Raw genomic sequence first — 72,089 nt, 5'->3', positions numbered from 1 at the left:
AATAAATTAGTTGGAGAGCTATTTTATTTATGGGAGAAAGAACGTTAACTGGGAGCATGTGGTGTGCTCCCCTGTGTCCACACATAGGGGTGCGCAAAATGATCGTCATGCCCCCATAGAAAGGTGGAATTTCCTAGGGGTGCAGCAGTCATGTCACGTGTCCCTATATTTGGGCGTAGTAGAGCGCACCGCACATGCCCAGTTAGCGTTCTCTTTCCTTTTACTTATTTAATTGAAATAATAACCTTTGTACCTATTGATTTTCTATGAAGAAGAAAAAAAAGAAAAGGATAAATTACACCTGAGGTACCCCAATAGTTAGCAAAACGACACTTGAGGTATCTCAAGTTTCAAAAATGACATTTGTGATATATACTCATGAACTTTTTGTGTTTACAAATAAAACATATTTTATCCCTCACATTATCCTCTACCTCCACCTCATTCTCACTCGCCACCTCCACCCCCACCCCATTTGAAGCAACCGTCACCCCGCTACGCAAACCCCACACCCATCCCTTTTGATGTCACTAGAAACATTGGATGTGAGAGGTTTCAAATGTTCATATAAAAGTGGAGTTCTCAAGGTTTCTAGAGGGACCATGGTTGTGATGCAGAGGCAAATGATTGGGAATCTATGTTAACTTGTAGGGAGTATTGAAACAAGTAGAGATACCATTGGAAGTTAGGAAAGAGGTACAAGTGGATGATTGAGACTGTAAATGGTTCAGACAATAAAAAAGTGCAAGTCTAGAAAGAAACGGGTCTCTTTCACTTCGAATTTGGTGAGTGATAGTAATATCTCAGAGCAGTTATTGCGATAGGAGAGGTGGAGCCACTTCACATTGTACAACATCAGTAAGTTGTACAGGACACCCCAGGTGGGGTTGTGGGTGATGTCGACTGGGTATTATAGATAGGCAAAGACAATGCATGGCGAAGTTTGTAGAATCAATAACAACATCGATCTTCGTCCTCAGGAAGGTTTGTAGAGTCCAAGCCAAGGTGGAGATTATTGGGGTTGGATGTGTCTTATAATCTGTAGGTCCACATAATTATTATTGAGTTTGTATTTGTATCTGTCTTTGTGTGGAAAATCCTATTTACAAGCAAGAGGAGATCACTTTGGGAGGTAGAGAGTGGTCTAGATAGTTTTTTGGCTCAATGAAAAATCTATGGTTCTCTCAAAGATGTAGGCATTCATGCTAAACCACGTTAAATTCCTCGTGTTGTGTATTGTTTGCTTAGTTTCTTCCTCATGGTCACATTCGTTCCGATTAGTTTTCCACTATGATGGCAGCAAAACGTGAGAGAGTTGTGGTCTGTGGGCAGAGTATTGAGTACCATTAGAGCAGCCACCATCGCACCAAAGTCAGTATCACTCAATGTTTGCACTAGCGTCCTTACAACAACATCTACCTTGGACGACAAAATGTATATCGATAAACAGATAGACCCATAGACAGGGCAAATGTGGAGTAAGTGGCATTCTAGTGGGCATTGGACAAATTAGTGTAGTGGTGGTGGTGGTGGTGTTGTTGCTGCTGCTGATGGTGGTGGTGGGATTGTTGGTGGTAGTAGGAGCTCAGGCTGTTTTCGTTGCCCCTCCATTAGAAAGAGAGGGATGTGAGGATATGGGCAAAATTGGTAATATAAAAAAAAAAATACCTCAAACATAATATATGAAACGTAAGGTATTCCAAATACCTACACCCAAAAAAAAAAAAAAAAAAAAACCTTAAATATAATGTTGATAAAATGTTAGATACCCCAAATGTAATATATCAGACGTGAGGTACCTCGTGGACTGTTGGAATGGACTAGTGCTTTGGTCTCTGAGGTATCAATTTTGAGCCTCAATTCCATAATACCTGAGGTATTCGTAATTTGTCAAAACGTTAGATACCCTAAGTGTAATTTTTTTGAAAAAAAAAAAAAAAAGCTGACGACACTGAGTGCAAAGGATCCAACGATCAAAATATTGCCCACAGCATATCGTGGAAAGATAATGAATCTTTCAAGTCATGTTGACTTGCTTTTGTGCAACTTGTTTTTGTATTGGTATGCCCTACCGTATAGTTGAAATTTATAAGCATTCTGATTTCTGCGGCTTGATTTGGTCTGATTTCTATTTCAATTTCAAGGGATGATTTCTATTTTGGAAATTACTTGCGTGCCTATTTCAGTGAAATTGAAATCAAATGGAATAGAAATTCTGAAATAACTTAAGAGTTGTTTGAAAATTTATATTTAATTTGATTTCACTTTGCTCTTTAATGAGCACAAGGTTAATGTGATCGACAAAGTAATAATTTCATGTAAAAATAAAAACATCACCTTTTTTCTCATAATAGTCTCACCACCACCATTGGCACCACCACCACCACTGCCACCATCACCATCACCATCACCGTCTTTGCCACCACCACTATCCCACCACCATCACTATCTCCACTGTTGCCACCACACCACCACCACCCCACCACTTCTACCCCGCCGCCATCGCCACCGCCACCGCCACCGTCATCACCCTTCCCAAAAAAATATAGAGAATTTATTCACATAAATTGAACTATCAAATGAATTTTTTTATTCTTTAAATATTTCATATTGATACAATCAAAACAAAATCAAAATTTTGACCAAAAATATATTTGTTGACTGTTTCATAAAATGAATCCGAAATTGGAATGGAAATCATACCAAATTTGGACTGAAAACATACAACCGTTTGATAGATTTGGCTACATGGCTCTCAATCAAACATGTCGTGTTCAATGACAAAATTACCCTTAACACTATCTCCGTTTCTCCCTTCTTCTCTTCTCTGCCGTTCCCAGTCAATAAAGCAACCCTTGGAAATTGGAATCAGTACTGGCACAGGGTTAGCATTGAATGGCCAAAGGGTATTTATTATTTAATGCTTCTCCTCCGAATCATATCGCGCAAAACGGAGCGAACTTCATCGTTCAAAATCCAACAGAGTAAACACAGAGAAAAGAAAAATAAAACAACACAAAGATTGCGCAGAGGAGAATGTCGAAGCATTTAACACCTCCCACACTCAAAGATTCATTCGTTCGAGATCTGGATCGACGAGTTTTTCAGAAATCGCAACAAACACTAATTTTGCAGTAAATTTTTTATGAAATTTATGTGGTTTTTTTTCTTTCATTTAAATTTTTAGCTAGTGTTATGAATAACCACAATTTCGATCTTGAGATTTTTCATAAATCCAATTTGTGTTTACACAAAGCTTAAACGAAGATCTAATTGTGAATGATCAATCTCTTTCCCCATCGAACATGAAAACGTCTTCATCTCATTCCGTTCGCTTCTCAGTAATCTTAATTTCTGTGAATCCAACTCTTCGTACGAGTTCAATGGAAACAGTTGCAGCGTTTCGACCACTCTTTCATGCTGTTCTGAAACCTGTTCTACCTCTCCAGATTCTGAAAAACAAATGAAGGAGATCAATCGACTTTTAAAAAAAAAAAAAAAACAGTAGAAGAAATATAAGTTGTTGATGATCTTGAGTTTCACTTACGTTTTGCAGGGAACACCTTCTCTGCTCTATCGAATGGATCGACCTCTTCAACCGAAACTCTCCTTCGTTTTTGTCTTTCTCTGGCTTTATGATTCTGGAACCAGTAGAAGACATTCTTACTCTCGATCTTCCCATAAAAGCTAAGCTGAGAAGATATCTTTTGGATCTGATCAGTGGTTGGAGTTCGAAGTCCAGATCTGAACAGATCAGTCAGAACTTTAACTTGTTCTGCAGTTGGATTCCAACGCCCACACTTTGTTCCTCCACCAATAACTCTGCTATTACCACCACCACCTGGTCCTCCTCCACATCCTCCTCCTCCTTTAACATAAAAACCTGACATTCCTTCGTCCATATCTGAGCTTCTTAGCCTTTCCATCTCTTTCTTCTTCTTCTCTGAAACTCTGATCCTCTTTTCTGATCTTCTGAACTCAAAAGTTTATAGTCTGGAATCCTTACTATATATAATACTACAAATTAGGGTTTTATTCTGTTTTGTTTTATTGATTCGGTGATCAAACAACAACAACAATTGCAGAATCGACTTTTTATTTAATTCAGACTGCTTTGATTTTAGGGCAAAAAAAAAAAAAATATGAGATGAAACTGAGGATTTGATGGTTCTCGCCTGGTTTTTTGTGCACAGATTAGAGAAAAGAGGAAGGAGACATGCACAAAAGCTGCCACTGTTCAACGTTTCGGTCGGCGAGCAAACACACACAGTAAGCTTGTTTCTTATTAAAATTCTTATCCCCTTTTCCTTCTTAAAATTATGCATTTTATTAATTAATTTGCCACTTGGATTCCCAATCTCTCTGAGATTAGAGATCAAATTTATCATTTGGAGTACTTGAGTTTCGAATATAGAATGGTGATAGGTCTTTGGCTTCTAAAAAATTGCCTTTTGTCTGTTTGTGTTTGTGTCTGTGCGAGTAATTCTTCCCTAATAACAAATAAGGTGATCAGAGTTGTCTGACATGAGTTGGACGGTTCTGATGGAAACTGACACAGAACACTGACTAAAGTTGACCGTTCAGATCTTCTTCTTCTTACCCTTTTTCAAATCTACTGAAAACGTCTTTTAAGGGTATAATGGAGGTCACAAACTTGAGACAAAACCACCAAATTAGGGAGACTTGCCCTATTTCCTTTGTCTCTTCACAATTAACATAGTTTCATCATATCTCTTTGTTTGTTAAGACTTTAAGAGAAAAGGTTAGTAAGTTGAGGACATACTGCTAGTATTGGAGTTAGTGAGTGAGATTTGTTTATTATAGTTTTTTGAGTTAATAGCTAGGTTGGTCCCAGTCATAGTTTGGTCTCCTTTGGTTCTTTCCACTTTGTCTTAACAACATGGTTTATATTTCCTTTTCGACATCTCGGCATATATACTATATAATATAATAATTAACTTCATAGGAAAATCCGTTTTGCGTGCTAATGCCATTCCCAAGGCATATTCTCTCCAATATCAGCACGAGACTTGTCAGTTAGTGCTTAGTTTTAGTTATTTGTCTCAACTCTCAGGAGCCTTAACTTGTACAGTTGTGTGCGTCTTTAGTCTTTAATTGCTCCCAAATAATTCATAGAAACTGCAAGCTTTCCTTACTTTAATGTCTTCTACCTATCATTGTATAGAACCTTACACTCGTTTGGTGTTGTCAGTATGCATATACTAGTTAGTAGTATTCAACCAAGACTCAGCACTCAGGACAACTGAAAGCTTTAAACTTAACATCTGGGAAGTTAGATGAATTTAAGGGTGTTTGTTTTTTTTTGTTAATAAGGGGGTGTGTTTTGAATTTTCATCGTATGCGGTTCCTTAGTGCCTCTCACAAGAGGAGGGTGGACCTCACCCGGGCAGAGTGTTAGATCAGGTGCCTTGGGTGGGACCCACCCCCTCTTGTGAGAGGCACTAGGGAACTACACCGATCAGGGAACGGTAGACAATAACGATCCGAAGTGAGTTAGGTGCGTAAGAAAAGAAGGAGAGACGATTGGGGGAGACATGAAACTCCGCCTCAGGAAACGAGGTATCGTGATCAAATCTTCGTCGCTGCATAATTTTTTGGGGCCACCCGCATGAAACTCACTAGGGCCCAAAAGCTCCCGATTCGTGCTTGGTGCGGGGGTCATGTTAGAGCCCGGGGGGATGTTAGATGAATTTAAGGGAGTTTTTTTTTTTGGTTAATAAGGGTGTGTGTGTTAAGTACATAAGAAAAGAATTGAAGGAGAGACATTTGGAGGGGACGTGACGGTCTGTGAGTTGAGCGCTGTTAGATAGATTGTAATAAATGAGAGATTAAATAAATAATTTGTTATTTTGTGAAAAATGCTTTAGTCCCACATCGGAAAACTACAAAAGTTATAAATGGTATTTATTATATTACCTTCTTTATCTCTTAAAATAAATCGGAAAAGGGAGACATTCTACAGTGTATACGCGAGGACGGCGTAGCCGTCCGCATATGCGTGGCGTGGGCAGTGGGCTGTAGAGGCGTTAGTGGCGTACGCACGCACTTAGCAAGCGATCTGATCTGGTACGTTGATTTTTTGAAATGATCAGATCCGTCGGATTAGAAGATCCTAAGGTCACGTCTGATAGGATATGACTGTTGTGAACAGATTCATCTCTGATTTAATCTGGACCGTTAGATCAGATGGCAATCGATCTAATGGATACAGAATGAATAAATATGTCTATTAAGAAGAGGTGCTCCACTTCTATAAAATAGGAGTCCTGTGTTCAAACGAATTGTCTCTCCCTCTTGCAATTCAGTATCTCTAAGTGGAGTTCTGTGTTTTATATTTATTGCTTTGTTGATTCCTGAAGGTGAATTTGTCATGTGGGGCAAATATCTCCTTTAAGATAGCGAGATCGCGTTCAAAGCAGTTTGAAGTTTCTTTCTTCAAACAGAGTTTTTCTAACAAGCGCAACACGATGGCCGCTCAACCCAGACTACAAAGGATCCAAATCTTAAATGTAACTATTAAATAGGATTACATAACAGCAATTACAACTCCTTCCAATTATCTTATCTTCTACCACTCCTACCACGTCTTCTACTCACCGTACAATAATTTATTACTCGACTAATCAAGACACTCCATAATCCTAACCAAACCTATCATCCACCAACCCATGCATGCCAAGTCATGCATGTAACATATGCAAAGTGCCCAGAACGGAAAACATAAGCAAGGCTTAATATGAAGTCTCAGATTGGTGTTTTAAAGGTAACACAAAGAATGATGGAGCTTAGCTCCAAGATGGAATGCCAGAAATGATAAGATATGGATAAACCACCAGGAGACTATAGAAGCCACGGGTACATTGAAGTTTTTTAATTCATTCAAAAAAAAGTTTGGACCTTGAAATAGGAGAGTGAGAGGTGGTGAATGGTGAGGAATTGGGTGGAGTGCCATCTGCCGGTCTTTGCTGTCCTTTCCTTTTGTCTGTGTAGATCCACGGACATCTTTCTTGTATCACGTTCTAGTCTTACTTCGAAGAGCTCATCGCACTCTCAGAGAGAGAGAAAGAGAGTTTGGGACAGCGGAGCTAATCCCAATTCCGATACACACGGAGTGAAATGTTTTTCAGTGATAATCGCGAAGACTAATATGGAAGACCAGAAAGACTAAAAATTTGTATTATAATGAGCACGCGTGACTTCAAGGCGGCTCAGATTTCTGTCTTTTCTCTCCTCCTTGGGCTAGTCTTGTCGGAAGCTTTGCCAAAAATTATTTGTTTTTTCCCTTTCTCAGTGACATGGTCGCGTGGTTCCTGCGCTAGACACTAGACCACGTGAAATGACTAATCACCCCTGAAAAATTCTATTTGATCAAATATTTTTGTGGGAAAAAGATCCACTCCAACTCGAATTTTTATCGGACCATTATCACCTCCAATTCTGACACCCTCCAATTCCCCTCCAATCCCTCACATGGGAGTTGAAATAACCACTTACCCACAGCCTGGACACAATTCCCAAGGCAATGGGTAAGTGGTCATTTCACTCCCATGTGAGGGATTGGAGGGAATTGGAGGGTGTCAGAATTGGAGGAGATAAAAATGAACAAAAATTCTGACACCCTCCAATCAAGGTTCGAGATCTTGTTGAGTTTCTCGATTTTTCAAAATCTCGAGTTGAGATCACATACGCATTCTAAAAGTGCATTTTTTCGACGAGATATCGAGATCTCGGTTTGACATAGGAAAATGTCCATCTAGGTCCTTTACATGAGTGCCAGATCTCGAGATCTTGCTGGAAATGCTTGGTATACAGACACCTATCTATACTAGGAATCTATGCCAGGAACCAAGACAGACACTTATTTATGCGTAATATCATTTAAGTAAATGCTTTTGTATTGCATTTACTAAAGATATTATTCATAAATAAGAAAATACCCCCCATTTGAATCCAATAAAAATAGTTAAAAAATCAAATTCCAAAAGAAAAAAAAGTCAACCCCCCAGTTTAAGAATAAAAATTGGATTTTCGGTGGTAGGTGCAATTTTTAACTTTCTAATGCTAGGGTTTTTCTCAAATCTAAAAATTCCATAAATCTTATTATGGTAAAATATTGCTAAAAACCAAAAGTGCGGTAAAATATTCATTTGTTTTGATGTCCAAAAAATTATTTCCATTCAGAGCAATTTTGACAGCCTTCGCGCACACCGAATTAAGTTTGACCGGTAAAACAAAGCTTTCCAACAAGTCCAAGATTGCTAAAATCTGATTTATATTGAAAGAGTTATGTACCGGTCAAACTTATTTCGGTGTGCACAAATACTGTCAAAATCCAATTGCGTTAGAAAGTTTGAAAATTGCACCTATCGTCGAAAATCCAGTTTTTGTTCTTGAACTAGGGGGTTGACTTTTTTCATTTTGGAATTTGATTTTTTAACTATTTTTATTGGATTCAAATAGGGAGGTATTTGCTTATTTATGAATAATATCTTAAGTAAATGCAATATCATTTACTTAAATGATATTAGGCATAAATAAGTGTGTCTGTCCTGGTTTCTAGCATAAGTAAGTGTCTGTCCTGCTTTCCTACTAACTGAAACTCTTATTTGGACTTAGTTTTTGTAAAATCTGATAGTGTCATTGTATTTAAATGACCTAAAATAGGCTGAATACCAAGTTTCAGACCCAAACTAGGTCTAAAACCCACCGAGATGAGGCTTCGAGTCGAGAAAAAAAAAAAGTGCAACAATTCGGCGAGATCTCGACTCGACTCGATTTTTCAAGGGTCCGAGTTGGTACCGAGACCCGAGTTTTCGAACCTTGCCTCCAATCCCTCACATAGTAGCTGAAATGACCACCCTACCCCACCTTGGGCAGTGTGTTCAGGTAGTGGGTAGATGGTCATTTCTTTTTTTTTTTGGGTAGATGGTCATTTCAGTTCCTATGTGAGGGAATTGGAGAGTGTTAGAATTGGAGGTGATAATGATCCGGTATTGATAGGCATTGGGATGCGTGTCCAAGTCATCCCAACTATTGGATGTATGGTTGGAGAGGAATTGGTCGTCCAAGTAGTTGAAGAGGATTTGAATCCACTTTTACATGTGCTAGAATTATTAATAAAGTATTCATCCAAATAAAGAATTATTAATAAAGTCTTTATTTCTCCTAAAAATTTAAAAACAATAACTAATGATAAATCATTTTCAACTTATTTTGAATCCTTTTTTACCCCTTAACTAAATTTACTTTTGATAAAAAAAAAAACAAGGGGCAAAAATGTAAAGTTACAATCTTATTATAACCAACTTTGGTTATAACAAAATTTTCGTATATAGTAAGAAACTCTAAACTATGTTCAATACAATAAAAAATAGGAAAAAAGATCTCTGTGCGGGAGTGTGGCCTAGACCAGCACTCCCATGAGTCTATCTCTCTCCTCCCCATGTGAAAATTCACCACTATCCCTTTGTTTTAAAGAGGAGAGAGACAGACATATGGAAGTGCTAGCGTAGACCACACTCCAGTACAGAAAACTGCTTCCCAACTATAACCACATCTACTTTATGACAAAGATAAATAGTAAGTTGTGTAAAATGACGAAAATGCCTTAGGAGGCCAAGGCATAAAATAAATGCATGAAACTACATTTAAATGAAAAAAAGTTGCTACAATATGATGACATTAATGACATACAAAGGGCCTAAGAAGAAAGCTCAGAAAAATTGGGTATTAAAAAGTGGTACAATTACTAAAACACCCCAACTAAACCAAGAATGCAAATATGCATGGAAATGAGCCTAGGATGCAAGAAAATCATTTAAAAAGTTTTTATTTTTTTATTTTTTTGGGTGAAACATTAAAAAAGATTCCAAGGGTTTTGAAATAACAAAATGAGGGATCATAAGGTCATAAAACTAAGGTTGGACCTAAAAATGATAAAATAACCAAAATGCCCCTCATGAGGCAAAAACGGTAAATATGACTAAACACAATTTGTTTTGCTCCAAAACAGCTTGAAAATTGGCATGCATGGTGTTAAATATACTAAGGTACTGAAACATACAACACTTAAAAGGCCAAAACGAATTTTTCCCTAAAACCTGCAAAATTACCAAAATACCTTTAAGGGGCAAACATACATTTTTTTTTATAGAAAGTACACCTACGTAGGCATGCATGCACATGGAAACTTTGACAAAAATATTTAAAACGCGGTTATATGCACTAAAAATAAATATTTTATTTTTATATATTTTTACAATTAAAACTAATAAATTACCAAATGCCCTTAAAGGGGAAAAGGTAAAAACATACATCTATGGTTATCAACTACGAAAGGTATGAGATCTATCAATAAAAGGACATTACAAAGAGAAATCATGATTTTCCCGAATTTTAAAACATCAGAAAGTAGGTTTTTTTTTTTGTAATTTTCTATTGATAATGGGCATAAATGGCAAAAATGTACAGTAGCACATGCGCTTAATAAATTTCATAAAAATATTAATATTAATCTTACATATGTAAGCTGATGTGGCCAATGTGCCACGTCAGCATTAGGTAGTTATCAAGAGAGCAATAAAAGGAGAGAGGTCCCTAGTCTTGGGTACTTGATCATAAACACTCTACCATCGAGAGAGACATAAGGAACTAAAAGACTAGAAGGCTATCCGAGAATATAAGCATTGCTGCCGTCTATGGTTCGTCGTCGCCAGAGAAAAAGAACAAAAATTGGAATTGGATTTCAGGCAACCTTCGATCTTACTATGGAGAGGTAAGTCTACATTCTCTCCATTTAATTTCTTATACCATATTGTTATGCATCATTTGTATCTTCTTTTTTTTTTTTTTGGTAAATGCATCATTTGTATAAAAAAAATGCAATTTTACATCCTAAACATGCCATATTAGATGCAGTAAAGTACATATGCGCCCTAAATATGAAAAAAGAGAAAATATATTAAATAAATAAATAAAAATCACAAAATACCATTAAAACACATGTTAACACATAAAACAATGATATATGACCTAAAAAATGGTTGTACACACTACACAATCATAAATGAAAATTCTATTTTTAAATATTTTATTAGCATTTTTTAGGATTAAAATGGCCAAATAACCAAAATACCCCTAGAGAGCTAAAATGCTAACATGCATGCATATACATAAAACAGAGTTGGAATATATTCAAATCATTGAAAAACATGAAAATACACATCATACATTTTTCAAATATTTTCTGATAATTTTGCATTTTTAAAATGAAAGGACCAAAATGCCGCTCTAATGGGCAAAATGGTGAAAAACATTTCTTCGATTTTAAAATATTTCTTTCTCAAACCAAAGAACAAGACAATAGATGAAAATGAGATTTTTCACATCAACACAAAAACTCCAATTTATTTCACATTTTTTAGGCTTTAATAGCCAAACTTACTAAATTACCCCTAGGGGCAAAAGTGTCCAAAAAATTTTGGATTTGGTCTTCAAAAATTTTCGAACACATCAAACACACATTAGGCTATATTATGCTATTTTTCAGAATTTAAAAATCTAAATAGATATTTTTTAGAGGGTTTTAAAATAAAAAAGCTAGTTTAACACATGCTTGGAAGAAAAAACAAAATAAATATAAAAATAAATCAGAAGATATAACTTTTACCCTTGATTCGTCGGAGGATCTTAACTCAGCAAATACATGTCCATTTCTCCGACAATATGGGCTCCATAAAGGGGCACTAGGAAAGGGCTAAGCCAGGCATGGACTTGTGTGCACACCAGCACCAGGGCTAGCCCCGACGTTCATGCAAACTATTCCCGCCCAACGACTTGGCTCATATAGTCTTAAGGGCACGAGCTTGGGTCGGCTGGGTTTGACCCAAAAATTATTCTTAAATTCGTTGTGAAGGGTTTGAAAATTAAAATATTAATATATTTCAATCTGTGCGGCTGATTTTAATGCGTCACATACCACTACCAAGCATTTCTTTAGCACTTTCCATCCGTATAGGTATCAAGGTCAAATTTTTCTAGGAGAGTGGCCTAAAATGCCCAACAAGTGCGCGTGACACACACAAGTTTTTTTGCACCAATGAAAATCCAAATTGTATCGGATTTGAACGAAATTTTATGCACGGACCTAAAATAGTTAAATAAGGTTATCCGGAGGGTTTCGTCCCAAATCGGGGATGTCGGATGAGAAAGTAACACAGAGAAATGGTAATTTTACATTAAGTAAAAACCAAATATCGTTGGATTTGAACAAAATTTTACCCATATGTTAAATATAATTAAATAAAGTCATCTTTAGAGTTTCACCTCAAATCAGGACTCAGGAGGGTTCAAAAATCAAATTCATGTTAGGGGAAATGCTCATTACGCATTAAATGGCAATCAAACGTCATCATATTTGAACAAAATTTTACGCATAGGCTTTGAATATCTAAATGAGGTCCTCCTAAGAATTTTGGCTCAAATTGTGGTGGTTCAGATATCGAGACAATACTAAGGGCAAAATAATTATTTTCACAAACGACACTGAATTCGGATGAAATTTTGTGTATGGATTCAAAATGGATGAATAAGGCTATTCAGGAACGCTTACGTATCATAATTAGTTCAGGGGGAAAATGGTCATTTTCGTCATACGCTCGCCATGAGTCTTGCAGACCCCCAAATCATTATCGTCGGATGGTCCCCCAATGAGTCATAATACAGTGTCTATAGAATGCCTTCTTTGACTAAGGGTGCACAGTAGACAAAAGTCCAAGGAATGATTTTACATTATGACATGGATGAGCAAAAATGAAATGCTACTTACGCCATACTCAAGGGTGCAAAAGTTTGAAACCATCGGTGAAACACAAACTATGATAAATATATGGTGAAAGACAAAAAATTTATCAGACGACTAGATACACCATAAACAGGTAAAGCTTGCAGTGCATAATAAGGTTTAAAATCCCGATATCGGTCACTGTCAATACCTTTTCGAATCGGTATCAGATCAGTGAAAATCGGCTTGGATCGGTAAAAACCAGGTGAAAATCAGTTTTTAATGGATCAGCTTATGTATCGGCCATCAGTGGTAAGTTTTGTTATATCGGATCGGATCGGATCGGACCGGTATCGGTTAGTATCGGTCAAAGTAATATAAAAATTTAAGTACTTATATTAAGATATTATATAAAAACACATTATATAACTTGAAAAGACATTGATGTGATAAGTTTAAACTAATTTCCATAAAAAAAAGATAAGTTTAAACCAATATAATATAAATGATATTATGCGAACTCGTGATAAGTATGAAATAATACATATATAACTTGTCAAGTCTTGAAGTGACGTTGATGTGAAAAAGCATAAATATAATATAATAAAGAGTATAAGAGACATCATAACACTGACCACTGACAAATGACCAGACCTCGGATCGGATCGACCGATCCAAACGGGATTGCCAATCCAGTCACCTTTCCACTCAGATGTCAGAGGATCGGTTTGATCTCGGTATCAGCTTCAACCGATACCGATCCGATCTGGTCGATATTGACCGATCCGATCCGATACCTCATACCATGATGCATAGTGATAGATATTGTTTGATTGTGATATATCCAAGATTCACCGAATCAGTCAGCGGCTGCCACGTGTCACAAAGCGATCCGCTCCAGAACCAAGGAGAACCAATCGGGGGTCCCACTGGGGAGCGGCTAGCATCCAGGGGTAGCCACACCCAGGCGCGCCCTACACCCAGGCGCGGCCTGCACCAGGCACGGCCTCACCCAGGCGCGGCCACACCCAGACGAGGCCTACACCTAGGTGCGGCCTCACCCAGGCACGGCCTCTCACCCAGGAGCGGCCTGCACCCAGGCGCGGCACCGTGGACACAGACGTGATGTATACGGACACCGAGGCCACTCGTCTATGACCCAAACGTGTCACTACAGACTTATGTCACCACCAAGACTCTGGGCCACCGCTTAGAAGTCACGTCACCCAGACGGATTTAAGCACTAATGACGTTATCACCACATGCGAGTATCTATCCGCCAAGGACCTTGATACCACCAGGACACTCCCTCCCACGGGGAGATGACCAATCAGGATAGAGCCCTACTACCCAGGGCCTCTATCCACTCAACGGCACACTCGCCATCAAACTGGGACTCTTCATATCATCATACTCCACTATAAAAGGAAAGGTACATCACCCTTAAAAGGGATAGCTAAACCCATATTGAATAATCACTATTCATCTGTTTGCTCAGGAGATCTAACTTTGGCATCGGAGAGCCCTAGGCCGGAACCACACAGGTTCTCTCTGTTGACCCCTTGGTCCACTTGCAGGTGACGGCACTCGCAGGACCGCTCGACGATTTCTTGACGCAACAGATTGGCTCCGTCTGTGGGAACGACGCTAGCCATTACATCTACTAGCTCGCTTCCATATTCATTCAATGGCACGAAGGAAGACTACCACCACCAACAACGTGGCGAGGGATGGATCACCACCCCCAGAGTGCTCTCGCCGCAGAGCCAATGACCAGGACCATATCCCTCTGGAGGAAGAGATCCCCCTTAATGACCAGTTTGTGGTTGACGAGCCCAACAATGACGAGGCAGACAATGTGGTGGTGGAGGTGATACCTGACCCCAATGCACCAGCAACTGTGGGTCAGATCAACGACCTGCAGCGACAGATCCTCGATGAACAACGACTCTTTCTCTAGAATATTTGACACAGCGTGTGACGTCTCACCGCCGAAGGACGTCGCCGTCAGCAAAGGCAGAGTCCGCACATCGACAAGAGCCAAACCCTATGAGATCATCTCCCAGGGGCGTGGGATCAGAGAGACTTGCGCGACGGGCAACCCCCACTCCGCAGCGGGGGGAGCCTTCCCACCGTCCCAGGAGAACAAGAGACCTCCCGCCACGGTCAGAGGATGGGAGGACACCAATACCCAGGGCGAGGGTGCCTAGCCCAGAGAGATCGGTTCGGAGGTCTGTGTTCGACGGACGACTTGTAGAAGGTCACATACCACTACGAAGCAGGACCTACAGAGAGGAAAGCCCCTCACCTTCGCGATAGGGTTCATCGTGGCGTGACCATTCACCATCCTACCAACACTCAAGGCAGGAGGGGACATTCAGGAGAGAGCGTGAACGAGGTCGCAGTGAACGTCCTGTTAGGCGTGAGAGACAGACATGGGATGAGGAGCTCAATCGAAGACTCCGTGACCTGGATGAGAAGCTGGAAGGGCTGAAGAAGAAGACCAATGCGAGACACATTCCATACCTAGACAACACCCATTCTCGACAGAGATCATGTCAGCCACGCTCCCTTCCAGGTTCCGACTACCCACCTTTGAACTTTACAGTGGTACCACTGACCCTCATGACCACATTAACTACTTTAATGGCATGATGAAGCTGTATGGTGGGTCGGACGTGGTCTCCTGTCGGGCATTCCCTGCATCCCTCAAGGGAGCAGCCACATCATGGTTCTCCAGGCTACGACCGAGATCTATAGGCTCGTTCACGGAGCTATGCGAACAGTTCGTCACCCGCTTCCAGAGCAGTGTCAAGCAGGAGAAGACCACCGTCAACCTATTGAATGTGGTACAGAACCTTGGGGAATCTCTCAGGGAGTATGTTAGCAGGTTCACCAAGGAGTCCCTGGAGGTTCGAGACTTGGACGACCAGACACAGTATGCAGCCCTAGCAGGAGGTATCAGGGACCTGGACCTGATCAAGGACCTGGCACGTCATGAGACCAGGACTACGAAAGAGCTCCTGGAGCGGTGCAACGAGTTTGCAAATATGGCTGAGGTACTACAAGCTAGAATGAAGATAATCGAGGCTAAGCCGCAGGACAGCAAGAGGTCAGCACCTGATGACCGCAAAGAAAGTAAGAGGTCGAGGATAGACCGTCGATAAGAGAAGGGCGACCGCCCATTTGAGAGGACTGACAGTCGCCCAGAGAGAAGTAAGAGGGCAAGCAGCCCTGAGTTCACACCGCTGAACACCACCAGGTCCCAGATACTCATGTAGATCCAAGACCGTGACCTACTCCATTGGCCACGACCCATGCTAGCAGGACCAGAGAAGCGAAACCCTAACAAGTACTGTCTCTTCCACAAAGAGAATGGGCACGACACAGAGGAGTGCTATCAATTGAAGAGAGAGATAGAACAACTTGTAAGAGCAAGAAGCTTGAACAAGCATGTGAAGGGGAGACGTGACAACCGCTCAGGCCAAGGAGACAGAGGTCCTGACGGAGACAGAGTAGAACCGAGATAAGAAGAAAGAAGAACAGATCGAGAGAGAGACCGCCCAGAAGAGCGGAGAGATACAACAGAACCTAGTGGCACCAAGGGACCTCCTATCCTCACCATACTTGGAAGACCGGGGCAAGAGTCCACCAGAAAAGCTAAAGCCCATGCCAGATTCGTGGGAGTGGCAGAGAAGCCAAGTAAGATAGCCAAGACCGAGACGGTGATCTTCTTCTCGAATGAAGACCTGGAAGGACTAAGCTTTCCACATGAGGATGCCCTGGTAGTACAGGTGGAGGTAGCCAACCGACCTATACACAGGGTACTGATAGACACAGGGGCATCTGTAGACGTACTCTCCTTGGATGCCTATCGACAATTTGGGTTCGGAGACGATCAGCTCAAACCAGAGCCCACTTACCCCCATGGATTCTCAGGTGCCACCGCCTCCATCAGAGGTACCATAGAACTACCCGTCACCTTCGGGGTACACCCTCGATAAGTGACTATCATGGTTGTCAAGTCCGTGGTGTCCTTCAACGGCCTCCTAGGGTGACCATCTCTGACAGCCCTTAGAGGAGTCATATCGCCACTCCACCTGAAGATGAATTTCCCCACCGAGAATGGGGTAGGCGAAGTCCGAGGAGATCAGAAAAAAGCAAGGGAGTGCTACGCCACCTTCATGAAAAAGAATAATGATGACACCCGCAGAATGGCACTTTGCCTAGAGAACATGGTCAGTGACCAGAGAGATGAACTGATAGAGAGAAGAGGAAGACCAGTGGAAGACCTCATCCCATGGCCCCTTAGCAGGGACGACCCCTCCAAGGTCGTACAGGTTGGCTCGCTACTAAGCAAGGAACAGAAAGAAGGACTTTGACACCTCCTCCTAGCAAACATGGATGTCTTTGCATGGTCGACCTCTGACATGCCTGGAATACCATGTTCCATAGTAGAGCACCGACTACATGTTGACCCAACTAGGAAGCCCATCCAACAGAAGCGGCGTAACTTCGTCCTCGACCGACAAGTAGCAATCAAGGAAGAGCTCGAGAAGTTGAGCCGGTCAGGGTTCATCATAAAGGAGAAGTTCCCAACCTAGCTCGCCAACGTGGTCATGGTACCAAAACCAAGTGGGAGGTAGAGGATGTGTGTTGACTACACTGACCTGAACAAGGCATGCCCAAAAGATGAGTACCTACTACCCAAGATCGACCTACTGATCGACGCCACCGCCGGCCATGGGATGCTGAGTTTTATGGATGCCTACTCCGGGTATAACCAGATCCTCATGCATGAGGGTGATGAGTCCTACACCGCATTCTGGACAGATAATGAGAACTACTGCTACCACGTCATATCGTTCGAGTTGAAGAATGCAGGGGCCACCTATCAGAGGATGGTCAACAAGATGTTCGAGGAACAGATCAGGCGCAACATGGAGGTATATGTGGATGACATGCTCAGGAAAAGCATCCGCGCCAACCAACACCTGACCGACCTAGAGGAAGCATTCACGGTACTGAGGAGGAACTAGATGAAGCTAAACCTTGCAAAGTGCGCCTTCGATGTAACGTCAGGAAAATTCCTAGGGTTCATGGTCTCAGTATGTGGAATAGAAGCCAACCCATTCAAGATCAAGGCCATCCAAGAGATGGCACCTCCTCGGACGATCAGGGAAGTGCAGAGGTTGAATGGAAGGGTCGCCGCCCTTTCCAGGTTTGTGTCACAGGCTGGTGATAAGTACCTACCATTCTTCAAAACATTGAAGAACCTCTGAAGCCCTAAAGACTTCACATGGACAGAAGAGTGCCAGAAGGCGTTCGAAGAATTGAAGGAGTACCTAGAGAGCCCACCACTGCTTGGGTGACCAGAACCTAATGAAGAATTGCAGCTCTACCAGGCCGCCACCCCTGTCGTGATCAGTGCAGTATTGCTGAAGGAAGAGGATAAAGTCCAGAGGCCCATCTACTATGTTAGCCATGTTCTGATCGATGCAGAGACCAGGTACACCAGGATCGAGAAGGTAGCCTATGCATTGGTAATCACAGCTAGGAAGCTACGACCATACTTCCAAGCCCATACCATCACAGTCCTCACAGACCTACCTCTAAAGAAGATACTCCACAAGTCAGATGTCTCCGAATGATTGATAGCATGGGCAGTGGAGTTAAGTGAGCATGACATCAGGTTTCAACCAAGGATAGCCATCAAAGGCCAAGCCCTGACAGATTTCATTGCAGAGTGTACCCTATCTGAGATCCAGCCAGAGATAGGGGAACCCGAGGAGAAGGATCGTGGATCGTGGGACATGCTCATGGACGGGTCGAGTAACACGGCAAGAAGCGACGCTGGCTTCATATTAACCTATCCCGAAGGATTTCGTATCCAATATGCTCTCCGATTCACCTTCCAAGCATCCAACAATGAAGTAGAATACGAAGCACTACTATCTGGACTCCGAGTGACCAAAGCCATCCAAGTCACACACCTATCCATCCGGAGCGACTCCCAGCTTGTGGTGAATCAGGGCAATGGAGAGTATGAGGCGAAAGCAGGTTAACGAAATCGAGGAGGGACCTAGCTGGATGGACCCTCTACTCAACTACCTCCAGAATGATGTCTTACCAGAAGACAAGGCCGAGGCAAGGAAGATCAGGATGAGAGCTGCAAAGGACACCATCCTAGATGGGGTACTGTACAAGCGGGGGGCAACAGCACCACTACTTCGGTGCCTAGGACCCAAGGGGGTAGAGTACGCCCTAGCAGAAGTCCATGAGGGGATATGTGGAAGCCACATGGGGGGACGAGCCCTAGCCTACAAAATCCTCCACCAGGGACTGTACTGGCCACGAATGCAAGAGGAGGCCATACAATATGCCAAGAAATGCGAGCAATGTCAGTTGTTTGCCCCAGTACCCCCATCTACCTGCCACCAAGCTGACATTAATCCCCAACCCCATACCCTTTGCTATGTGGGGGCTAGACACCTTAGGAAACTTCACCGCAACATCGAGAAACAGAAAGTACCTGGTCGTTGCGATTGACTACTTCACCAAGTGGGTCAAAGCTAAACCCTTGGCCAAGATAACAGAGAAAGAGATGGAGAAGTTCGTCCATGATGACACCATCTACAGGTTTGGGGTACCATAGATCCTCGTCTCAGACAACGGTAAACAATTCAACAACCCAAAATCCCAAGCATTCTGTCACAGCTACAACATCGACTATCGGCTTGTATCGGTAGCATACCCACGGGCTAATGGTCAGGTGGAGGTCACCAACAGAACACTGCTGGAAGGAGTCAAGAAAAGGCTAGAGGGAGCCAAAGGGAAATGGGTCAAAGAGCTACCAAGCGTTCTGTGGGCATACCGAACTACAGTACGGACACCCATAGGAGAGAGCCCATTCCGCCTAGCATATGGCACTGAGGCATTGGTGCCAGTAGAGGTTTGCGCCATGTCCCATAGGGTTCTGCACTTCAACAAACGTACCTATATCAACGGACTACGGGAGAACCTAGACTTTATAGATGAGGTTCGTGAGAGAACACTACTAAGGAACGTCGCCTACCAACAACGTACTGCCAGATACTATAATACTAGGATTAAGGAAAGGCTATTCCACCAGAGAGATCTAGTCCTACAGAGGGCAAGTGAATCACAGCCACAGAAGGCAAGAAAGTTGTCAGCCAACTGGGAAGGACCTTACATAGTCTCCAAGCAAATACGACCAGGGACCTACCGCTTGAAGCCTCCGGGGGGCAAGAAGGTAGACCGCACCTGGAACTCAGAACACCTGAAGAAGTATTACCAGTAGAAGCAACAGCTCCATCGATAGTAGCAGTCAAGTAGTAGCAGTAGTGGTAGTGGTAACAGTAGTAGTAGCAGCAGCAGTAGCAGTAGACGACATCACTGTTTCAAGGACAATTTAAAAATTTTCATTCAAAATAAAGAGGTGTTTCGGGAATACTTGTCTTCTTCTACCACTCAATCGAATCACTGCCACTACACCAAGGCATTATGCCACCACTGAGGCTTTATGCCTAAGGCGTTATGCCACCATCGAGGCTTTATGCCACAATCGAGGTGTTATGCTACTACTGAGGCTCTATGCCTAAGGCATTATGCCACCACTGAGGCTTCATGCCTAAGGCGTTATGCCACTAAGGTCCAATGACCGTCTAGGCGCAAGGCCACCAAGGTCCTATGACCACCAAGGTGCAACGCCACTACCAAAGTCCCATGACTGTCAAGGGTCATAGGGCACCAATGCGCAATCAACCACCAAGAGACAATGCAATCAAAGAAAAGCAACAGCGGTCACATAGAGAAGTTATAATAGTTACAACACAAGTTCAAAAAGAAAAGGTTCAAGACGTCTATAAGTTCAATACGGCCATAGGGTCAAGGGACCACAGAGGGGTGGGTCACCTCCGACCCAGCAGGAGACATCAGGTCCACCTCGAGAAGGGGCGCAGCAGCACCCCCCTCTGACACTGAAATGGTCTCCACCATCGCAACACCAGGAAGTGCCGCAGCAAACTCAAAGAACCCCAGGATGGAGAAGTCATAACCGGGGGTCACCTCCAGGACACAAGCGGCTATGTCCCGGATCTCTCCCTCATACGTCGGTTGAAGCTGTGCCTGATACAATGCCTAGAACGCCGAGGACGCCTGGAACTCAGCCACAACTCGCTTGCCTGCAGATGCCAGCTCCGCCTCTTGACTCCCCCTCAAAGCATGAAGCTCCTCCTCCAAGCCAAGAACCCTGGCCGAACTCTCGGTCGCACCGACAGAGGTCACTCGAAGCTCCTCAAACGCCTCCAGGAGCTTCCCGGACGCTACCGCAAGCTCCTTCGAGGTCACTCAGCCCTCTCACAGGCATTGATATGTCCTTGGAGCTCCCTCTCCACATCACGTAGGGTGCGCTGTATCTGCACCTCGCGAGAAGCGTGACCCTCTAGTCGAAGCACCGCCTCAGCCACACGATGATGGACCTACAATCAACATAACAAACGATAAATACTCTAAGTATAAGAGGAACAGCAAACATGATGAAACAAAAATGAATAACTCACCAAAGCCATATCATGGTAGAGAGTCTGGGCTAGACACGCATCGCTAAGCCTCTGTAAGGCTACCCTTGCGGTAGGAAGCCTCCCCTTGTCCACCCATTCTCGCGACATGTCGGATCCAGCCAAGGTCGAACCCTCCGACAAGCCCAAGGTGATCACCAGGGACTCATCCATCATGGGAAGATCAGTGGTAGTACCACCGGAGAAACTCACCCCTTTCCCCTTGGAGAGGGGCAATGTAGAAGACCCGGAGGGGGTGACAGTAGGAGGTGGAGGCACAGAGCCCGAAACACCATCATCATCAGGAGAAGTACGGGGAAGGAGGACATGCACACCAGAGCTCGTCACATGGGCATGTCCTGGACCACCCTTCCGCTTGCCCCAACAGCCACAGGCGCGGAAGGACCACCAACATCTGTTACTCTAGCAGATGGACCACCCTGAGAAGCGGCCTTCCTCTGCAGATTGCCACAAAGCAAACTAAAATCCGGACGCATATCCATTGCATAGACCGTCCAACCAGTCAGATGACATATATATTAAAATACAAGCATGCAAATCAAGTACAAAAGACAGTGCTCTTACCAGGACTCAGCTTCCAGAGGAACCGAAAGGCCTCCGAGTCCACCTCCTGGACATGGAATGGACCGTGACCCAGACACTGCTTGAGGGAGTCACCCTCAAAATCACTTAGCTCAAGCCCCCGGTTGACCCTCTTGAGGTCAATGACTTCCCTAACGGTCCGTAGTGGGCATTGGGGGACCATAGCAAAAAAGAAGCGATCCCTCTAATACTTCACGTTGCTAGTGATCCCTGTGAAAAGCTCCAAAGAGGCATAGGGTCCCTTGAGCACGCGGCGAGCAAAGTGATAACATCCATGATTCCCCTTCTTCAACAGATAAAAGTGGGAGAATAGGGGAACAGTGACGGCACGCCCCATGCGGGCAAAAAATACATAGAAACTCAAGATCACCCTCCAAGAATTGGGCAACACCTGCCTAGGGGTGAGGTGCCAATGCTCTAGCACCAACTCGACAAAGCGAGGGATAGGAAGGTGAAGGCCCTAGAGAAAAAAGGCATGGTAGAGACAGATCTCATCTGCATGGTAAGAGAAGGCATACTCACCAGGTCCAGGAATACATAACACAACCTCAGTGGGAATGTGGAACTCCACCAAGTCAGAAGGGGACAAGATACTAGCAACATGACACAACATTTCAGTAGAACCGACGACTGAGGATGCCGCCCTAGAAGGCCTACTATCCCTACCTGGACCAGAGACATTAGAAGGTCCCACAACCCCATCAATAGCACTGGCGGAAGGTACAGAGGATGGAGTACACACAGAAGAAGGCGATCCTGGGGAACGCTCCTCTGAAGATCCAACCTCGACCGAAGCAGGGCCAAGGTCATCAGGAGACGACATGAACGACAAGAGAAGAATAGACTACTTACTCGAGAAAGCGATCTCCCAGGAAAGAAGCTAACAAGAAAAATGAAATGAAGACCACGTGCAAAGTATAAACAGCTGATCCATCACAGACAAGAAGAAGGAGAGTGGAGAAGCATGAGGGTCCATCGCACCCACGGGCGCGGCCTCACACCCGCAGGAGCGGCCACTCCAGGCACGGCCCCATGCCCGCAGGAGCGGCTACCCCACGCACAGCATCACACTCGCAGGTGTGGCCACACGGTAGGCACGGCCACCCAAGCGAGGCCACCCTAGGCGTGCCCTCACACCCGCAGGTGCGGCCTCCCACCCATAGGCACGACCACACCCGCAGGCGCGGCCTCCCGCCCATAGGCGTGGCTACACCTGCAGGTGCGGCCACCCCAGCTGCGGCCTCACGCCCGTAGGCGCGGTGACCCCAGGTGCGGCCTCACATCCGCAAGCGTGGCCACCCCAGGTGCGGCCTCACACCCGCAGGCGCGGCCTCACACCCATAGGCATGGCCACACCCGCAGGCGTGGCCTCACCTAGGTGCGGCCCTGTATAAAAAAAAAAAAGAAGAAAGAGAAGGGGTCGAACTTACCATAGGGGAAAGACGATCGCACGGGGGAGCAGACACACGACGATGCGACCACATCACGGGCACAATCAAGTGACAAAGACCACCAAATGCAAGGCACTCAAGCCAAGCACCACTCAAGCCCTCCAAGTAATCAAGGCACTAAATGAGCATAAGGCATGCACAGGGACCCAAAGCCAAAGGAAGGAAAACCAAAAAAGTGGACACTAGTCTAGGTGACCCAAGGACAACCACATGGTGGGCACCAAAAAGAGGACAAAAGACAAAAGTGCAATGCAAAGAAGAAATTCAAGAAGAGCAAAAAGTGGGAGACAAAAAGTAAGAAAGAGAAATGAGAAGTGAAAAAAGAGAAAGTGAAGAAGAGGGACATATATCTACAAAAAACCAAGCAAAAAAGAAGAAGGAAAAGTGTAGGAGGAAAGGTTTGAACCCCCAACCTCTCTTACCTCACTAATAGATTTACAGGCAAGCCCCACAAAGAAAGTTCATTCGCAGCGGACCCCTCACTATATAAAGGCATCTACTCTCTTGGACATCCTATCTCAAGAGAGTGGGGGGCAAATGATACATCCAAGATTCATCGAACCAGTCAGCGGCTGCCACATGTCACAAAGCGACCCGCTTTAGAACCAAGGAGAACCAACTGGGGGTTTCACCAGGGCGCGGCCAGCATCCAGGCGCAGCCTCACCCAGGCGTGGCCTGCACCCAGGCGCGGCCTCACCCAGGGGTGGCCACACCTAGGCGTGGCCTACACCCAGGCGCTGCCTCACCCAGGCACGGCCACACCCAGACGCGGCCTACACCCAGGCGTGGCCTGCACCCAGGGGCGGCATCGTGGACATAGACGTGATGTACATGGACACCGAGGCCACTCGTCTATGACCCAATTGTGTCACTACAGACTTATGCCACCACCAGGACTCTGGGCCACCGCTTAGAAGTCACGTCACCCAGACGGATTCAAGCACTAATGACGTTATCACCACACGCGAGTATCTATTCGCCAAGGATCTTGATACCACCAGGACACTCCCTCCCATTGGGAGATGATCAATCAAGATAGAGCCCTACTACCCAAGGCCTCTATCCACTCAACGGCACACTCGCCATCAAACTGGGACTCTCCATATCATCATACTCCACTATAAAAGGAAAGGTACACCACCCTTAAAAGGGACAGCTAAACTCATATTGAATAATCACTATTCATCTATTTGCTCAGGAGATCTAACTTTGGCATCGGAGAGCCCTAGGCTGGAACCACACTGGTTCTCTCTGTTGACCCCTTGGTCCACTTACAAGTGATGGCACTCGCAGGACCGCTCGACGATTTCTTGACGCAACAGATTGGACTTTCCATCAGCTTACAGATGACATATATGGGGTGATATGCTTGCAAGAGATATATGGATACAATAGACTAATAACACTATGACAAATAATGGTTTACAATGGATAATGGTTTGATGGTTCGAAAGAACAATCCAGAGATCCACTGGGGAAGAGAAGCACAAATCTGTTGGGGGTGCTACTTGTCATGGACACTACTTATCATATCTATTTGGGGGAGGCTACTTATCACACTGAAGGTGGCGGCGGAAGCGCAACGATAAAAAGCTCATTACAAAATTAATGGAGTAAGGATCCTGATGAACCCATGTGATAACAAATCAAAACTGAGTTTGTAGATTACCTAGAACACACAAGTGACGTGCTACTCTAAAGGAATTCACGATCTTCGTCGACTACACCATCTCCAATGAACAAAACCCTTGGTTGAAGAGGGAAAAGACTCATTTTCTATCTCAAGCTCTATTTTCTTTACAAGAATATTATTGTGAAATAACCTAGAGGAGGTTAATAGATTTTTACTAGTGGATTTTGCCTCTTTTTCGATTGCTTGTGAATTACAATGTATGATGCAGAATTATGTTAAAATAATTCACAATTAAAGAATAATCAATTGCACGAATAGAGGATATATAAAGATTTATAGTGGTTCGACTTTACAAGTCTACATTCACTCCTCTCAACACTTGAGAGAATTCCATTAGCATTTTTCTTTTATTACAATAGGTGGAGAAGTATCACTTTTACAAATCTTTTTCAAAGATAAAAGGATCATTTACAATCTTTTAAGGATAAGAGGATCTTTACACAAATCTAAGTGCAATCTAGAATAATGCAATATACCAATGCTCAATCTAGAATTTACCCAACTCAAGAGCAAAGACAATTTCAATGGGTAAATTGAATTGTTACTTAACAAGGAGTGTGGTCCTACTCCTTGTAATGAATGCAAATGATGATATGATGATGAATGCACTTATAGCTCTTTGGTACACTCCTCTTGATGTAGTAGATTAGAGAAAATATAGAAGCTTGAGAGCTTGAGGTCTTGTTGATGTGAATTTGAAGAATATTCTTGAACTCAAAGACAAATTGTACTTTGGAATTGATCTGATTTCACTACAATAAAGCTCTCTTTTGGATGGTGTTAATAGTCACAATGGAGAGTAAAGGTTGTCTTTATAATCTCACTTTGTTACTCAAAAAATTGGTGAAGAAAAAATCTAAAGGCTGTATTTTTGTCTCTGACAGTCGACCTTCACGATTGTCGGTTGACCGTTAGGATAGGATATGACCCTTGAGGTGTAGAGAGCCGTTGGGGGTCTATCGGCAACCGTCATGTTTCGGTCGGCCGTCACCTCTAAGGGTATCAACTGTCAACATTTTGTTTCTTTGACGGTTGCATGTATGTTTTACCAATCGACCATTGGGATTGACCGTCAGATAGTTTGACCTGATTTAAGCCAACTGACTTTGGGTCTCTTTTCACCAGCCTATATCGACTATATGAATGATATGTAAATTACAACATCCATGGATGATCTATCCTAGGTTAAGTACAATTTCTTTTTCCATTTGTTGATTGGGCTTGATTCTTGAATTCTTCAATTGATGTTCTTCAATCTTCAATCTTGATAACTCCTTGATCTTCATGTATGATGTCCCTTAGCCTTTAAATGATGTTTTTTCATTCGTTCATTTTTTTCTTCTTCATTTGTTTCTTGTCACTTGACTTGAGGCTACAATTAATGATTTAAGAAGTATGTTAAATACTCTCATGCGTTTGTTATTATCAAAACCAACTCAAGGTTTACTTAGAGGAGTGGGTTTTCAATTTTTCAATAATCTCCCACTTTTTGATGATGACAAACAATTGATTCTCAAGGAGACAAATAAATTTTATGCAAACTTTCATTAATAACAAAATGAGAATACATTCATATAGGATTGTCAAAAAAGTTTGTACTCAAAATGAAAGTAAAATTGTTCTAAAAACCAAATGCATAAACAAGTTTGAATTCAAAAAGCCTTAAAGGAAGTACGGTGGCAAAGATATGCCAAAGAAACTATTATAACCATAATAGAAAGTAAAAGAAAACTTTTTCCGTAGCAACTCCGCTAGTCATCCTTGTTATCGGCTTTTGAGATAGTCTACCTCAAAGGAACGCCTATCATCTTGAATGTAGATTCATCAATGTCACTTGGAATCTCAGTAGCTTCTTCATCACTTAGATCTGCACCAAAGTGCATTAGACTAGAGGTAATCAAACGTCCATAAGGAAGATTTCTCGTGTTGGAGTCAATCCTAAACCTTCCATGTGGTTCAGCATGATCCAAGGAAAACTGACTTCCTTCTCTGTGAACAAGCTATAAATAAGATAGACCTCAAATGGAATGACATATTCTTTTCTTCCGGCGTGGGGTAATAAATTCGACTGGATTATTTGACGGAGAACCTTGGTAATAAGTTTTAGTTGTTTGGAATTAATTCTTGAGAAAGAGGTTGGATGAGTCAAAATGGAAGCATGGATTTCATCTTTCACAGAATATACATCAAGGGGAATGTTTTGATTATAGAATATAAGGCAATCATTGGCAGTCATCTCCAGAATTTTATAGATTTCCTTAACTCCAATTTCTATGTCTACACCTTTGACTTTGAAAGTGAGACAGAAGATTGGGCCAATGCATTTGAGATGCTTGTTGGAATAAAAGAATCTTACAAGTCTAGGGTAACAACTTATCAATGTCAAATTAAATTGGGTTTGATGTATACACATCAAACGTCAACATATCCCAACACACACATACCCTGGGGACACTACTTATCATGTACCATATAGATATTGCTTATCATATTTCACTGGGGAGGCTACTTATCACACGCCCTAAGGACATTGATATTCCCAGGTTGACATTGAGGGAGGGGGGAATCACTGTCTACAAAAATTCTTCCCAAAATTATTCCTGACACTCTTTACAACACACCCTTGATATTCTAAACATTGATGATATCATAAAAACACTCACTACTGGAACACACACGTAGTTGCACAACCACAAACACCGATATGCACTGGCACAAACACCAATTGACTAGGGCACCCCAATTTTACCAGTCTACAATTTCATATGTATTCCTACCTCGTTGCCACTAAGTAGCCAAGTCTACTAGATATTGCACACCCATCTTGTCATCACCATGCAATTCAAAATATCCAAAACAATGCAAATCACTAGTACACAAGATATGATGTGGTTCGACGGTGTGCCACTCTACGGAGTAATGGTCAAGCTTATCTCAGCGTTTACTCACACTAGTGACTTTTAACTGCAAGCTACAACTTAGGAACACGCTATCCTACTTCAACACTTGCCTACATAAGTGCAAGGGTTATAACCCTGAGTGGTGTATATCGGCTACAACAACAACTCAGGAACATTGTCCTGCTTCAACCCTTGACGATGAAAAGGCAAGGACAACAATCCCCAACCCTAGATAACTCCCAACTTGCTAGATTTACAATATTTCAAGATAAAATAAGAATAAGAACTTACTGGATTTGGATAACCTCGACCAATGTAATCTCACTAATGATTGTCTCCCCCAATGCATAGGAATCGATTAAATTGTGCTACGATTTTCAAAACAGTCAATCAATCATAAAAAAAAAACCTTCACCACAGAAAAATAGGATTTTTCAACTATAGAATACCTCTCCCTAAGTATTCCCACATTCAGTAGCATATTCCCCGGTGGCAAATCAATAACTTGCATGCATTCCTATGTGCAAGCGGATCAAGAAAAACTCCATTTAAGAATTTACTATAAAACCAATTCCTCTATTAGTATTTTTGCAATTTTCTCTACACAGCGACGTTCCTTTCATTTTTGTGAATGCACAACACTTCGTGGCTTGCACAATGAAGTTAAAATGAGAAAGTTATGCCAGTTTTACTGAAACCCTACAATCCGGGGGTATTCAAGTCATTTAATAAAAGTTTTGTGACAGACAGAAAGTCACTGGGCGACAGCGTGCTATTCAGAACATCATGGCCTCGGTGGGTCAATTCCTAACTATCCGATCTTGTTAATAAAATGCACGTGCATTTATATCCATTGGATTTGAGGATCTTCGTCAAGATGCTTGCGGGCTTCATTACAGTCTGTTATTCAGAATCTTTAAGGGTGCGTATGGTACGTAACTATTGCATGGTAATAAAACAAGACAGTTGATCCAATGAAGCACAGAATACTTATTCTTCCTACACCTAACGAATCAAATTGCTCACGAAAGTATCTTTTACATTGCTTGAAAAAGACATTCATGCATGCATTTAATGCCGCTATTAGATGGGAATATTCCCTATTTGATATCCATTTGATGATCTATTAAACACTTACCATGAGGGATGTAAATGGAACGAATTCGACTCGATAGGACAATTCCATTTCCGAATTCGTTTATCAAACTGTTATCCAAATTCGATCCGTTATCCGATCGGATTGGATTTAATATTATCAAATTTGAATTTAATTTTTTAATTGAATTCCGGATATTATCTAATTTGATTAGTTCAATATAAGCTTTTTTAACAATTTGGACTTGAAATTATTGGCCCATTGAAGAATGAGCCCACTGCCCCAAGCAAGAAGGCTGCTCGTACGCAACACCAAATCAAAGCAAATACTGCTTTGGGTTTGGTAGAGCGTGATTGTGCATCGCGATTTTACTCCCATTTTATAGTCTTGTGGTTTTTCAGTCTCCTTCGTTTTTTGATGTGGGAAAAAAGCATTGCCATATGCGGTGACTAAGTACTACCGAGTAACAACCATGAACCATTGAAATACTAAACAATGAAATTCTGACAACAGTCACACACCGACAAGGAAAGGTACTACTGTACTAGGGGGCTTACCTGAAGAAAATAAAGATGATAGTAGAGGTAATATACTGAGGAAAATTATCACCTCCAGGTTTGCTGACCGGCCCAGTTCCCCGGTTCCTCTAATAGGGGATGGTGGACCCCACCCGGCGGTGTTTGGGCATGGGTAGAGATCATTTCAGCCCCCTTGTTAGAGGAACTGGGAGGCGGGCCGGTCAAGAACTGGAGGTGATAAAGATCCAATATACTAATGGGAAACAGTTTTACGTACGGGAGTGTGGCACTGCACTTTTGAAGACTCTTATGTGTCTATCTCTCTCCTCCTTCAAATAAGGGGGTAGAGATGTCTTTTCACATGGAGAGGAGAGAGATAGACTCATGGGAGTGCTGGCGTAGGCCACACTCTCGGACAGAGAACTTTTTCCCTATACTAATTTATGAAATTCTGAAGAAAAAAAAATTGATACACGACAACTTTATTGGATGAATACGGATAAACGGATACGAATAATTTGTTTCCATCAGATAGCTAAACGAATCGGATAATAATCGGTCGAAAACTGAGAATACCATATCTGAATCCTTTTAGTTATCGGACGGATTCGGATAGTTTTAGATAGTGATTTTTTGAATACGGATTCTCTTAAACGAATACGAACCCGGATCGAATATGGATTTTTGAATATCCATTTACATCCCTACTTACCATGTCAACTCTTCACTCCGATGTATGACAGAGTAAAGAACTTTAGACACCAACCACTTAGAAGCCTAGAAATGGTATCCAGACGATTGGAGCCCTTCTACCTCGATTTTTTGTGCCGGGTCCAAAAATTAAAAAAAAATGTTCAGAACACTATAAGCTACTGGAATGAACATTTGTTTGCAGGAAAAACTACCAGTAGCTACCTTAAATTCATCTACTCTCCCAATTTGCTCCATTTTTGTGTAGTCATACGGGAATCGCCATGACTTCTCCGTTCAAGACCTGCATGATACGAAACTAGTTGCGTTAGAACCAAGACACTCAACGAATACAAGTTGCATGCAGAACAATTTGACCAATTATGCCATTAAGACCTCCGAAATTTGATCTAAACAAGCTATCAATACACGAACCTTTGAAATCTCAACTTTTTTTGTATAAGGGCCTTCAGCTACTACTTCCATATGCTTCCAAACATTGTGTAAACATCTAAATACACTTCCAAAAACTTTTATATGAGCCCAAAAAATTCTATAGCATGCCTAAATATTACCTGCACTGAGATTGACTTGTCTGTACTGCGAACTCCCTATTTGTCACTGCCAAAGCTGTCACAACACATGTGCACATCTAGAATGTTACCAAACACTATAAAACACTACAAAGTATATCTAGATGTCTCTGGAAGGCACTACAAATTATATCTAGTACGGTAGTACCTTCCCTTATCTTGCCCTTTTGGAAGGCACCCCGTTCTTAAAAGCCAATCTCATAGACATTATCTTTGATATAGTGTTACATAAGAAATTTCCCATACAAATCGTTCTGAAAAATTTGTCTAAAGAAATCGCCCCATCAACCTTTGGAATTAAGGTGATGAAGCAATTATTCACTCCTTTTGGAAGTTTGCCCGTAGAGAAAAAGAACTTCACAGCCTTGGAATAGAAGGGGATTTGCAATTGATGTTATTGCTAACTCTAGAAGGGATAAGCCTTCAAACTTATGGGTTATTTGGAAGCTTCATCTCCAGCGTCCTGTGGGGGTTTCATTTTTTGACCAACAAATGACTATCAATTTAGATTGGCAGGGGCAGCAGGTGCAGGTAACATTTGTTCATGCAAATTGCTTTCGAGCAAATAGGCGGGAGTTATGCTTGACCTGGTGGCGCTTTCTACCAATTGCCAATTCCATAGACTGTAGTTGGTGACTTTAATGCCACTTTGGCATCCAATGAGAAGAGAAGTCCAGGTAGTTTTAACCTGGGTTCAACAGCTGAGTTTCAAGCAATGATTGATTTGTGTTCTTTGATTAAGGTCCCTTCTTAGGGAAGAACTTTTACATGGACAAACAACAGAAGGTGGGGTAATGTAGTTGCGGTGCTTGATAGAAGCTTCTGCAACGAAAGGTGGCTTTCTTTCTTTCCAGGGTGCGTTGAATGAGTCCTACAGCGAGTAGCTTCAAATCATGCCCCTCTTCTAATCAGCTCTGCTGCTTTCCCCTTCCGCTTCCACAAATTCTGGACGGAGATGAGGGTTTCCTGAAGGTGGTGTCACATGCTTGGAAAGGAGAATTTAATGGTAATCCTATCCTTAGCTTTTCTAACAAGCTTAAATGCTTGAAACCGGTCCTTCGCTGTTGGGCAAGGTTGGTATTTCCTAATTTTGACATTGCTCTTGAAGATGCGAAAAAGATATTAAATGAGGTGCTGGAGTTTATTAAAAGAGAGGGCATGGATGATTCTGTTTTTAGCCAAGAGGCAGATGTGAATATGACTTACTTGAAGGCCTTGGAAAACCATGAAAAACTGTGAGTGGAAAAGTCGCGAATAAGATGGATGAAGACATGAGATAGTAATTCAAAGTTTTTTCCACCTATGATCAGAGCTCTCAAGAAGGAGGATTGATCGATTATATCAAACTAGCCAGAGGTTGCTTCATATGTGGTGAGCTTTAATGAGTCAGTTCATAAGACTGTCCTTTTATCCTCTCATAATGAACTTCTTGCTTACATTTCAAAAGAGATCAATGGGGGTGGATAATATGGGTTTAGATACAATCCCTACAATAGATGATATCAAAAAACGCAGTTTGGTATCTTGACCCGAACAGTGCTCTAGGTCCAAATGGTTTTTTGGGGGCATTCTTTAAGACATGTTGGGAGGTGGTGGCTGCTGATTTTTGCAATAGAATATAACTTCAATACCACAATTTGTGGAGGAAGAACAAATCAAAAAATCTCTCCAAACAATGTCAACTCCTCATCATAGCTATATTTTAAAAACAAGCTCTTGATTAGACATTGTTGCCTATGGCAATTAATTCATGTTATGATGCACTTACATCGAATTTTTCAGTTTCCTTGTTTTGATCTTTTCTGATTACATTAGGAAACTCCCTCAGCCTACGGTTGAAAGAATGAATTAGATTTGATTTGTTTTAGAAATGAGGTTATTGTCTCATTCCGTAGGGAGGTTATTAATAATAAAAAAAATCTCATTCCGTCTCTTCTCCCCTCTCATTATGATTATGGGTTGCTAACCCTTATTTTACCTCCCCACATGGTGAACTTTCTCTCCCCACGAGATCCCTCATCTCTTTTCTCTCTCTCTCTCTCTCTCTCTCTTCTTCCTCCCAAACAAATCGATAGCATCTTTTTTTGTCCTCTTTTTCTATCGATCTGATTTCTTTCTTGGACAAACACGGTTGTTTCCTTTATCTCATATATAATCACAAATTTTGATCATTAAATCTACTTGCATCTTAGATCCATGATCTGGATTTTCAACTTGCATTATTTGATATCAGAGCTAAACCTAATCATAGATACCACAGATCCATACGAGAGATATCTTTTCTTTCAAGAACTTTAAGCGAATCAAGAACATTTGCAAATTTAGTAGCATCTTCAAGTATCAATTGCAATTGCTACCGTCGTTCGAACAACTAGATACTTCCTTCGTCAAACTAACATCAGTCATTGAGCAATGAATGGAAGAGCAAGAACATGATCCAATGGTTGAAAATCAAGTGGGAGAAGTAAACCAAACTCTGATCGAGATTGATGAGATCGAGGACAAGAATCTAATTGAAAACACACGAATTTGACATTGTTTCTAAAAGGATTCTAACCGTTGAATTTATTCTTTATCCACAAATTGTAGAGTTTTTACATCATTTCCTATTGCTGATTTTTATGAGAAGCGTCCAATCACCATCAAGTCAAAGCAATTGTGTAACAATGTCGATCAAGTGATGATGATCCTCCGGTTTTACAAAACTAAAAGTTTTTCCAAACAATGGGGAATTGATGCAATTATGATGCAATATTCATTTTTTTCAAAGAAAAAAAATCATGCGATTTAGGCTGATTTGTCAAGATCTGAATCGGAAAATTATCTCCTACAATTCTCTGCCTGGTACAGTTTCCTAGTGCCCCTCCTAATAAGAAGGTGGTAGACCCCACCCAAGCAGTGTGTTAGACAGGAGAAGGTGGTCATTTCCACCCCCAATTAGAGGAATTGCAGGAACTATATCGGACAGGAAACCATAAGGATAGAGGATAAAGATCCGATCTGAACCTTGCCATTTTGATTCGGTTTATTATTGGACCAATTTACTGTTCACGTGAATGAAAAAACACTTTTGAAACTAACACAACCACCCCTTGCAAGAGAAATATCTGGATTCTTTAAAACTAATACTCGTGAGACCAGGAAAATTATCTCCTAGGATTCTCTGCCCGTACAGTTCCCAATGTCTCTAATAAGAGGGGGGTAGACCCCACCCGGACAGTGTGTTCGGACAGGGGGTAAGGTGGTCATTTCCACCCCCCCTATGAGAAGAATTGCAGGAACTATATTGGACAGGAAACCACAGGGGATAAAGATCCGGACCAAGGTGAAGAAAATTTGTAGCTTATGGTTACTATTGTTCATGAAATTACAAACCTTATCACCAAATCATATATTTTACCTATGGAGAATTCTGGTTAGTTCCTTGAAGCAGCAACAAGGTTCCTAAATTTTAGAAACTACCTTCACCCAATCGTGGAGATCTTATGTGGGTGTAATCATATTATTTTATTTCTCATTTAATAATGTACTAAGAATTGAACTCTCATTTAATAATGTACTAAGAATTGAGCTCAATCTTATAAAGTTCTTTTCTTGTGTAGAATTCTTGTTTCCTTGCTTCCAACTTTTCTAACTAGACTAAGAAAATCCCTTTTAGCCTACGGTTAGACTGTTGAGTATAAAGCTCTTTTTTTTTTATTTTTCTACTTTCATGTTCCAGGTCCTCAAATATTGTAAGCCTGTAAGATAATTAGTAACCTCCCTACGATTCAAATGAATGAAGGAAGAAGATCGATGTCATCTATTTTTCCCTCCTTTTCCATTGATCTGATTTCTTCTTTTCACAACACAATTGCATCATTTATCTCATATCTGATCACTGAAATGATCATTGGACATGCTTGCATCTAAGATCCATAATCTAGATGTTCATATTGCATCACTAATCCACACACACGACCCAAGTTCTTGATTTTTCCACTTGCCTCCCACAAACCTTGACCAAGTTTGACAATTTTAACAATTTTCAAAATTCTGACATGAAGTAATAATGTTCGAGTAGATCTCAACTGATATTTAGATAATGGTGCCAATGTCTCAATAATTTCTGTGCTAACAGAAAATGCCCCTAGTTAAAAACTGAGGCACCAAGTAGGATCCCAACTTCAACCAAAAAAAAAAAAGTAGGATCCCAACTATGACTTATATTCAGTTCTTATAACACCCAGGTTCAACCATGTGAAAGATTGGATTAGGCTAAAATTATAGATGGACTCCAGTCCCCTACTTACATATAAAATTTCAATCCAAATGGAGTTTATGACAAAATAAAGCATTGAAAATTTAAAGACTACGAAGAGAGTATGAGGATGCAATGACATAAATTAGGCATGTCACTGCAAGTGAATTCATCTAAACCTATAGTCCTATACCATAATTCATGGGCAGTGGACCTACAAAGCAGGTGTGTTCCTAACAAGAGGGTTAAGGGCAGGTGATCTGTTCATATGAAATCTGGTTTACAGGGTTAAGGGCGAATATCGTTGACACACTAGAACTTGGACTAGTGACATTTTTACCAGGTCAGCCTTTGTATAACTATCGGCAGTGATGGACATATAGAAATAGAAATAAAAAAAAAAACAAAAGTCACAGGTTATGAAAATGTGAATAAATGTTCTTGAACGTTCTCCATTGGAAGACATCCAATAAAACTCGAAGTCTGGAACAGTAAATATGCTATTTAAATATTTAAAAGAAATTGTCCATTACCTCAAATTTTGTTCCACTGAGGGGTTAGTACATTTTTTTGGAGGAAATCACTCCAGCAAGATTACGCAAAATTTTACAAAATCTGAAGGAAATGAAGATTCCCATACTCTAATAATTGAACTGGTAAAAAGATGCCTTAAAAAACACTAGATAAAAAGGCTCTAACCTGCTATTTCCTTCATTAAAGGGGTTGTCAACCAAGTTACAGGATCTGAGCAGCTGTGTTCAACTTCTCTGCTAGGCTAAGCTGTGTCCTCGTCAGGCTCGATAGGTAAAGCAATAGTAAATGGTCCTACAAGAACAAATCAGAAGATAGTGAGCAAAATACACACACACATTCCAACTTCCCAACAAAATGAAGTGAAGATCTTAAAAATTACTTCAATTTAAAAAGAATGACAGTACAGGTAAGCAAGATCATCCAACAAGACCATCAATGGTCTTAGGAGTTAAGTCTCATTAGGAGATATTAACAAGTCCCATAATTGGTGCCCTTCTCTTTTTTCTTTTTTTTTAAGCATGGGAGTTTTTCTTTTTTCTTTGCTATTTTATTTCTTGGCTCGCATAAGTGGGGTTGGGGAATCTAGAATTTTGTCATACCTGTAGACTGTCATTTACAAGCTTATCAAAAGCTGCTGGTGATATTTTTGGAATAGAAGCTACAGTATCTGATATGAATCTCCCAATGTTGTTATCTGGAGCAACACGACCTTCCTGAGACAAAACTCCAGGTATGACAAGTTGGTTATCGAATTCCAGGCACAAACCAGAGAGAGAAAATTGAGAGAGATCAGAATGAGTCTCTCACCACAACACTGTCCACATATTTGTAGACATCATCTATCAGAGCAAGCAGCCGCTCCATTGAGGCTTCCATACCTTCCAAATCACTGGGCATCTTGTCTACCATTGTTGTCTTTAGAATGTCAACTGCACAAGAAACCAGTTCTTTGATATATCTACCCAAAAACGAAGTCCTTTGATAGATCTCTCAAAATTGATTTTGCATTATCAACCACAAGATCAGATTTTATTTTCTTCAGTTTAGTCTTATTTTATTCCCCTTTTTTTTTTCAGTTCAAACACTGAAGGTAAAAGAACAAAAAGGAAAATGAAATGGAAAACTAGTGAAACCTCTAATATTTGTCATAATTCTTCTTTAGAAAGTCCAGTTGTATTACGCTGGAATACAGCAGGAAAGCCTTCTCTCAAGTATAACTTAGAAACTTGTGACTTGTGAGTTCATTCAATAAACAAGACAACACCCCCTACTTATTTTATGAACCTCCACAAATTCTGGACTACAAAAGGAAATATTTCTTTCAATTATAACTCAGAAACTCAAGTATCTGAAAGCAAGTTAAATCAGCTGGTTCAATCTATAAAAAGTTGGACTCATGGTGATTCTATTTTGAAATCCCAAATAAACAGAAAGCATACAAGCTGAGTCTCGATTAAATTAAGATGACTTAATAGAGGTCTAATGATCAAGCAACACAAAGCATTTGGTCATGTTACTAGGTTTACTGCCAAGCCAACTCAGATTTAGCTCACACAATCCCAAATGAGGATTGCCTTGGGAGTAAAAAATCCAAAATAAGCTTTGCACCATAAAGTGACTGACCATCAAAGCACATAGCAGTGTAGCACCATGAGGCTTTTCCCTTTCTTCTTCTTTCTTTTTTTGGGGGGGGGAAGGGTGGGGGTTCTTCCTTTTCTTCATTTTGTTTGTGTGTGTGTGTGCGTGAGAGAGAGAGAGAGAGAGAGAGATTAGAAGCCCAAAATCAGGAAGAGCCATAGGCTAACAAACCAGCAACACATCAGTAGGCCTTAGGCTATTGGATGGATAAGAACTGACCCAAGATTGGACCAGAATTGGATGGAAAAAAAACTGGTCCAACCATCTGCAGTCCAAGTCCAATTGTGATTGAAGATGTTCACACCTGTCCATATATTTTCAGATCATGGCTGGAAATGTTTACATACGTACGGTTGTAGGCTAGACATATTCACATGTGCTAACATATGATCATATGGTGTCTACACATGTTCATAAGGTATTCAAACATGCTCACATGCGTTCTTGTTTTCAGACTATAAATAGTGTTTTTTTTTTTCCAAATCTTTTCCCTCCACTTACTCTGTGAAGCTTGCGAACACAAAGCAATCACTTTTTATTCTTCCATCAAACACGATTCTTCATGGAAATGGAGATCTGGCCGATTCGCATATGGAGTTTCTCTTCTCTAATCACCACTCTCGTATAACCGTCAGATCATTTTACTGCTGGGATCCATCATCACTAGGGATGCAATCTTTGTGGCAACGCTCAAGAGTCAAGGGGCCAACATCTTAGAAAAAGCCATCCTTAGTGAGTAGTGCAACTTCCGCTCACACTCTGCCCTACCAGTTGGCGTAACCAGATCCGGACAAGACATGTGTGTCAAGCATGAGATCGATGATAGTGGTCTCACTTGGGACAGACAGATGGGTCCATCATCTGTCTAGACGGTTACAATGGTGTGGTTACGATTAACCCACCGTTGGTCTCACCAATCTGCAAGCTCAACAACAAGGTGAAGCTAGGCCTTCATTGTCTCCAATCACCTCCAGGGAGAGGCAGTTCAAGTTCTCATACACAATTCGCTTGGTGCATTACAGTAGCAGACGCCTACCTGACGCCAAGGTAGGCAATGCCAATGCGTTCCTCGCCAACAAATGGCAACAGAGAAGGCCCACCTCTCGACCTATCCTTTTCTGATTGCGGCAGCATCAACTCCCCCGATGACATAGGTAGATGAATGATGATCACATCTCTCAGGCTCGCCTGTGGCCTGCTTCAATGATCACACCATTGGACCCATCCCCTGGGTACTGGTCGTGTTGTTATGCTCCAACTCGGGAGCATTGCTTATCCCCTACCCTCTTAGCTTGTCCGCCAGCTGCTAGAAGGATGCCTAAGGCATGGCAATAGCGAGGTGCCATCAACGTTCTAGGCTACAAGTTCAAGCTCGTCACTAATAGCAACACCAACAGCCCAATCTCCTCCTCGGTCTCAAGCATCACACCGAATGATGGTCAGTTCCATGCCCTATCCCTCGACTTGATGACATGTTGGACATGTTATTTGGAGCAAAGGTCTTTTCTAGAATCAACCTTTGAAGCGGATATTATCAGAGATTCACATCAGCCCAATGGATGAGTGGAAAACTGCATTCATGACAAAGGATGGATTGTACAAGTGGAAAGCAAGGTTTTAAAACTCGGATCTCGGTACCAACTCGGTACTGGGAAAAACCGAGTCAAGTCCGGCGAGTTGGTGCATTTTTTTTTCCCGACTCGAAGCCTCATCTCGGTGGGTTTTAGACCTAGTTTGGGTCTGAAACTTGGTATTCAGCCTATTTTAGGCCATTTAAACACAATGGCACTATCAGATTTTACAAAAACAAAGTCCAAATATGAGTTTCCCTTCGGACCATAGGTTGGTAGGCGTCGAGGGCAACGACGTACTAAAATACCCTACTCTACACATAGTTTAGTAATAGAAAGCAATCAAAACATTCAATTATTCCCATTATTTACATGAGATTCCTCTTTCTTATTCTTAAGCAAGCCCCGAGAGGGCTTAGTTGATCCATGATTTATGTTTTATCTTTCATTTCCTTTTCGTTTGTTTCGAGAAAGATATCAATCAATTCCGATTCTTTCTTTTTCTACTGATTCTTTTCTGTTGAGAAGTGTACCACGATAAGGGGAGTGTCCCTATTGTGGTTGAGTCCATTATGGTTTCTTTTATTGTTTTATGTCTTTAATTGTTAGGAGTTAGGAGTCAGTTTCCTAGTCTAAGTTAGCTACCTATTTTAGATTAGGTTTAGTTTCCTTTTCCTTTTATGATTGTAATGGTTTTATTATAAATAAGATACTTGAGGGAGAAAGCAAACTAACACATACAGCTCCTCCCCTTGGAGCTACTCTTCTCTTCTTCTTTCTTCTCTCTTTTCTCCACTCTAAGGTTACTGGTTACAAGTCCTAGGTTTTCTACATTTTCCGATCGAGATAGATGGATCCATGGGCACTGAAAATGGATCAAACCGAGATATCGACCCGAGATCCGAGATCCGAGATCTCGGTGAGATATGGACAAGATGCCTCATAAAAAGGGTTCAAAATGAGATATCGAACCGAGATCCGAGATCTCACACTTTTGAAACTCGACATAGGTTTCGTCTCGGTTTTTCAAAAAACCGAGAAACTTGGCAAGACCTTGCGAGTTCTCGATCTATGGTGGACATAGTTGTCAAGGCTCTGCCTTGGCGTCCAAGCGATAATCTTGTGGGCAAGGCGCTTTATTGTCAAGGCACTATTTTATTACTTTTATTATTTTTTATGTTTTATTCTATTTGTTATATTTCTATTGGGTTGTGTATGTTATTACTGTACATTGTTTTACACCAAATCACCTAAAGGCAAAGATATATCGAATGAAACCCTCGACTCTGGAGTCTGGATATTCCTGGTCTCACGCCTTCTCTTAAGGGAAGAAATGAAACCCTCGATTCCTGCCCCAGCTCTCTCCTCCAGCAACTCCGCCAACCACGAACTAGGCTCCGATGATCCTGTAAGTTCTTCGATTCCTGCCCCAACTCTTGCCTCCAGCGACTCCGGCGACCACAAACCTGGTTCGGGTGACGACTGCAACCTCAAATTTTCTCTGGTAAGTTCTCTTCATATCTTTTGCGATTCTTTCTATGTTTCTTCATCTTCTCTTTTAGTATTTTTTCTCTTTGTTCTTCTTCTTCCCCTCCTCCGACCTCGACTATTCTCTTTTTTTTTTTTCTTTTCTTTTTTCCGATTGCTTTCCTGCTCAAGCTGCAGCTCTAGCTCCAGCGACTCCGGCGACCACAAAGCTGGCTCCAGTGACTACTGCAACCTCAAATTTTCTCCGGTAAGTTCTCTTCCTCTCTTTTGCGATTTCTTTCTCTGTTCTTCCTCTTCGTATTGTTATCCATTTTTTTTCATTCTTCTTCTTTTCCTCCAACATCGATTCATCTGTTGAGTTTTTTTTTCCCTTTTTCTCTATTCTGCTGTTTCTTCTTGACCAGCGGCACCTTGTTTGCATGGTAACTTCTATAGTCCTATGCTTCTTCTTCTCTGTAGAGTGTAGTCTGTAACAGTAATTTCTTCTTCTTTTCTTTTTTTTTTTGCTTAGTAACTTCTATCTATGCTTCTTCTCTGTAGTCACTTGTCTGTAACGGTAACTTCTATCTATGCTTCTTCTCTGTAGTCACTAGTCTGTAACGGTAACTTCTTATCTGTTCTACTGCTGCTGCTTTTTTTCTTTTTTTTTTGAAGTCTGTAACTTCTATGCTTCTTCTACTTCTTCTCCTCAGATGCTTTTTTCTTTTTTTGGCTTGGTAATGGTAACTTGGTTAACTGCTGCCTGCTGCTTCTTCTCTGTTTTTTTTATTTTTTTATTGGTTAACTGCTGCTGCTTCTTCTTCTCTGTAGTACTAACCCTAAAATAGATACTAGAATATTAGATCCTGATTATTCATTTGTGATTTGTGCTATGTCTTTTAGTCTCTAATTAATTTATGATGTTTGATTATTCTGAATTTTTATGTGTCATGTATGATTTTTCATTTTGACACTAGACCGCCTTTACCGCCTAAGCGCTTAGACAGGCCTCCACCGCCTTGGACCGCCATGCTGCCGTGACAACTATGATGGTAGAAAGTCATGCCCTTTAGATTCACCAATGCACCTAGTACTCATCCGAGTCATGACTCTAATTTTACACCCTTTCATTGGTCAATTCCTTCTTGTACTTTGATGAGATTTTGATCCATAGTAAACAAAGGGATGACAACATTGACCATTTGAGGCAAGTGATGGGAGTGCTCAGAACAGAAAAGCTCTACAACAACCTGAAGAAGTGCTCCTTCATGTTACCTAAGGTCGTATTCCTTGGGTTTTTCGTATCTACTAAGGGCCTAAGGGGGTTAAAGGCTGTTCCCAAGAAGGTGAAGAGTATCTTCGACTGGCATATACCTAGGACACTCGGAAGTTAGAAGCTTCCATGGGCTTGTATCCTTCTACAAAAGATTTATCAAAACTTTAGCACTGTCATGGCACCTATTACAGGAGGAAGTTCAAATGGACACCAGCTGCTACTAAGGCCTTCGAAATGATCAAGAAAAACAGAAGAACCCATCCTACAGCTTCCAAATTTTGATATGCGTAACTACAGATGCTTCACACCTTCAAATCAGTGGAGGGCTTATACAATAAGGCTACCCTATTGCTTTCTATACTGAGATGTTGAATGATACAAAGACAAGATACTCTAGTTATGATCTAGAACTCTGTCATTGTCCAAGTGTTGAAACATTGGCGGCACTATCTTATATTGCCAAGGAGATTACCCGCTTCACTGATCATGATGCATTGAAACACTTACATTGTCATAAGGAAGTAAGCCACCATCATGCAAAGTGGGTTGCTTATATTGAAGAGTTCTCTTTTGTGCTCAACTACAAGGCAGGGAAGGAGATTACTATGCCTGATGCATTGAGAAGAAATGTGCTGGTTCTACACACATTCTCAGCCCACATGATGAGAGCATTAAACAGGTCAAGGATGAATATGCTATTGACAAGGATTTCTCCAATGTTTACAAGGAACAACAACTCGATGGACGAAATCCAAAGTAATTCATGATGGATACCACCTATTGATGGGGATGAATATGTTATTGACAAGGATCTCTCCAAAGTTTACAAGGTACAACAATTCGATGCACAAAATCCAAAGCACTCAATTCATGATGCGTACCACCTATTGATGGGGGGTAGGCAGGAACAACTCTAAAACCCTCAAGGATAGGATCCTGAGACGAACCACTCAGATAAAAACCCGAAAATTGAATGAAAACTCAAATCTCTCAGAATAACACCAAACTCTAGGAAGCAATAGTCAATAGGAAGGATAAGAACACCTCAAAAGATGAGAATTATCCGACGAGCGGTTTGGGAGTAATTTACGAAACAGTGATCTCAGAGGTGGAGATCTCAAAAACAGTAAAACTAAAATTAAATTCAATCTGACCAACAAAATTGAATAAAATTTGGGTTGATTTTCTATTTCAACAACCTAATCCAGACCCCCAAGGTATTATAGAAATCAGATGGTGGGACCACAACTTATTTAAAAATTTTCAAGTCCGAAACAGGAAAAATTTAATTAACTCAGATCTGTGAATCAGATCAGCACCAATCCTTCATCGAAGGTGCCTCTTGGGAGGTCCTTTGAAACCCCAAAAGAGGGATTCCTCTCTATAAGGAATCTCGTTTTGGACAAAAGAGGGTGAAAAACAGGATATCCGACAGGTCAAACTGAGATGGTTCTTGCTGTGATTTGATTCTCAGCATAAACAGTATGTAATCAGGTAATAAAAGAGGTGATAATCGTACCCAATTACAGATTAAATAGGCAACAAGAAGCTTGAATCAAATCAGACGAAACAACACTTACTTGAGGAAGAAAAAAACAAAGAATAAGAACCAAGAGAAGGAAAACTATGGCTTCCCACCAAGAAGGTACAGAATCACACTGTCCTCCAAGGATATCTCACCCCCTACTGAATTGCAAAGCATGAAGAAAACTTCAAACTTTACAACAAAAACAACAAACTCAGCCTTATCCCAACTTAATGGGGTCGACTACATGGATCCAAACAAAGAAAGTAGGTAAAACTGAGGTCTAGATAGGGAAAAAAAAAAAAGGGAATGAAGTGATGGAAAAAGGGGGTTGGGAAATGAGATGAGAAGTGAAAAATGGAAAATAAAAGAAGAGTGAACGATAAAAGTGACAGATAAAGTAAAGAGGAAAGAGGCACAACCCAGCAAGTCAAGAGAATCTCAGCTAGATAGGGTCTGCTACATTGGATCCTTGTCCTCCAATAGGCTCTATCCAAGGTCATACATGGTACAAGACCTAGATTATGCATGTCCTTCCTCACAACTTCTCCTATGTTCATTTTAGGTCTGACCCTCGCTCTTTTAGAGCCTTCAATCGAAATCATATCACTCCTCCTTACTAGGGCGTCCCTAGGCCTCTGTTGAACATGACCATACCACCTCAAACAACTCTCTCGCAGCTTGTCATTGATCGGAGCAACTCCCAAGTCAGCTCTGATACGATCATCCCTTACTTTAACCTTCCTTGTTTTTCCACACATCCATCTTAACATCTTCATCTCTGCCACACATAGCTTCTCGATATGACACTTCTTAACTGCCCAATATTCTACCCCATACATCATAGCCAGTCGTACAACAGTCCTATAGAACTTTCCTTTTAAGTTTTATAGGAATGCGTCGATCACACAACACTCCGGACACACCTCTCCACTTCATCCATTCCACTTTAATTCGTTGTGAAAAATCATCTTCTATGTCACCTTCTTTGTTTATGATCGACCCCAAATATCTAATATAGTCACTTTGTGGTATCTCTCTTTCATCAATTCGCACCATGGTAGTATCCATCATAGTGTGTAAAATTACTCATCATATACTCTGTCTTCGTTCTACTAATCTTAAAACCTCTTGTTTCCAAGGTTGATCTCCATAGCTCTAACTTAGCATTAATCCTTGCTTTATTCATCATAAATTGTCTATGAGTAGGAAAGCTTATATAGCTAACTAACCAAAGCCTAATCCCGTATGCCTACCTTCTACCCATATTTTCGCCCCATTAAAATGGTCCATTACAATGTAAACACATGGGATCAAAGGCCCAACATATACATAACCCAACCCAAGGCTTATTTCTACTAAAATAAGCCCTCTAGTAGACTTATCTGCATCACCTATTTTTAGGTACACAATAATGCATTCTTGATTCCTCATTAAGATACCATATCATTAGGGAATTGCATAGAGGAGGATTAGCCGGACACTTTGGCAAGGACAAAATGCTGCTCCAAGTAGGTGACAAATAGCACTGGCCTCCACTGCAGAAGGGCGTGGATCATGTCATCAAGAGATGTCGAGTATGTCAACTTGCTAAAGGTACTAAGCAAAATACAGGTTTAAACTCTCCTTTGGCTATTCCTCATGATCCTTAGCAAAATGCTAGTATGGACTATGGACTTTGGCTAGTACTCAAGAGAGGCACAACCTCGTCCTAACCATTGTGGACTTTGTGCTTCGACTCCCAACTTTGTGCAGGAATACACATTTGTAATGAAACATGCTTAAGTGTAGAAAATAAACCTGCTGATGCCTTAAGTCGTATGTCTGCCCTTTTACACTCCATGAGTGTTAAGGTGATCGGACTTGAGAGAATCAAGAGTGACTATGCATTGCGCCCAGACTTTGGGGACATTTATGCATCATTGAGTGAGGGACATTCAGGAATGAGTACCAAATATACCCTCCAAGATGGCTTCTTGTTTCATGGTAGCAAATTATACCTTCCGAATACATCCATTAGAGAGTTTGTTATATGGTAGTTGCATGCCGGTGGTACATCAGGGCACTTTGGTAGGGACAAGACATTTTCATGGTGGAAGACAGGTTCTTTTGGCCTAGATCATCGAACATTGCACACTTGCCAGTTGGCAAAACAGAAGAAGCCAAATACTAGTCTCTATACACCACTGCCCGTGCCACATGCATCTTGGCAAGTCTTGAGTATGGACTTCATGTTGGGACTCCCTATAGGACAGTTAGAGGTCATGATTCCATCTTTGTTGTTGTGGATCGTTTCTCAACGAAGGCTCACTTCATACCATGTTCCAAAACATCAACTGCTTCACATGTAGCCAAACTTTTCCTTAGGGAAGTTGTCAGACTATATGGTCTTGGGCAAACCATGGTATCCGATAGGGATGTTCGGTTTGTGAGTTATTTTAGAAAAACACACAGAAAAATATTGGGAACAAAGCTACAGTTTTCATTTGCTTTTCATCCCCAAACAGACGGCCAAACTGAAGTGGTCAACCGCAGTCATGGGGAATTGGTGAATTGTCTAGTGCATGATCATACGTCAAGTTGGGATTCAGCCTTACCAATGGCAGAATTTTCTTACGAGATCGTCTTAGGCTACCAACCTAGGAAACTTACAGACATCATCCCCCTGCCATTAGAAGCTGGACCCTCAGAACCAGCAGTCATTTGCCCATCATATCCATGAGCTAAATGTAGAAATAAGGAAAAAGATTGCCATAACCCATAAGTAATGACTATTAATGTTTATCGCAGGTATCAGTAATCTAATGAGGGAGACATGGTAATGGTGAGAAACCGACCTGAGCAATTTCAAAGGGTACATGGAATAAGTTGCATCCAAGAAGAGTTGGTCCCTACAAGATTCTAAAGAAACTTAGTGCCAATGCCTATCATTTGGAGTTGCCACCAGATGGGCATCAGCCCCATTTTTAATGCTGAAGACCTTGTGCCTTACAAAGGATCAGCCACCATTCCAAACCCCCCTTTGAGCCTTCCACTTCAGCTACCCAAACCACACCCACACCTGCCACATCATTTTCTTAAGGATCAGACCCTAATTCTAGCCCAACCCCAATTGACATTTGTACTTTCTCATCTTTTGCCCCTCCTTCACCATCATTACCAACTATGCCAAAAAGAAGAGAAGAGGTAGAGGATATTTTAAATGAACATATAGTATCAACTCGTGCAACGGATATTGCAAGTTCCTAGTCATATGAAGAAACAGGACCTAGTACAGATTGCACATGGATCATCGAGGACGAAATTCAGCGCCTTAACCATGTTTTATTAGAGAGATACTGAGCCTATTTTCACCGGAGGTGAATTCTTCCCACACCGGGGAGAATTGACGAGGACATCCGATGCAGATTCATCATCTAATAGGGCTTGTTTCATTGGGAATAAGTGTAGGGTTGGGATATATATATGTTGGGCCTTTGTTCCCAAGGGTTTTCTATGTATTAGGCCACTTTAGTGGGCCTGAAATAGGTATATAGGTTGCATACAGATTAGCCCAATACTTAGTTTTTATTTTGTGTTTTTAATTGAACCGGTTTAAATTGGTTGCATCCAATTGGTTCAATTGGTCTAATTTAAGTGAAGTGATCCTATTGGCTAAGAGGTTCTTATATCCTATTGGCTACTAGGAATCTTCTTTATTTTAAGTAGTTTAAGTTGTTTTAAGTCATTAGGACTCTATTTTGAGTCTATTTGAGTTTCCTAGTTGGTTTGGTTGCCTAATAGGTTAGGGATAAGGTTAGGCCATTCCTTTTAGTGTCTAAGTTTATTTTTGAGTCTTCTATATAAGTTTGTAAGGAGGCCAGCATGATACACGAATTTGATTAATGAAAAAGCTTTTATTTGCTGCCATAGTCAGCTGCCTCGCTTCTCGTTGAGTGAACCTTGTGAGTAATATCAAGGCTACCTTGTGGGTAATATCAAGGTGAAGGGATTGGTGGACTCCGATCGACTCATTTTCTTAAGGATCGGGAGGTCTTTCTTCTAGTTCTTCAAAGCCCTACCCCATTGAAGATTTAATCTTTCAAGTAAGTAGTTTATTAATTCAGCATTTAACCTTCTTCTTCTAATCCTCTAACCTAAGCTCCATCTACTCCTATTATCACCCCTTTCATTAATCCATAGATCCATTAGAACCCTAAAACCCTAAATCCAATTCGCCCTAGGTTGCAGAATTTTGAACTATCCAAACCCTTTTATACCAAATAACCCCTAGACCTGCCCATATAGTATCTTTCCTAACTCTGCCCCTAAACCCTAGATATTGCAAACAGTCCATTTTCATAAGGCATCCTACCCAAACCCTAGAATTCCAACCTCAACCAAATTTGATCCAACTTGGACCATTAGACTCATAAAATTCAGCACATCATTAACCAAATAAAACCCTTAAACCCTTAACCATAACCCTAATTCTGCCTAATTAGCCTAAGCTATCCCCGCCAGGTTATTAAGAGATCCTTTACCCACCTAGTGGGATTACTTGACCTAGGACTACATTAACATCACTCATGGATTTAGGACTTATCAGAGGAGACACAGACACATGCAGCCACATGTCACTTCATTATGGCTAGATAACCAGTATTGTGTAGTTCTTTTTCTTATTTTGCTGAATTTTTATTTGGGTTCAAACTATCTTATTTTGTTGTTGTGTTGTTATTATGTTGTAGTTATATGGGTGGATATTTAAAGAAATAACTGTTTAGAAGTTTAATATGTAGTTAATTGGGTAGTTATTTTAGGAAATAACTGTTATTTTTGTGTAATGTTATGAAGCCGTTGCACTCATCATGGGAAGATAATGAATGAATGAATGAAATCTTTTGGAACTTGTGAGATTAATCTCTTTTTATGCAGCAAGAGTGACTCTATGCAATAATTGGAGTCCATCCAAAATGGTGTGAAGCCAAGATACAAACCTATCATCTTCTTTCTTCTCTATCTACTCCTCTCTTTCAAACTCTATATCTACACCAAACCATCCATGTTTGATGTCCAAAATCCATTGTTGTTTGTTCCATCATTTTTCTCCCAACCTTCATTTTCATTTCTTAAGAGCCTTTCATTTGTTTTTTCAACTACAACAACCCATAAACCCCAATAAATCATACATGTTTGGCTGGAATAAGACTGATTGTGATGAAAGATGTGGTACCCCAAATTCCCTTGACATCCTTAGCCAAATATCCAAGAAACTCAATTTCCGTTCTTGCCTAAACTTAATTATTGCTAAATTTCTTACCAGTTCTTGTATCAGTCCCAAATTTTCCAATTCTGTTTCAACTTCAACCCCCAAATGCCTTGGATATACTTCTACCAACAAGAAGGAGTCCTTGAGGACACAATCCTTGGAGTTAGGTAGTGATTCAGCACTTATTCACAGCATTCTAACCCAGTGGGACAGCAAAGGAAGGTACTGATTTATCACGTCTCTTTTATTAAATTCTCTTTCGCATACTTAGCATGAAATTCTGCACATATGATTGTATGCCGAGATATATGAGTAAGATACCCTTCTCAGCCTTCCTACCTTTCAAGTAGGATAATGTTCTAGGTTTCCCAAACCTGTCCTACTACAGTATGCTTCCACCTCTTCAATGTAGGCCTCTACAGTATAATCTTCAAGCATCGCCTCTTCCTTGTCATCGACTCATCATCAGTTGTTGGATTATCTTCAACTTTAACGTCAACTTCAGCTTCCTGTTCTTTGATTGTAGGTCTGATGCGGATCCGGGGTTTGAAAAGTGAAAACCCGAATCAGATCGCTTATGGGCCCACCCAAGTGTTAGATAATTCAAATCACAAGCACTAGGGGCAAAACAGTAAATAACTTGAGGTTTTATAAGGAAAATGGCAGAATTGTAAATAAACCAAAGTTTAAAATAGGATGGCATTGTTGTAATTAATGGAAGTCAATTTAATACAGAACAAACCAGCTAGTGGGAAAGCAGGTTTGATGAGGAAAGGGTATTTTTGGAAGAAGAAAGAAATAGAACTTAATGGGAATACAATGCAAAGGTGGGGGTATTAATGGAAATTTGGATTAGAAGGGTAATAAATCGTGGGAGAGGGAAGAGGAAAACAAGAGGTCGTCTTCCTCCTTCGAGAAACCAGAACCAACGAAGAACTGGATGGAAACAGGGAGAGAGAACTCCCTCGCAAGACTTCAGATCGACCTAGGAATTGAGATGGGGAATCGCAAATCTTCTTTTTTTTATCAGATCTCAAATCACTGATCTCTCAAGGGTAACTGTTGGTCTCCCCAAATATCAAGCCAAGCAAGAGTTTCAGAGATCCGAAAAATGGGTTCAGTGATAACGTTAGGTTCAGATCTGAAACTAAAGTACAATTTCACGACGGAAAGGAGTCCAGAAGCCAGGGTTTAGCGGGTCTGAGTCGCCCAGGTAAGAGCTTCCTTCGTCCAAAATTTCAGAGTAATTTGCTTGCTTATGGGTGGGAATCGAACAGCTTATGTGAGGACTGAAAGGTCGCCCAGAAACAGAGAATGACAGTAAAGAAAAAGAATAGCAGAAAATAAAGTAAAGAGAAAGAAGGAATAGAGGAAGGAGAGATAAGAGAGAGGCACGCCCAGCTCATGGCAACCATCAGTTTCAATTCAAAAACTTTTCATTCAAACCTCTAATCCCAATCGTTGGGTACAGCCAAGTATTTAAAAAGAAATCAACTTCTAATCCTAATTCTATCTTGAAACTAAAATATAATTAAACTCTAATTCTAACTCTATGACTCTATAACTGCATCAAGGTCTCTTCTCTTCTTGTGGATGTGCAAAATTGAGATCAGTATGTAAAGTAGAGGGTGATTCTGGTATGCCGCTTCTTTGCTGAATTAGAGCCCCAATCATTTATCCAATTGCCTCAACTCCCCAATCCCCATTAAGAAAATTTTGGATGTAGGCCATCTCAAAGGGACTTAATTCACTGCTGGCCATAATCTTTGATACCAATTAATGCAGAATCGATATCGAGCCAGTAGAGCCAGCGAGAGATTAATCGCAACAGAATCACATATAACGCCAAGCTAGAATTAAGAACAGAATTCTCAAACATTTTGCTTTTTACATATGAAAAAGAAATAAAAAGGATATGACCAAGGCTTCACCACCTGGCCTACAGAAATAGAATCACCACCATCCCAAACCTATTGAATCACCATAGTAGGGTCTAATTGAAATCACCACCGATCAGGCTCCTGGAATCATCTCCAAGAGGTGCTATAGCTTCACCACTGCAACTTGTCCTGATTCATTATTGAACCAAAGAAAAACAAACTCTATTTCTCAATTGTCTCTTCTATTACAACAGTACATTGTTTAAATAAAATACCCAAAGACTGATCATAGCAACTAGCTAGAACCTTCCCTAAGTGGACAGCACTACTCAAAAAAGGAAACAACAAAAATATTAACTCTTAATACTCTTAGTTAGCCACTGATTTAAAAACTAAATAACTATTATAATAATAAAGATGAAGATAGTAACTTAGGAAAGCTTTCCAGTAGATCTTCAGATTATGCAACCTTCTAGATGATCTCCTCTCCACGCAGATCACATTGGGGGGGGGGGGGGGGGCATCAAATAATTCATTCAGAAAGTATTAAGAGTTCAGTTAATTTTTTTCAGGTATATTAAGTGAAAAAGTGCAAGAATATCCACCACATGGACCACACCCATCGATTAGATAGTGAGTTCAGTTGTAAACCAAGAAGACATGAGAAACTAGGGAGTCAAGTTGAATACATACATCCAACCCGCTCGGCTTCGACCATCCTCAGATCCAAAGGAATTTCTTGAAATTGTGCAGCAAGTTGCCTATCTCCAAGAGACAAATTGACAGAAACAAAAGCTTTGATGCTAGCCTCCCCATTTCTGAATCCAGTATCAACAGTCAAATGAACTGGATTTGGTACTTCTCTTGAATAGAACTCCTGGATCAAAGCACTACCCCCTGAGACACCAAAACCCGTTGAGTACCTGCAAAATCATTAAAAGCAGTACAATGATATACCATGTTACGTGACAGTTGATTTTTTTAAAATTATCCCATGTTAAGTGACAGTTGATTTTTTTTTAAATTATCTATCATGGTGCTCCTCTATTGATCGAACTTGGAGGAGAAAGGAAGACCAAACTTGTTACTGACATCAGATTTAGGGAGTTTACTCACCAAATCACAACACTTCGAATGAAATGATATAATGGTGAGCCTAGGGTGACAAACATGGCTCTTCAGTGCCTATGCCTTTTACTTAATATATTTAAAACTAGAAAGTAGAATTTACTTCAGTGGGTACAAATATATTATAATAAAAGTAGCATGGTAATGGTGGTAATTAATTAATATATCTTATCTCTCCAGACATTTCAACCAAAAAGCCCCACTAAATAGTAGAGCTCATGGACCTTATGCCTACATGAAACAAATTGCACAGGCATTATTGTCTATATGAAACAAATTACGCATGCATTATTCAATATGAACCTACAGCTCATGGACTTTATCTTAGGCCTCCAGGAGAGTAAATCAGCTGCATCATATAATTCAAACCAATTGATTAAACAGCTTCCTTTTTGTAGTAAAAAATTATCAATAGGCTATAGAAAATGTATAATTTATACCAAAACCTACCACCATCCTCTACACGTCCATGACAGCCAATAATCATGCATCCAGTCAATTTGCCAATTCTCTATACTGTTCTTCTTCCTCTATGTGTAAAGTAATCTCCTACATACTTTGCTTGCTTAATGTCTTACCAACTAAGATACCTAGATACTTTGAATAGAAGCTGGAACCATGTTGACAACCAACATGTGTAGAAACCGACACAGAGATGGCATGGACTCAGATGTTTAGTGAGAGAGGCTTGAAGAATTTGCTTAAAAGTGCCTCATAACTGTCCCAAACTTCTCATAGATAATACAAACACTCTATGAACATACACATACAGACTGATTGGATGTACACAATAAAATTTATAGTCATTTATAATATACTATCAAATGGCCATAAATCAACTCAGAAGATGCTAGCTAGCTCAGCTGGTAAAGTCTCTGGCTGGCTTGCAGACAAGAACTGGGATCAAATCCAGTCTTCACCCTCCCCCCCCCCCCCAACCCCCAAAAAAAAAAAAACAAAAAAACTCAACACAACTCTAATCAACTTACCTCAACTACATTGAGTCAGCCACATGGACTGTTTCAGCATTCAACTTCATTGAAAGCCAAAATTTTTGTCAAACCTAATCCATTCATGTCTTCTCCTGCTACTTCTCCCAAAGTCAATTTAGGCCTATCACTTGCTCTTTTAGCTCCTCTAAACTGACATATATAACTATTCATTTACTGGTGCATTCAGATTTAAATACAGACATTAAAAATAAAAGATGTTGTGTAACCCCACACCCCAAAATCCTACTTCTGGCATTCCCCAAGCCTGACACTCGGACCTTTATCAGGGCAACATAGCCCTATAAGCCAGAAATAGGCTTATCAGTTCAACAATGGCATACACACAACACTTTCTCTTTCTTTTCCTCCTTTTCTTCGTTCTTTTTCCTATTGTATTTCTTCACCAAAATACTCAATGGAGCTCCAACACCATTAATGGACCTTCAAGTTGTCTTCAAACAAGCCAAGAAGGTCGGTGGGGGTCTTTAATGCATCACCAACACATCACAATGATCCTCATGAATTTTTTCTTTCAAAACATGGAATGAGAACTCCAAAAACTCGCACAAATGGTCAAGGGTTCTTATTCTCTTTCTCCTTGAAATGCTGCCAGTTGAACAAACCCATTTGGTGTTCATTTCACGAAGATATGGCCATTACAAGGTGAGTGGCATTTTCATAAATAGCAAGACGAAATTAGAGGCAAGGGAAATTTAGGTGTAATACTAGCCCTTGAATTCGGTCTCCACAAAACCAAGGACAACTAATAAAGGCCTTTGGATGGCCTTACTACCAACTAACTACTCCATCTTGGGCGCGGCCAATAAGAAGGCTTGAATTGGAATCTGATGGAGTGTGAGAGAGCACATGCCACACACCTAAAAAACCTCCTTCAAAAAGCAACAGAACACTTTTCGATCATCCATTGGCTCAACAAAAGGAATCTTTAAATAAGAACCATCAGATCTTAAATAGGAATGGAAAATGGAGATGCATTCTGTGGAGAATCTTTAAGTGCTTTAATGAGTACATACGCACATTAACAATAAGAGCTGATCCGGTGTAACGTCATGCAACAATACCATATGACAATGGCCAATGAGAAGGAGCACGCAAGAATCTACCGCAAGCTTGAGCAACAACGAAGTTGAACTTCAACAAAAAAAAAAGACACCTCGATTAAAGAGCTGGTCCAGGGCAGAATTTCAAAGAGGCCTCAATGACTTCATTCAAAGTCATTTTTTTAAGAGTAATAATGGCAAGCACTTGAGTGCAATAAATGCATTGACCTCTTAGACATTTGAGGGCCTTTTGCTGGCCCAGCTCCCGTGTGCGCAGGGCCTCTGCTGACAAGCCGCCCAACGCGCATGGGGACTGTCCTTGAGCTGGCTGCGCGTGCAGGGGGCGTCCTTGTGTGAGCTGCACGCGCAGGGCAGCCCCTACGGCCGTGCTGTGCTTCTGCTGCTGCCCACTGCGGCACGCAACTACTCCACTGCCGCATACTGCAGCCCAGTTGCAGCACCCTGCTGGCCCAGTTGCCGCACCCTAGTGACACATCACCCATCATATGGGCCCCACCTACTTTCTCTCTACTTTTCTCTCTTTAGAGAGGCTTTTAAACTGCGCAACTGCACCGAAACAACTAAATCTCCTCCGTCCAGTATTGAAACAACACGAAGCCAAATGCAATGGATCACAGACTTGAAGAACTACATTTCTTCAGTTTTCACCTCCTTTCAAAAATGCCATCTGGATTTCAGAAAATGCCTTCAAACACACTGCCATCGCGTGAACCTATAAAATCACAATTCCGGAAGAATATGACCTTCACCCAACGCTGCCAAACATTATAAAACAATGAGGTGAGGTGTCCCATGCTGCCATATAAGCCCGGATGCTTCTACATCACATCCAACATATCACATAACTGCCAAATGTCCAAAATACCCCTGTGAGTGGTGTCAACACTCCACAAACCTCTGTGACTGACATAATCATGAAAATACCTCTGGATGTTCACTGTCACCTGTTTAGGCCATTAATACTCTGTAAAATTACAGAAATACCCCTGCAATGATGTCCATGCTTATAAATGACAAAATTGCCCCTGGATAGCTCCCAATGATTGTGGGACCTCTGTGTACACTACCAAACCCATTAATACTACCACAGCCATTATAAACACTGTAAGAACTATTGGGAAGGCTGGGAACACTGCCCTATCAATGCTTGCAATGCTAACCCTACCAACTCATCCAAAATGCTGACTGTAATATTCTGATCAATGCAACTGCCCCTGCACTGCCATTGTACATTCCATCCGACTCTGTGATCTCTATCACACACTGTAGGTGTCTTGCTACACCAGTACACTGTTGTACATGCCTGTACACACTGCCATCTATCAGTGCTCCCTCTGTTGACTGAGTGACTCTATTAGGATACATTATGTTGACAACAATGACAACCAACACACAAACACTACCATCTGCACTGTGAGTTCAACATAAACCTATAATGGAATCAAACTCAAAGACTAAAAATGGAATGGAACTCTAGCCTAAGTAAAATATTACAAGATAAAACCAAATAAGTAAATAAATAAAATAATAACACCCTACTAGACCCAAATCCTAATTCAGGCCCAGTTCTCGGTCGAAACTCTCAAACAGGTTTGGCCCGATCCAAAGAACCGCTTATGCATCACCAATGCCTTGGATCACCTAGACGCTGTGAGAACTATGATGTCACACCTCTAGTAGTTTGTATTACCTTAGTTAAGTTACTACATCTGTTAGAATCAATACTTTATTCATTTTTATTTTTTTTTGGTGGAGGGAGGCGGGATAGATTTTTTAGAGTCAATAAATTCATCATCAAATGAGATGGCCAACATGTGAGAAACGCTACAGGCAAGAACAAATTTGTAAGTGCTATTACTTCTTCAATCCTTTAACTCTTTGACGCAAGGCATTCCTAAAATCAAGTACAAAAATACTAGAGGGATACGCAACTTCAAACAATGACTGCTCACTTTGTGTATTTCAGGATAGACTGACCCTAGTCCCAAGTAGAGTTAGTTCCAAGATCTGCATCCTAAATAACCTTATTTAAGGATCTTATGATTGAGAACAATCTGGATTGGTATCAGTCAAGAATGATACAATCCAAATCTCTGATCCCAATCCCTCAGCCCTTGCTTAACTACAACATGCACTTTATGCAGTGGTATCAATTTCATCAAAAAGTTGGTTAGAAGGAAAAAACATTAACCAATACATTTATCAAATGTCATGCCAACAATTTACGCTGGCCAACTAATAATAGATCACAAATGTAGTGAAATGATTAATGAGACCAAGGACATTACCATCCAACAATAACTTCTTTTGGATTCACCTTTTGGTGAGACAACAACATATTGTGGTGATAATCAATATCCAATGCAACCTGTAAGCATTTCAATATAAGTTAATCAGATTCTTTAGACATCACTACAGAAACCCTTGACATTTTGCAGCACCTCATGTAAACCAGCAAATAAAAAGAGGGGGAAGAAAAAGGAAAAACCATCAAAATAAAAGCATATTAGCAGAGAATGTGCTCTTGAGTATAAAATTGAATATTAAATATTGAATATCTTGTCCAACAGTATAAAATTGGAACATAAAAGTACAGTAGTTTTTATCAACTTTATCTATTTCTACAAAACAAGAAGCTCAGCCTTATCCCAACTTAATGGGGTCAGCTATCAGCTTTATCTATTTCCAAAATATAGAATTTCCATGAATGGGATGATAAATTAATAATGCACTGGCAGTACCTACATATCATAATTTCCTTTATGAATAACAACTTCATTAATTAAAAAACAAAAATAAAAAAGGCAAAGGTTTTATGCAAAATGGAGAAAGAGATCACAGGTTATACATAACAGATATAGTGCTGCCCCATGCAACTCATTGTAACAGGTCTCGTCCTCCAACAGAATAAAATATTCCACAATACAAAGAGACCTTCCAAGCTTAACAAGGTTCACGCATCTCCATGGGCCTCCATCTAAGGAGAACCACCACTTAAATGGCCAAAAAGCCACATCATCTCCACAATCAAGTGGGGTCATCTAAAGCCAGTAAAGCTATAATCCAAGGACAAACTCTATCTGAATCAAATCAAAATAGCAGTCAGGCTCAAATGGTAAAGCAGTACTGTAGGAGAAAAAGGGGAAGAATAAGCTGTTTCAATCCAATGCATAGTTGGCAAGGTGTCGCCTAGGCAACCACCTTGGTGTACAGGCACCTTGGTAACTAGTGTCGCCTTGGCCACCTAAGCAGGTGCCTTGGTTGCCTTGTTGCTGTCGCCTTCCATCCAGGCCCCCCTCCAATGCCTTGGGTTGCCTAGATGCCATGACAAGTATGCCCCCCATGAATCAAGTTGAATTGAAGACATCTGTAATACTTGCCTATCTAGGGCATAGTTGTCATGGTGCCGCCATATCGATGCCATGGCATCATATCGCTGGAGAAGTGGGCATATCGACCACCGATATGGATGACGTAAGAATATCAACCGATATAGCCTCCATGTCGTCACCATGGCGCCGCCATGGACGCCATACCACGACATATGGCCATATCGAGCGACATGGTTGTTTCAAATTATAAAACTTAATTTTTTTAACAATAATTTTTTTTAACCATTTTTTATTTTAATGCTTTTTCCTTAACATAAAAAAAAAAATTTTAAAAACAACAAACAGAAAACACTAATACACAATCACATATTCACATTAACAATTTTTTTTTTTTTATTTAGATGGGTTGTTTATTAGCTTTATTCACTCAATATAAATTACTTTCTTGTAATTGTTTTTTTGTTTTGTTACTTTTATGGTCACTTTCATATGAATCATATCTCAACTCTGATGATGTTTCAACTTTATTATCAGCAAGACTATTGCTATCAATTATTTGATAATCCATGATTTCATATACACTAATGGATATTACACTTTCATGAATTAAACCATAGTAGATCAGTAGTACACTTTCATGTTAATTTTTTATGTTATAGGGTATATATCATAGCATACTAAATGACATTAAAAATAGAGAAAATAAAAAATAAAACATGGTTGATATGATCGTTATAGGGTATATATTATAGCATACTAAATGACATTAAAAATAGAGAAAATAAAAAATAAAACATGGTCGATATGATCGCGATGGCAACGCCATGGCGGGCGACATGTCGATATATCGACATGACACCTGACAACTATGATCTAGGGTACTCTTCGCATATGCTACAAATGCCATCCAACATCATGTACCTCCCAAAGGAGTTTACTTTTTATACCAAAACAGAGTGCCAAGAGCACAAGTGATGCAGATAAAGGTCATCGATAAAAAACCAAAGAAGGAAGAAGAAACTGAGTTAACTCATTAGCCCACTCACTGATTCAACTCAGTGATGCAACTCAAAGTGAGTTAACTCAGCTGTTTCAGTAAGCTCAGCACCATATATCGTACTCCCATTACTCGTATTGGTTGGAAACCAACTAAAGAGTTCTAAATAAATTAATCCTTTATCTTATCGCCTATCTTATCTAGTTGTTAGAGTTTAAATTCAATAAGCCTTTCTTTAAGGCTGACACAGGACGTTTTTTGTTGGCTTTTATTTATTATTTTCATTCCTTGTTAAAAACGACTAACATTCCCTTTTACCTCTTTTTTATAACTAAATGCAATGTGCAGCCCCATGATTTGACTTCATTATGAGTTTTTGCTTCTTGAAATCATGTGGTGATGCAGAGATAGTGCTGTAGTGATTCAGCTAGGTTGTTGTGGTGATGCAATAACTGGTTACTGGTGATTCTAAGTTTCTAACCAAGTTCTATGGTGGTGATGCCATACTCAAGTAAGTATTTAATTGTTTTCTGCAACTCCATTTTTTGTCCATCGATATAAACGACGGTGTTTTTTTTAGTTGAATTGATTCTGCTGCAATCTGACTCTTGTTGCTGATACCTGGTTGCCATTCATGTACACATTCATTACTCCATTAAATTCTGCAAACCAGAGATTGAAACTTGCTATTTTCAGACATGGTTTGAGGTGTTTAAGTGAACAAGGACTCCTCTGTCCAATCTCAGCATCCAACCGATGGATTCATCTGAAATTAGATAATGTTTTCAACTCTGCTGGATCTAACTATGACCTGGATTTAATCTAGATCAGATTCAAAGATCTGCTGGAAACTGAAATCTCAGATTCTGTCAAGACATGAGATGTTTCAATCTGATGAGACTCTTTTAGAACTATCAATCCAACCATCTGATTCTTTCCCAATTTTGCAGGGTTGTTACTCTCCTTAATAGCAACCTTTGACTTTATTACTATTTGCATCTTAGTTATTTATTGTCTGTTGTTATTATTCTTGTTAAATCTGGAACCATTAATTATTCTGTGATTCTGATTTTTAAGGGTTTCTGAAACCTACTTGTTAAGTGAATCTATACCCATCAACAAATCAAGGACATCACCAGAAAAGGTCCAACCTATACCAAAAGAGGCAAGGAAATGGACCTAAAATACCCTCAATACCATTGTAAATGAAATTATGGTTGAGAACTGCTGTAGGACAGACAGGGATATTGTACAAATTTGATAATGGAAATTTGACTAATTCAAGTGAAGGGGCAAGATGATGGGGTTTTGAAAGGTAATGACAAATGATAAGGAAAGTGAAACATATCAATTACAGGGCAAGTCACAGATAAAGATTGACAAGTTGTAGTAGGTTATGTAAAAGTAAGAAGCTGACTGATGGTAACACATCACAGCTAGTGGTTGGTACATCTCAGTGACTCAGTCTCAAGATAAGACCTCAAAGATCTTCACTTGCAAGAGTAAAATATCATAACTAAGTTTGAAGTAAATTAATGGTTCCAAAAAATGATCTTTTCGGAAATAAGAGCACATAAAAAAATTCAGCAAGCAGATTAATTTATTAATATCCAAAGTTTAAAATTAAACTACATCGGTTAAACCATTCTTATCGCTTCCATAAAACTATAAAGATTTAGCAAGCAAGTTTCCAACCTGACAATGCAATCCAGAACTATTAATTTCATATTGAATATCTAATCCCAGAAAAAAACTAAATTAAAAAACTAAATGCACTAACTAAATTTAACTATTAACAATCTCCACTCCAATAAAGGATGAATCCCATTTAAAATGGATTCAAATCAACAAAAATAGTATCTTGCCAACATTTAGTGAAATAATTGAGATCTACTGGAGACTCTTAGAGAACCTTACAGAGCAACTAACAATTAAGCTCATAGGCTATGCAGCTTGGACATAGACGAACTACAGCCATAAAGAGGTTCAAACCTACATTAGTGAAATAATTGATATCTACAAGAGAATCTTAGAGAACCTTATGGAGCAACTACCAATTAGGCTCATAGACTATGCTCCTTGGACATGGACAAACTACAGCTATAAAGAGGCCCAAACCCTTGGCCAATAATGTGTACCATTAAGAGGCCCATGATTAGGCCAAAAACCAGGCTCAGTTAGAGGCAGATGCCAATTAAATTTAACAAATCTATTTAGTTCTTTGTTTTGCAGTTGCACATTGTGTCACTAATTCATTAACAGTACAGCACATCAAATGAACCTGAGGGAAGATGGTCCAACTCTTCTTCTGCAACTCACCACAAAATTCACCCAATCATGAATGACTTCCCAAACCAAAGCCTTAAACTTTCTTGAAGTTGGGGTAGGGGTTCTCCAAAGACGTTTGTATGGTTGATGGTAGGAGCTAGGAAGCAAACCCACCAAAAAAAAGTTAATTAGATGTTTCTCCAAAACTTATATCCTCCTCAAATTCCATGATAAAAACATCCAGACATCCAAGGTTTGCAATCTACTCAATGCCCATGTCTCTGACATCCCTCCTACAGATAAAGTTCCAAACCAAACAACTTGCGGAAATGTAGATACAATAAAGCTATAGATCTACTTTTGGTCCTTGGAGAGAAGAGGAGAGGATGGGGGAAGCAAAAGAATCCCGTGCAAAGTGCAATTTCTCAGCCAAGCAAGGGTTACAATATTAACCACCCTAATCATTCTCCAAAGCAATCACATCTGATAACTACACAACACAAAGTCCTTACAGCTCCAAAGAAATTTCTAAATCTCCAGGTTCCCAAGAATCTCTTCAAAGTTTTTCAACTTTTAACGATCTAAGCAGGCACCTTAAACAAGGAGGCATAGCATGCTAAGAGATTCCCATGGTGGTATTCTTTTACTTTCCTAGTTCACTGCATCCTTCCCATCTTTGATCACCCTTCCAAAACAGGGCACAGTCTCAGCTTCCCCACCAATGGGAGCACAAAATACTGGAGAGGCGAACCACCCTTCATTCCTCTTATCATGTCAAAAATTCAGCTCCCCTTCAGTGGGATTAATCCTCTACTTTCCAAGAATGAATTTTAAGTTTTAATCCTGTGATACTTCTCAAAATATCTCAAAAGCCTCTAGTCTTCACACTCTTCACCGCATTAACACACTAAAATAGTGTGACACTATAACTGAAAGTGAAGAACACCTATCTCTCTCTCAAAATCCCTTGAATTGGTTTCTCTTCAGGTTCTTTGCAGAGACAATCAATAACGCCCACAATGAAGGTTGAGAGAGAACTATAAGTAAGCCATAAATTTCCTTTCCATGTATGAAATAAAGGACAAGTCCAAGTCTTGTGATCACCTAGTAAGTCACAAGTTACTAAGGCATACATCGCCTTCCGCAGTTTCCACCATAATAAAAACGAAATCACCCACAACTTTTGCTTTGGATTATGTAAAACATGATGGAAATACGACATCTTTAAAGAAAACGAAACATTGTTCTCGGTTTACGATAAATCTAGAAAGATAATAAGAGTGAAAGAAAAAATCAATTCAGAATGGAGAGAGAGGAGCAAACCTGATCAGAAGATTCGTTGTGGGGAACCGCATACGAGTTGCGAATATCAACGGTTCCATCGGGTGAGATGGAACCAAGAAGAGTGCCTATGACTCTATCCGCTTGATCTGGGCGTCTAACGTAGCAATCGCAGATGTTGAAGATCACTACAGGCTGAACCTTAGCTGATAAACTCGTCGATAATGGAACAAATTGCAGCACAGTTTGCTCCCGCGCTGCCATGTTCGCACAAAGGAGAAAGAGAGAAACAAGCAAAAGAAAGGGAAAAGGGTAATTAGGATTCAGTCGAGGAACAATGGGGAGTAGGGAGTTAGGGACTCGAAGGTTGGGATGTTTCCTACAAACCAAATCAAAAAATTGGAGCAACGAACTTTCTCCCACTCCTAATCCGGATTGCTAATTTGCCAGGGTTTTAAAACTAGGAATCAAGGACGGAACCGGTCTGCCGATTCCCGATTCATATCGGATCGGATCGTAATCGGTCAGAATTGGTCCCAAAAAAAATATTGAATCGGCCTGAACAATTTCGGGAATTTTGGATTGCATATTGCTAAGGGACTTAAGGGTTTCGGTTCGGTTCCATGAAGTGATGGTGTGATCCAAATCCGAACCATGAATCGCCTTGGTTCTAGAATTAAATTCAAATCTGAACTTATTCGGTTCGGTTTGGGTACGGTTCCAATTCGATTATAAAATATGGTTCCAATTCGGGTCTTGATACGATTTTAATTCAGTTATACTGCTCGATTCCTATTCTGTTTGCTAAATGATTCTACTATTTGGCTTTAAATTTTCAGTAACATCTACTACTAAAAGTCCTACAAATGCCCATCTTGTATTTTTGGGCTTTTACATTTTCAAATACACAGTTTGAAAATCCATTTAATTCACAAATTATAAAAAGTTGGACCTTGGAACTTGGGACTTGGGAGAGACAGAGTTGTAGAGAATAGAGATAGTAAAACCTTTTGAAAATTATAAAATATTGGAACTTGAAATTTTGGAAGGTAAAGAGTCTCCTACGATAAAGGAATGAAGGAATAAAGCATTAAAGCCTAAAGGTCAATTGTCGAACGTAAAATTGTAAAACTAAAAAAACACTAGGGATTTAGGTTCGGTCATTCGGTTCGGTTTCAGTTAGAACCGATAGTTTTTAACCGTATCCGAACATAACCGAAATAAAATCTTGTTTGGTCGAACCAAATTAATTTGGTCCGGCTCGATTTTGGATTCGGTATTCGGTTCCGGTTAAGATTGATCGAAAAAACTTGGACCAAATCGAACTAATCCTTATTGGATTGGTTTTGGACTGGGGAATGACGGGACCGACTGAAAATCAAACCGCATCGAATCGATCGATAACAAACCAAAAACCGAATCGAGTGAAATCGATAAAAAAAAATCATTATGAGGTAATGAATAGATGAATTGATTATCCATTAATTTCAATATTAGTGAGCAAATTTCTGATTGTAAGGGGAATTGTTACAAATCAATGAGTATGAGGTTATGAAAAAATAAGAAATTGATTTGTAACCATGCTTCTTCCATTGATCTCCTTGTTTACCATACAAAATTAGTTGGTTATCAAATAAATGATTTGATAGTTGGGTACAGTTTGTGATTTCAATATTAATTATCTTCTTAGTGAATATTCATTGATTTCAATTTTAATTATCTTCCCCTATAATTAATAATAATTATATGATTTGTAACAATGATTTTTCTACAAACTCTATTTATCCATTGATTTGAATATTAATTATCTTCTATTCTTCCCCATATAATTTATTCTTCTTTGTTCGGATTACAACATGAGCATATCAAATCAATTTTCTTATTTTTAGTTGTATACTTGTTTTGACTTGGGAAGGTGAATTGAAGTGTTTTATTGAATATTTCCTCACCACAATTTATGAATTTAAGATTTCATTGTGACTCAAATCCAAAAGCAAACCGATCTAAACCAGTATTAACCCGACTGAAAAACCGAAATAAACCAAAATCACACTGGACCGAAACTGAAACCGACCGAAAATCGAAGTTTCTTAACGGTTTGGTTTTGGTTTCACCATTCTGAGACCAAAACCAATTCAGCCCGGACCAAAAATCGAGCCGAACCGACCGTTTGACACCCCTACGTATTCCGATTTAGAATAGCAAAAAGTGGAATCAGTCCCAGCCGATTCCGATTCCAATACAAATCGGCTAATTCCTGGTCAAATTCACTGATTTTTAAAAACCCTATAATTTGCGTCGGCACGCGGTAGAGAGTAGAGACCATAGTTAGTTTTTTTTTTTGGGGGGGGTGGGGATTGCATATTCTGATTCAGAATGGCAAAAACTGGAATCAGTCCCAACCATATAAATCGGCTAATTCTTTATTCGATTCACTGACTTTTAAAAACCATGTAATTTGCGTCGGCACTCAGTAGAGAGTAGAGACCATAGTTAGGTTTTTTTTTTGAGACCATAATTAGTAAATACGTGTATTATATATGATTAAAAAAACAAATTTTTACTATTTTTTCTTAGATGCAGAAAACATTGTGTATTTTATGAGAACCCGTATTAATACATACAAATAGGTTATAAATATAATTTGCCTCTCTCAAAACATGTATTCTTTACGAGTATCTTGCACCAACACTCCCTCTCGTATCTCTCTCCTCTAAACCCCTACCCCAACAGCCGAGGCCACTTACTCCCACCTCAATTGGTCTTTTAGGTTCCTCTACAAAGAAGAAGAAGAATGCCCCTTTTGGGGTTGATTTGGAGATCCTTTTTGAAAAGAAGAAGAAGAAGAGAAGATATTTTACCAAGAACCCTATGAAAGATTAACTTTATCCCTCTTCTTCCTTCTCTCCTCTATTTTCTTTTTGGGTAGAAGTTTCCTATCTGGAAGCATGGCTCTAGTGTTGGGAGCGCACGTGGAAGCATCGACAGGGATGGGATTTTGGTCTTTCATGGGGCAAGTCGGGAAACATCCTCTTCATGAAGTGGGGGTTGGGCTGCATATTATAACCCTCCCCATACCCCCATAGTGGTGGGAGCCTCGTGCATTGGATACACCCTTTTATAGGGGTCGGGACAGTCATTTCACCCCCTCCTGTGTCTAGGAGCAAAAACCATGGTCCTAGACAGATTTTTTCCCTTTCGTTTTACTCTCAGTTTCTATTTCCATAATCTACATCTGGGCTATTGTGTGGGACTACCAAGAACCCTTTTGAGTGCTAGTTGATCTATTGTTGACACTCTAGGGTTGTGTTTGGTAACTCTCTCAAAAAATAATTCTTATGTCGTTCTTTCGTTTTGTAGGAACATAAGAACAAAGAAAAAGCGTTTGACAATCCGGTTCATTCTTATGTTCTCGCTAAACGAACCAGACAAAATTGTGTCTTGGGAACACCTTTTGCAAAACATCAAAACCATCTTCTACAAAATGAAAGATCATCTTACAGGTAACAAAGGGTTGATTTAATTATATTGTTCTCGATAATTTATGTTCTCTCATCACTCGACTGAAGAAGCATTTAACCCTCTCAAGCTCAAGCTCAAGATCATGGCCATTGCTCACTCCTTTGAACCTGAACCTTGCTTGCAAATTGTTGAAGACAACTGAAGCCATGGTTTCATCCCTCGCCTGCAACCACTTCTCGCCATTTTTTGAGGTGACAATCTCTCAAGTTCTCTCCTCTCTTGCAAACAAAAGCAGCAAATATAGATTCTTCTTCTACTTCTACTTCTTATTCTTCATCCTCTCTTTGTCTTCTGTATTACGTTGACAAAAATCATAATTTTTTCTCTTTTTCACAAGCCCTAGTTGCAGACCAAGGAGGAAGTGTTTGATCTTCATCATCTGACCAATTGATGGATTTGAGATTGTTTAAACTTCCTATTTGTTGTGTCAACACTAAAGCTACCATTTGAGCCCAACCCAACTTACAACAAAGGTAAAATTGATAGAAACCCCCTCCCCCTTCTCTCTCAATTTCTATATTGTGCTACATGTAATGACTGGTATTTTTTGTAGTTAGGTACTCCTTCTCTCGAATCAATTCAAACAAGTGAATAAAAAAACATAATCTAGGAAAATCCCCTACCAACACAGAATACAAAAGACAGATTGATCAAGGAATAGATCAATTAACTTCATTATATAACCGAAAAATAAAAACTGACCTTGCTACTTATTGCTTTTGTGAAAATATATTGCAAGTCAAAGCTTACTTAAAAAGCAACTTTCAATATGTATAAAAAAAAAACTTGGAAGATCAAACAAGGCAAAAAGGGAAAAGAAAGAAGTGAAAGAACTGGGAGTTGGCGCCTACATAATTGGTTACTTGCTTACCAAGCCATCTTCGCTAGCTCCGCCGGTTCTATTATTATTTTTAACTTGACTTATTGTTATAAAAACTACTCGCTATCCAAATGAAAGACGATCAATTATCTACCCAAGAAGATAGAGAGTCTCACATACGAGAAAAGGTCATAAATGGAGTTGACTCAAGTAACATTGCAAAGGCATCATGATAGTAGGGTCAGGATATCCCCGCTTATTGTTGTGATGAATTTTTTACATGAAACTCAATACATGTGTAAATCATTGTCTTATTTCATGTAAATATTTTTGAGAGGTTGGAATAATTTATCACCTTTTGAGACGTAACCAATTTTAATGAAGATATGGTTTTTAGAAGCTTCGCAAGAACAGATCCAGATTGTATATAATGAGGATAAGAAAGCTTGTATTGAGCATATCGCAGGTAACTCATTTCAATATATTTTATCCAAATGTAACTGTCATTAGCAGTCTTGATGAGGCTAAGATGTATTGAGCAAAGGCCATGTAATCAATTTCAATGGATTTGTGTAACCAATTTCAATGTATTTGTAAGAGTAGATCTCACATTGTTTTTTCTATGGCTAATCTCTCTACAAAAGCAGATCCTAAGTAATCAATTTCAATGTGTTTTACATTGAAGGAAGAAAATGCCTCTGATTTTATATCCAAACATTTTGCAACTCTCCCAATTATCCATTTAAATCCAAAACCTCTCTTTAAAATATTAATGTGATGATCTAAAATCATCTAAGGATGCATCTAATTGTCTTGAGCATAGGTGATTTTACATCCAAATATTTTACAACTTTTTCAATTAACCATATCAAATCCAAAACCTCTCTCTAAAGTATTAATGTGATGATTTAAAAGTAGCCAATGATGCATCTAATTGTCTTGAGCATGGGTGTTTTGTAGTTATGTCATCCGTAATTGAAGTTGTGGGTGAAAAAAAATCTTCCATATGACCTCCATTAGTTTTCTTATCTAAATTTTACAGACTGCTACATACTTTTGTTGAAGAGGGAGGTTGTTAGTAGATCATTTCTCTTAACTCTATGAAAAAGGCAGAAGCTTTACTAATACAAATATAAGATTTGAGAGATGAAAATGCTACCTACAGAGGGGAACCTATAAAAGACCTCACAAGAATAGGATTAAAATGTGAGCTTAACCATGTTGTGCATATCGAGAACCGGCTGAAAGAAAAAGAGAAAGAAGTGTTAATCCAGTTCCTTAAGGTCTTTGGATACTTTGACCCAAACTCAGTTTCAATTTGATTCTCTCTATTACACTTATGCTTAATCATCTACAACATAATAAATACATATTAAATGGAAATAGACAAAAGTACTAATCATGGAGCTTCAATACTTGAATAATATCATTTTCTCTCTGATGGGGTGGCTTGTGGTAGGTATCCTCTAGTATGTATGACTTTTAATTATGATTAAACTTCTTCTTATAAAGCTGTCTTTTCATAATACTGCAGACCTATAACACATTGTATCAAAACAACTAATAAATTTAAATTATAACAATGCGCACATAAATTTGAACAACTAAACAAAAGTATAAGAAAGTCAACAAAAAAAATAAACCTTCATGAGATAAAAATTTTCTTTAATACTACTTGCCGTTAAGACAGATTGTCCATGAGAAAACTGAAGCTAAGTTTCACACCACTCACGAAAGTAATCAACAACCAACTACTCTTATGCCTAATCATTTAGAACATAATAAACACATATTAAAGGGATTAGACAAAAGTACTAAGTATAGAGTTCCAATACCTGAATAATATCATTTTCTCTCTGATGGTGTGACTTGCGGTAGGTCTCTTCTAGTATGTATGACTTTTAATTCTGACTAAATTTTTTTTTCTTATAGAGTTAACCCTTCATAATACTGCAGTCCTATAAACCATTGCATCAAAATAAATAATAAATTTAAATTCTAACAATGAGTATATCAATTTGAACAATTAAACAAAAATATAGGATAGCCAACAAAAAAATAAATCTTCATGTGATAAAATTTTTCTCTGATACTACTTGACGATTGGACTGATTGCTAATGAGAAAACTGAAGCTGAGTTATACCTCTCACGAAAGTAATCAACAACCAACTACTCTTATGCGTAATCATTTGTAACATAATAAACACATATTAAAGAAAAATAGACAAAAGTATTAATCATAGAGCTCTAATACCTGAATAATATCATTTTCTCTCTGATGGGGTGGCTTGTAGTAGGTCTTCTTTAGTATGTATGACTTTTGATTCTAATTAAATTTTTTCGTATAGAGCTATCCCTTCACAATACTACAGATCTATAAAATAATGCATCAAAATAAACAATAAATTTAAATTTTAATATTGCACAAATTAATTTGAACAATCAAGCAAAAGTATAAGAAAGTCAATAAAAAAATAAACCTCCATGGAATAAAATTTTTCTCTGATACTATTTATCGCTTGGACAGATGGCCAATGAGAAAACTGAAACCAAGTTTCATTCCTCTCATGGAAATAATCAACAATCAACTACTCTTATGCCTAATCATCTGTAACATAATAAACATATATTAAATGAAAATAGACAAAAATATTAATCATAGAGCTCCAATACCTAAATAATATCATTTCTTCTTTGATAGGGTAACTTGTGGTAGGTCTCCTCTAGTATGTATGACTTTTGATTCTAATTAAATTTCTTCTTATAGAGTTGTTATTTCATAATACTGTAGACCTATAAAACATTGCATTATAACAAATAATAAATTTAAATTCTAACAATGCACTGTAGACACCCTAAATCTGCTCACAAAATATTTTAAAAAAATAATCATAAAGGGGTCAAAAGTTAACACAAAATGGGACCAGTCCAAAGCCTAGCCAGTCTGGGCCGAGTCAGCCCATATCCAAATTGGTCTGGTGCCCAAACCATTTTTTATTGAGGCTAATTAGAAGAATGTCTTAGGAATTAAAAAGAGAAAATCAATTTTTGTCCAAACAAAAAGGTACTTTAGGAATCAAACAAAAAGAGAGAGAGAAAATCATTTTTAACAAAAAAAGAAGCTAATAAAAAGGTTATTTTAGGAATCAAAGGAGAAAATCATTTTTTTAGAAGGAGGGGTAGTTTAGGAAGAAGAATAAAATAAAAAAATAAAAAACAAATAGAGAAATTTTAGGTACTTAGAAGAGGTATTTTGGAGAAAAAAACTGAAAAAGGCAAAAAAAGACAAAAAGGGATAAAAAAATATATAAAAGAAACCAAAACCGTAAGTAGAGGGACCTCTCTCATTTTTCGGATTTTTCTAAAAAGGATTAGAAAATAGGGAGAGAAAAGGGGAAAAAGGGAGATTTTTCATTCTAGGTTACTTTTATTTCTTCTTCGTTCTGGCGGAGAGAAAAGGAAACGATTTCAAGAGAGAAGGAAATGATTTCAAGTTTTGGGATCTTTTTTAGTTCTGATTTTCGGAGATCCTCAGAGGATTCTCACAGTCTCTTCGAAGCCTCACCTCAGATTGGTTCGACTGGTGGTTCCCTTTGTGGAATTCAAACATCACTGGAGATCAAAGATCTTAAGCCAGAGAAGATCGTTACAGGCTTTTTGAGATTCATCTTCTTATCATTTCGTTCTTGTATTTTTTTTCTCTCTACAGTTTCTTGGATCTGTAATAATAAATCCCCCACCCCTGCTGTGGCTGAGTTCGATGTTCTTGCAACTGAAAATCGAAAGCATTGATCATCAGAGGTGTCTAGACCTCTGCGAGTCTCGATCGATCTCAGGTAAACCTCCATCTCTAATCCTCATTTTGATCGATTAGATGTTTTCTTTATTTCAATTCCATTATAGATCTATGTTGAGATAGAGTTCATACAATTTATATTACCTAGCCTTCCATTCTGTCCATTTTTTTTCGTTTCTTGATAGGTCTGGTTCTGTTCTTTTTTTATCGAATGATTTCTGTTACTGTTCTTGAACCAATATTTCTGTCGATTGCCTTTGATAATTTCTTGGTAATATTCTTTGTTTTTTCCATTTTTTCATTGTCAATAGTGATGTTTGATCTTTGTGTTTTAGATAAAAAAAATGTTTGCATTAAATTTTTTGTTATAGTGAATGACTTATATATGTTATTGTTAGTCTCTGTGAATGATGTCAAGTGCAAGATTTTGGTTTCTGAGCAACCTTAGATCTGAGAATGTATCTCTTATATAATTGTGTTTAATTTTAGATTCAAGAATGTCCATCTTTGACTCCTATTATGATTAACTTTTATGATCAAGTTTGGATCCAATCTCTGTCGATATTCCTGAATCTTCTCTTATCTTCTAGTTTATATTTTGGATTTGAATTCATGTCAAGTTCCATTACATCTTCATTCCATCTCTAGGTCCGAAATCATATCTTTGTGTTCTCCTAATATGATAAATCCATGACATGGCATTTGATAAATCCCATCCCTTTTAATCAAAACATAGATCATCCATTTATAAATGCTACTGTGGATCTCACCTTTTTTGATATTATTCATAATCTCATATCTATGCTTATGTATCCATGATCCCTACCTCATTTGCAATGGGTTCCCCATGAATCTTATTTACTGTTTTAAATGAGTCTTGGATCCATTATGGTAGGATCATTTTGATGAGGCAGCATTTGATTCCAATCCCTCTTCTTAAGACCCGAATTTGCTATCATTGAATTGCATTTGTTATAAGGTTATGGTTTATATTCATTCATTTAGATTTTTTGTCGAAGAACACCTCAAAGATTGGCCTACTTTGATTAATAATATCATAAATTACTAAGGTTCATCATAGTCCATTTGAGATCCTCTTATAATCCTTTAGGGAGCAGTCCTTAAAGATTTGTGTTGGTTCGGTCAAGCCCCAATCAGATTTATTGGAACCCATATTATGGCGCACGATATCTCATCCCTAAGCCAGATTTATCTCCATTCGATTAATGGGTTCTAGTATATTTCTCTTTGATCCATTCCAAATGGATATATCACAAATTACTAAAATCCATCAACATTTATATAGCTAGACCCATTCCCAATTAAACCAAATGGACTTCATAATTGGTCAGACCCATCAATATTTATTTAGCTAGACCCATTCCCAATTAAACCAAATGAACTTCATAATTGGTCAGACCCATGACAATAAGGTAGGCCCATTAATATTTGTACAACCAGACCCATTCCCACTCAAACCAAATGGTTTAATCCAATTAGGCCCATTAATAATTCCCCACAGCCCATGAATGAGAACGATTCTTTTATCATTTCGTCTTGTCCATTTAAGGTCCAGTTTGGCCCATCACTTAGGGATTCTCCTTCAAATCTATTTTCATTTTAGTCTAGGCCCAGTCTGGCCCATTTCAAAAATAAAAACTTTATTTTGGTTTTCTTGTTTTCTTATCTTTTATTTTTGATTTAAAAATGATTTTCATTGCCATAGATGAGTGGTTTAGATCCAATCATGATTTTTGACCCAAATCACTTGGTATACATCAACCGGCCTTAGGAAACCACTTTTAATTACTTGCATCTTGAGTCGAGCTCGTTGGATCTTGGGATTCTATATCCCTAAGACATGCATACGGTTTCAATCAAAACCCATCGTCAGTAAATCATCCGAGTCCCCACCCAAGCACTTGGCTTTCATACAAAGCCTATCAAATAAATGAGTTTGAATCCGAACTCAATTAGGTCTTTATTTTTATTAGCCTCCTCCCTAAAGCATATCATTTGGTGGTGGTCTATATGACGAGCTATGTAATGATTAAGTCATTTTCTCTTGCATACCGAAACACTCTATATCGGCTAGTCCGGTATATGGGTATCCTTAGGGCCTTACATCCCCGATTTATCAAAATAAGTTGGGATTTCAATCTTTGAACACATTTTATCTTATTTAATATCTATTCTTTCATTCGTTCTTCTTAAGTCTACAACCAAAGTAAATCAAAAGATCAAAATGGCAATATCCCATGGGATCCTAGGCATTAATTTATGATCCAATATCGAGAATTATAATAGGCATAGGACAATCTTCGATCAAACTTTCTGAATCAATCAAATGGAATCTTGTGACCGATATGTCTGGCTTATATTCTCGCATTCTAAGTACTTACTTATTCACCGTTGTTTAATCATTCCGATTATGTGTCCTTGATTTTTTTTTATATATTGTCATGTTATTTATTTGTTTATCTATTCACTTTAATTTGAACACATCATTGTCATCAAAACAGTAAACATAGAAATCTGACTTAGGATAACATATGCCGTAGT

The 72,089-nt window shown here is 39.7% G+C and overlaps 2 protein-coding genes and 1 long non-coding RNA gene across 3 annotated transcripts; all 3 read right to left on the bottom strand.

Annotated features, from left to right (window-relative positions):
- Positions 1 to 3,224: 3,224 nt before the first annotated feature.
- LOC122652765 (WUSCHEL-related homeobox 5-like) lies at positions 3,225 to 4,084 on the bottom strand. The gene is made up of 2 exons (XM_043846610.1): positions 3,548 to 4,084; positions 3,225 to 3,452 (listed from the first exon to the last, which is right to left on the bottom strand). The coding sequence occupies exons 1-2, from the start codon at positions 3,924 to 3,926 to the stop codon at positions 3,247 to 3,249; spliced, it is 585 nt and encodes a 194-aa protein (XP_043702545.1). The 5' UTR covers positions 3,927 to 4,084; the 3' UTR covers positions 3,225 to 3,246.
- A 31,770-nt stretch (positions 4,085 to 35,854) lies between these two features.
- On the bottom strand, positions 35,855 to 61,685 carry LOC122652953 (eukaryotic translation initiation factor 3 subunit F-like). Its single transcript, XM_043846840.1, has 6 exons — positions 61,431 to 61,685; positions 55,799 to 55,878; positions 51,002 to 51,231; positions 36,508 to 36,629; positions 36,300 to 36,413; positions 35,855 to 35,991 (listed from the first exon to the last, which is right to left on the bottom strand). The coding sequence occupies exons 1-6, from the start codon at positions 61,650 to 61,652 to the stop codon at positions 35,902 to 35,904; spliced, it is 858 nt and encodes a 285-aa protein (XP_043702775.1). The 5' UTR covers positions 61,653 to 61,685; the 3' UTR covers positions 35,855 to 35,901.
- On the bottom strand, positions 39,294 to 39,776 carry LOC122652954. The gene is made up of 2 exons (XR_006331675.1): positions 39,742 to 39,776; positions 39,294 to 39,421 (listed from the first exon to the last, which is right to left on the bottom strand). It is a non-coding gene; the product is annotated as an uncharacterized LOC122652954 (long non-coding RNA).
- Positions 61,686 to 72,089: the final 10,404 nt, after the last annotated feature.

Source organism: Telopea speciosissima, chromosome 2, assembly GCF_018873765.1.
Source record: "Telopea speciosissima isolate NSW1024214 ecotype Mountain lineage chromosome 2, Tspe_v1, whole genome shotgun sequence".
NCBI classification, from domain to species: Eukaryota; Viridiplantae; Streptophyta; class Magnoliopsida; order Proteales; family Proteaceae; genus Telopea; species Telopea speciosissima.
This window is presented reverse-complemented; position numbering and strand designations above follow the sequence as displayed.

Excerpts from the sequence above, each read along its gene's own strand:
- LOC122652765 (XM_043846610.1), bottom strand. The coding sequence starts at position 3,926 with ATGGAAAGGCTAAGAAGCTCAGATATGGACGAAGGAATGTCAGGTTTT. Across the intron at positions 3,453-3,547 it reads GAAGGTGTTCCCTGCAAAAC|AATCTGGAGAGGTAGAACAG; the intron begins GTAAGTGAAACT and ends TTTGTTTTTCAG.
- LOC122652953 (XM_043846840.1), bottom strand. The coding sequence starts at position 61,652 with ATGGCAGCGCGGGAGCAAACTGTGCTGCAATTTGTTCCATTATCGACG. Across the intron at positions 55,879-61,430 it reads ACAACGAATCTTCTGATCAG|GTTGCATTGGATATTGATTA; the intron begins GTTTGCTCCTCT and ends AAATGCTTACAG. Across the intron at positions 36,630-51,001 it reads CGAAGCCGAGCGGGTTGGAT|TTGACATTCTAAAGACAACA; the intron begins GTATGTATTCAA and ends TTTCTTGTGCAG.